The following is a 69,713-nucleotide window of genomic DNA, read 5'->3' on the forward strand; positions in this document are numbered from 1 at the left end:
ACGACTATTTCTTACTGCTAGATTAACAGGGTTCAGTTTCAATTTTCTCTTTTCATAGATACAGTGCCAAGAAATACTATTCACATAAATAGATGGGAAAGCTGGTAATTTTGTTATAGAAATGTCAATCAATACTTTGTTTTCCTTCTGAGTAGTATGCCAAAAGTCGAATAGTGCTCCTTCCTCAGCTGACAGTTCAATTAGGTCTACTACTAATACTGTTAAGGCAAAAACAAAACAAAACAAAACAAAAAAACAAAACGGAAACAATCTGTCTAGCAAAAGAATTTGTTATCCTGTCATTAGAGTCCTTCACTTTCTCAAGTGATTTTTAATTATACTGATTACTTTCTCTCAGAGGCATTTAGGAAGAGCTGGGAAGTTGGGAGACGTTAATTTCAACACATCTTTAGCATTACAATATCACTGTAATTAAATATGTTGCAGCTGCAGGCTTAGCTCAATTTATTGTAAATAATAATTATGCAAATAAGCAACGCCAGTCTCTCTGACAAACCAATTAACCAAATTAGACTTTTCTTTAGTGAGAAAAAAAATTCCCTCTCCAGGTCAAATCCGTGTGTTAACAGGTGTTCCCGTGACCACACGTGACGTCTCAATTCCAAGATAAACATGGCGCTGGGCTTTGACGCGAGTTTGTCCTCAGAGAAAGGCAGGTCCTTTCAGTTCAGGTGTTTTCACCCATGCTGTGCTCCAGAACACACTCTTCAGGCGACATGCCACCTCCACCTCCACTTGGGGTGGCCGAGGCAGCGTCTCCTCACTGCCGCTCGCTCTCCGACAGGCCTGTACTCAGAACCCCGACGCGGGCCTAAATGCTGCCGCTCTGAGGACCCTTTAGCCCTAAGGTATCCCGGCGTGGACACGCCACAGTCGGAACTGCGCCAGTTCCGAGGAGCCAAGTCGGCCCCTCCACCTCGGGGAGGGAGCGGCGGCCCGGTCTGCGTCAGCCCCCGCTTAGTCCGGACTACCAGGGGGCTCGCCGCGGCCGGGAACGCCAGGGCGAGCCCCGGAGCGAAGGGTGTCCCTGCCGCTCGGGAGAAAGCGAGAGCTCCGCCGCGCCGCCTGACCCAGGAGGGAGGCCGGAACCCTCGGCGGCAACTGGGCGTGCAGGGGAGGGAGGGGGGAGAAAGCTGGTGTAACGCAGCTCAGTGTGATCGCACCGCGCTGCCGGGCGGGGGCTGGCTGAGGCCGGAACTCGGCGGAAACACTTCGGCCAGTCTCGGGCCGGATGTGGGGAAGGCGTGACCGTCCTTTTCCGGTAGAAAGGAGGAGGCCCTGGGGGCGTCGCCATGGGGAAGAGTGTTGGTGTAACACTGCGGGCTGCGCGGAGGGCGTGGGATGGAGGCGGGTGTCGGTGTAGGGGTGCTCGGAAGGGACGGATATCGGTGTGGCACTGCGAGGACGCTCTGAGGGGACCGGTGTCGGTGTGGCACTGGTGCACGCTTGAAGGAGCCGGCGGAACCGGGTGGCCATGGGGATGTGGGCGTCGCTGGACGCGATGTGGGAGATGCCGGCTGAGAAGCGTATCTTCGGGGCCGTGCTGCTATTCTCCTGGACGGTTTATCTTTGGGAGACCTTCCTAGCACAGCGGCAGGTGAGCCTAGGCAGGGCCCACCCGACTCCGACACCTGGTCAACCCAGGCCAGCGTCGCTCTCGACCCCGAGTCCCTGGATGGTTGCTGCGGCCCCAGCACCCGCTTCGACCCTGTGGGTCCCTGGGAGGCCTCCTGACTTGGCCCGATGGCGGGCTTGGCCTTGAGGGTATCTCGTGCCTCTGGGAGGTTTTCCGCAACGTGATCCTGGGACCCAGCCGGTCAGGGCCCGGTGAAAGGGAAGCAGGGCTGCCGCCTGGTCAGGCTTGAGCTCTGTCTGGCCCAGAGCTTTCTCAGGATCCTCGGGCCCGGACTTACCGCCTTGTGTTTGGCAGCGACCCAGGTGCCGTCTAAACGAAGAGGCAACATTTTTAGAGTCACAACTTCCCTATGACATTCGTGTAATCGTGCTCAATCACGGGGTTAGGAAACCATTTTCTGAAAATAAAGACTTCACAGTCCTTCCTGAACTTTTCTCCTTAAAAAAAAAAAAAAAAGATACAGTATGTCGTTTTGCCCAGAGAGTAATATTTTCTTGTTTTTCTTAAAAACGTCTTTATTATTGTTTAAGCAATTAGAACTGTAAAGGAGGAAGTGAAAGTTACCAACAGTTTTCTGGAGATAATGATAATGAACAGCCTGTTGGATTAGAGATCTGAACTTTTAAATGAGATTTTAAATTTGTCTGCTTTATTTCAGTCTCTCACTGCTGATTTGCTTTTCCTACACTCTTACATGTAGCCATTGAATTGTGTCAACCACGATGGTTATTTATGAGAGCCTTTCTCTTTTTAACTGCTGGAACTCTTTTTCTTGAGCATTACAGCCATTTTCCTCTGCGAATTTCTTCTCAGATTACATTCTGCATGAATTTTTATTTTTTTAATTTTTTTTAAAAAAGATTTTATTTACTTATTCGACAGAGAGACAGCCAGCGAGAGAGGGAACACAAGCAGGGGGAGTGGGAGAGGAAGAAGCAGGCTCCCAGCAGAGGAGCCCGATGTGGGGCTCGATCCCATAATGCGGGGATCACGCCCTGAGCCGAAGGCAGACGCTTAACCGCTGTGCCACCCAGGCGCCCCTCTGCATGAATCTTTAAATTGAAATTTTTAGTTTTTCGTCAATGTCTGAGTTGTATCTTGATCTCTTCTTTTAGTCCGGAATCTTTATTTACTTATTTTTAAATAATCTTTTGAGTCATTTTGTCTTTTTTTTAAGTAATCTCTATGCCCAAAATCGGGCTGGAACTCATGACCCCAAGATCAGGAGTTACATGCTCTACCAACTGAGCCATCCGGGTGCTCCTAGCCCAAGTGGATAGCACTAGGTTCTCTGACACAGATATATTTGGCTAACTTCATTAGTGCAGAATCTTGAGGGCCTAGAGGAGATCCTTTGCATAAAGTGCGCACACAGTATATACTGTCTAAGTCAGGGATGGGGTATTGAACATCTGTCTCTTTAATGGTAAGCCCAATTACCGTAACTACTTTTCAGTAATGTCTCCTTTACTCTGTTATGCTTTCATGTAATGCCTTTTATTGAGGGTGTGGTAAAGTGCCCAACAATATATAGAGTAGCCATGTGTCATAGAACCATTGTAGGAGATGCTGTCCGTTATGTTGTTTAGTTTCTGTGCCCTGTATTATGTACCATGGGCTGCAGTTACCGTTTAGAATTTCGTGTAATGATCACATTTGTCTTTCTTGAAGACCTAATCTGTTTCTATATGTCATTCCTCTAATTTCCCTTAATTTGGTTTCTAGGACCATGATTAATAGCTAATCACAATATCTGTTAATACTTAGAGCTAACATATTTGCTTCCTTCTCCTTACCATGAATTTGTATTCTCAGTTATATAGGATGTATGTTTTACTTGGAGTGAGTGGTACCCTTTGTGCTGTACAGTTTGGTTTTACATATGCACACTGAAGTGTGATGACAGCCCAGATTTTAATTTCACCTAGTCAGCTAGCCTCAGCTTCTCTTGCTCTGCTTTACTTTCCTGAATCAGTTGTTTTAATGGTCAATGAACTTGATTAAATGCAATATTTATGTATATATAAAGCAAATTCTGTAGGCTTAAGTGACAATAAATGCTATAAACCACTCAATGTTTGATGACAAATGACCACTGTAATAAAAAATGAGTTGGTTTGACTATCTCAAAGTGTTTTCTTCAAAATATTTCAGAGGCGGATATATAAAACAACAACTCATGTGCCACCGGAGTTAGGACAGATCATGGATTCAGAAACCTTTGAAAAATCCCGACTGTATCAGCTGGATAAAAGTACTTTCAGTTTCTGGTCAGGACTCTATTCAGAGATTGAAGGCACTGTGAGTAATTTACTTCTTGGAGAAACAATCTATCAAATTGTTTAATACTTTGTAATGTTTGTTTTCATTTTATATTTTTGTGACACAAAAGAGGGTACCGTATTTACAAATCCCAGAATGCTTGCTTGCTTTTTTTTTTTTTTTTTTAAGATTTTATTTATTTATTTGACAGAGAGAGAGACAGCCAGAGAGAGAGGGAACGCAAGCAGGGGGGTGGGAGAGGAAGAAGCAGGCTCCCAGTGGAGGAGCCCAATGCGAGGCTCGATCCCATAATGCTGGGATCACGCCCTGAGCCGAAGGCAGACACTTAACGACTGAGCCCCCCAGGCGCCCCCCAGAATGCTTTCTTAACCTTCATTGTCAGTAGTAATGGGTGTAGAGCAAAAGAGGATGAAATGTAATTGTTAGGGAGTTGAAGACTGTGGTGTATGTGACTGTCACAGGTCAGGTGTGATAAACAACCTTATATTGTTAAGTTATTCTTGTAACAGTCCCTCCTTGTCTTCTGCCTCTTTTTTTTTTTTAAGATTTAATTTATTTGAGAGAGAGGGGCTGAAGGAGAGGAAGAAATAGACTCCCTGCTGAGCAGGGGGCCCAGTGTGGGGTTCAGTCCCAGGACCCTGGGATCCTGAGCTGAGCTAAAGGCAGAGGCTTAACCAACTGAGCCACCCAGGCAGCCCCCCCCCTTTTTAATTAGCAGTCCCTCCTCCTCTTCCTCTCTCTCTTTAAAAAATATTTTATTTAACTAATCTCTACACCCAGCATGGAGCTCAAACTCAAGACCCCAAGATCAAGTGGCACTCGCTCCACCAATTGAGCCCGTCAGGTGCCCCTCAGAATATCTTTCTCTCTTTCTTTTCTTTTTTCTTTTTTCTTTTCTTTTCTTTTCTTTTCTTTTCTTTTCTTTTCTTTTCTTTTCTTTTCTTTTCTTTTCTTTTCTTCTTTCTTTCTCTCTCTCTCTTTCTCTCTTTCCCTCCCTTCCTTCTTTCCTTCCCTTTCTTCCCTCTTTCTTTTTCTTTCTTCCCCTTCCTTCCTTTCTTCCCTTTCCCTTTCCTTTCCTTATTTTATTTATTTATTTGAGGAAGAGAGAGCACAAGCAGAGGGAGAGGTAGAAGCAGACTCCCAGCTGAGAAGGGAGCCCCTTCCTGCCTCTATCTTAACTCTGACTGTCCTCCACATTGCAGCCAAGGGAATTCTGAAGCACAGTTCTGATCATGTTATTTTCCTGTATGAAACCTATCACTGGCTCACTGTTTCCTTCAGGTGAAGCCCATATTTCTTTGTATGGTTTTTGAGGTCCTTTTTGACCTGGCCATTTCTTACTTCAGCTTCATCTCTTTATTCCTTCCCCCAAATTCTTTTCCCTTCTTTTTTGTCCATCTCATACCTAGCTTGGTTTTCTGTGACTTCAAGTCTTCTCACATGCTGGTGCTTTCCAGGGGTGCCCACCTCTTCGAGTCCACTCTCACTGGAAGCTGGTTAATCCCCACTCCTCCCATTAGGTTCCAGCTGAAACATCATCTCTTCTGAGAAACAGTTTGAAACTTCCCCTGTCTCTCAGGACTGAATAAGGTAACATCCTATCATTGTTCCTATAGGAGTACTTATCACGTTCTATTGAATTTTCCAATTTAGTTGACAGGCTGGGAGTTCCTTAAAGAAAAGATACTTTAAGGTTTTGTAATCTTTTGGTACTTAGTGCCTGGTATAAAATAAGCACAGAATCCATATTTATTGAGTGAAACAAGTGACAGATCATTTTTGCTTAGTGAAACAGACCCAGTCTTACCCTCATACTAAAAGAAGAAAGGCTCTGTAGTGTAGAGCAGTGTTCTCCATCTTTTGTTCATGATTGACTCTGTCCCCTGGCCCTGTATATTTTTCGACTTTTTTCTTTTTCTTCTTTTTTTTAAGTAGGCTCCATGCCTAACACGGGGCTTGAACTCACGACCCTGAGATTGAGAGTTGCATGCTCTACCGACTGAGCTAGCCAGGTGCCCCTAGACATTTTTTTCTTAATCACCCCTCTGTGAAATTTTAATACCACCAGATATATTGTATATCTGTTTCTGAACTATATGTGTGTATATCTGTGTTTTATAAATAAAATGAGTAAGATTTTTGTCCATTCCCAAAGACCAGTTCTTGGTTTTCCACCTCCAAGAAAAATTGAAAGTGTGTGGTGCTGAAGCTAAGAGCAGACTCTGAATTCAGGTGCTTGAGTTTGAATCTCAGCTCTATCATACCAGCTGTGGGACCTCAAGCAAGTCACCACTTCTGTGCCTTAGTTTTCATGTCTGTTAAAATTGTGTGGTAATGAGGCACCTCGGTGGCTCAGTCGTTGAAGCGTCTGCCTTCAGCTCAGGTCATGATCCTGGGGTCCTGGGATTGAGCCCTGTGTTGGGCTTCTTGCTCCGTGGAAAGCCTGCTTCTCCCTCTGCCTGCCGCTCCCCCTGGTTGTGCTCTTTTCTCTCTCTGACAAATAAATAAAATCTTAAAAAAAAAAATAAATCGTGTGGTAATAATATTTCCTCATTCATAGTGTTGTTGAGAGGATTAAATGAGTTAATGTATGTAAGATGATTAGAAAAGTGCTTGGTCATTGTAAGTGCTCTGCAGGTGTTGGCTGTTATTTTTACCATCATGATCATGATTATCATTTTTCTTCCAGAACTCCCTTAGATCTCCCAGTACCATAAGAGAAAGATTCCTATTGAAAATAAATGAGATCAGCCACCACAGCTGTTTCATCAGTTAAAGAGAAGAAACCAGCTGTTTGTGGCTTTGTTAAGTGATGAAAACATTGTCTAGCTAGTCAGAAAATTTTCCTTGATGGTTATGAACTAGTATATTTAGAACCAAATATTAGAAGACTTTCCCATTCCCTCAGGATGATGAAAAAGTAGCAAAGAGTTAAGAAGAGTTAAATCTTGGTATTTTGGAAGAATGAGTAAATGATCGAAAAACTTGCTTTGGTTTTTGTCATACATAGAGATGGCTAGTAATTTGTCTTTTCAATATTGATTTTTTCCCCCCAATATTGATTTTTTAATTATATTTTTACTAGTCCAAGCCTGGTTTAGTTACTAAGACATTGAAAATTAGTATTGAAACCTGATGCTTTCCAGCCAAGCCAGGAAAGGTAGCTTTATTGTGGATTATATTTGGCTTTGGTTAATTTATCCGAAGCATTTCTTCTGTTAGGGTCCAAGTAGGAAATCAGCCTTTAGAGAGAGATGGAAGTAGAAGTGGTGAATTTAGACACCACCCTCTTTCCTCACTGCTGTTTGATTCTGTGAAATTCTTTGGCTTACCCCCCACAGGGCCATTATAAGAAAAAAAGGCAAAATATCTTCAGTCTCCTTGGTTGTCAACAGTAAACAGTTCCAGGAAAGATGGGCAATACCTTGGTTGTTATAGTTGGTGAGCATGGGGACGGCCTAGTTTGTTCTAGGAGAGGACAGAGGCAGGGAGAACACATATAGCATGAGAGCTTCGTAGAATGCTGTGGCTCAAGCCAGAAACAGTACTGGTTTAGTCCTGTCCTGTGCTAAAGGTGGGGACTTTAATCACCACCATCATCATCATCGTATGAGTAGTAGTGATTTTCATTTCATATATTGTTTTTAAATTTATCGTTTTGTTTTGATGTTTACAAAAGTGCTTAGAGGTAGAAAGTATAGGTGTTGTTATTCCCTTTTTATGGACAAGAAAGCAAAGGCTCAGAGAAATTAAATGGCTGGTCCATTTAATGGCCAAGTGACATTAATAAGTGGGAGAACTGGGTTTCAAACTCTGCTCTTCTGAGTCTTTAAAATTACACTGAAGAAACCATTCTTTTTTAAAAATTTATTTATTTGAGAGAGAGAGAGCTGGGGGAGGGGCAAAGGGAGAGGGAGAGAATCCTCAAGTAGACTCCCCACTGAGCCTGGAGCCGGATGTGGGGCTTGATCCCATGACCCTGACCCTGACCCTGATCATGACCTGAGCCAAAAGAGTCAGATGCTTAACTGACTGAGCCACCCAGGTGCCCTGAAGAAGCTATTCTTCAAACTCCAGGGACCACATCATAAATGTGCTACATTTATCCTTGGGGAATTAGTAGCTATATTTATTATTCAGTGGGAAACATTTTGTGTTACTTTGAAATCTTTTTTTTTTTTTTTAAGATTTTATTTATTTATTTGATAGAGACAGCCAGCGAGAGAGGGAACACAGCAGGGGGAGTGGGAGAGGAAGAAGCAGACTCCCAGTGGAGGAGGGAGCCTGATGCGGGGCTTGATCCCAGGATTCTGGGATCACGCCCTGAGCCGATGGCAGACGCTTAACGACTGAGCCACTCAGGCGCCCCATACTTTGAAATCCTGTTTGTTTGAAAACAAGTTCATTAATTTCTATTTTGTATTGATTAAAATTAATAGTTTTTTTTTTTAAGATTTTATTTATTTATTTGACAGAGACAGAGACAGCCAGTGAGAGAGGGAACACAAGCAGGGGGAGTGGGAGAGGAAGAAACAGGCTCATAGCAGAAGAGCCTGATGTGGGGCTCGATCCCATAACGCCGGGATCACGCCCTGAGCCAAAGGCAGATGCCTAACCGCTGTGCCACCGAGGCGCCCCTAAAATTAATAGGCTTTTATCTTTTGATCACAAAGAACAAGTGCAAAGATTAATTTAGGCTTTTTTTGGCCTCATTTCTACCTGAGGGAACATAAGCGGAGGTCTTGTGTGACCAATTAAAGGTGCCCCTGTTTACACAAATGTGACAGAGCACCCAGAGAGAAGATGTCCAGCCTTTCTGAGACAGACTTTCCTGATATCTCACAGGTGTTAGTGAAGAGCCCTGTCAGGAAGTGGAATGGCTGGGCAGTCAAGGAGGACAGTGTAGAGAAATTCAAATTGTCGTTTCTCCAGTTTCTACACATTTCTCTGTGAGCACCTTAGCCTTTTGAGCCTCTTTTTTTTTCCTCTTTAAGATGAGAAGTTGAGGAACACCTGGGTGGCTCAGTCAGTTAAGTGTCTGCTCTTGTCTCAGGTCATGATCCCAGACTGCATCTGGCACCCTGCTCAGTGGGAAGCCTTTTTCTCCCTCTCCCTCTGCTGCTCCCCCTGTTTGTACACGCTCTCTAGCTCTCAAATAAAATCTTAAAAAAAAAAAATGAGAGGTCAATACATATTAAACCATGTCTTACATGATTTGTGGCAAGGACTAGGTGAGTGAGACAGTGTAACTGAAGCAGTTAGTACAGTGTTCAACACATAGCAGTGACTTGAACCTCCCTGAGTTTCAGTTGCCTCTTCTGTAAAGTAGAGATGACTATATGCCATGCCTGCTTTTCAAGACTCTAGTGAAATCATATATGTAAAAGTCCTGGACTTGTTTTTGTTGGGTTCGTTAGTTCTGTTCTAAGACATCCCCAGCAGCATGCTCAGTGAGATTATCAATAGAAGCTTTACTGTTCACTGGGCTTTATATTTCATTCCCCAGAGTGTACTAAACAAGGCTTGCAACAGCAGTTTCCAAAAGCATTCATAGATGCATTCAAAGTTCATTTTAAAGCTACCCTTGATACATACTTAAAAGCTGGACTTTTAATAATAGGTGTTTCAACCCTTCACCAGAAGACTTATAAATCCTTAATTTCGCATTGTTTATAGTTGGGAGAATAGGATGAATGAAGTGCCATCTCAAGTCAATTAGTTCAGCAAGCAGAGCATATACCATACAGCAGTGCCAGAGCATGTCTTCTAGGAAAACGGGGTTTATATCCAAGATTGAGTTAGGTGCAATAGAGTGGAAATAGCTGGACGTAGAGTTAAGGAAGCCTTTAAGACAGCAATTTATTAAACCAGTGGTTTTCAGACTTTGGTGTACATCATTTTACCTAGAGACTGCTGGGTTCCACTTTCAGTTTCTGATGTGGTGGTTCTGGGGTGGGGCCTGAGCGTTTGCATTTCTAACACATTCCTGGGTGATGCTGCTGCTGCTGGACCGAGGCCATATTTGAGACCCATGATATTAAACCAAGCCAACACACAGGAAAACATCTAAAAGTTGGGTAGCACCAAGTGTGGTTGAGATTATGGGGAACAGGAACCGTCAGGTACTGCTGATGAGAGTGTAATTTGGTATAAACACTGTAGAGAAAGAGTGAGCTGATAATAATACCGAATAAAGTTACAAATCACCATGGATGGATCTAAAAATATGTAGAGTGTAAAAAGCAAGTTGTAGAATGATAAGTACAATATGAAGTCATTTATAGATAGTCTTAAAAAGCATATGTAAATCACTGTAGTATTTGTGGATACATATATAAAAATGGAAAGTAGATTGGAAGGCTACCCATGAAATATATAATAGCGCCAAAACTCCTCAAAACCACAAGGAACCATGTGTGAACCAGTGAGAATACTGTGTTTCTAACCAAGGAGTGTGATTGAATGTTGTGTTCCTGAGGCTCCACAGAAAGGAAAAAAAAGTTGATTCCTTTTGAGTTCCATAAATTTAATATCTGTTGAGGGAAGTTGTGTTTTATAAGCATGTATTCTTTTTAAATTTTAAGAGCAGCTCACTCATTCGACTGTCATGGTGATTTGGTGAGTATCTTTATTCACTTTATCTGCCCAAGACAAAGGGTGGTGCCGAGAAGGGGGTCTCCTCCTATGAAACCCTGATTCCTACCTCAGGATTCACCTTTTCCTTACCCGGGGAAAGTATTAAATAGCCCATTCTGTCTCTCAGTTTGGTAAGTGGACCTGACTCTCCATTTACACTGATACTAATACTTTGTCCTAACTGAAGGGGGCTGTTTCCTTTTAAGGAAAAGCCAGTTAGGAAGCCACGTAACCTGGTTCAAATCCCATTTATGTCACTCATCAGGTGTGGGATTCTTTTTTTTTTTTTTTTAATTTTATTTTATTATATTATGTTAATCACCATACAGTACATCCCCAGATTCCGATGTAAAGTTTGATGCTTCATTAGTTGCGTATAACACCCAGTGCACCATGCAATACGTGCCCTCCTTACTACCCATCACCAGTCTATCCCCTTCCCCCACCCCCTCCCCTCTGAAGTCTTCAGTTTGTTTCTCATAGTCCATAGTCTCTCGTGTTTTATTCCCCCTTCTGTTTACCCCCCTTTTCTTTATCCCTTTCTTCCCCTACCGATCCTCCTAGTTCTTATGAGGTGTGGGATTCTGAACAAATTGCTTACCTTTTCTCTAAGCTTAGTTCCTGATTCATGGTCTTTGGCAAGTTTTTTTTTTCCTTACAGCTTTATAGAGATATAATTCACATACCATACTAATTTATTCATATAAAGTGTACAGGTAAGGGGCGCCTGGGTGGAGCAGTTGGTTGAGCGTACGACCCTTGGTTTTGGCTCAGGTTATGATCTCTGGGTTGTGAGATCAAGTCCTGTGTCTGGTTGCGTGCTCAGCGGGGAGTCTGCTTGAGATTCTTTGTCTCCCTCGACCCTCACCCCCTGCCCCGACTTGCGTTTTCTCTCTCTCAAATAAATAAATCTTTTAAAAAAATAAAAATAAGAAATGAAGTGTATAGGCAAAAATCTTTACTGGTCTAAACTTAGTATCTCAGTTGGTTTGTATTCCTCTAAATGCATAGTTTCTCCTAAATAAGATAGGTCTCTTTTTTTCTTTACAGATAATTTTTTTGTCCTTATTTTCTTTATACAATGCTTTCATCTGATACTTTCTAGTCTGTTCAAATGTAATCAAAGTATGTCTTGTTTTATAGCTTATTCTTCTTTTTGGAGGAATTCCTTATCTCTGGAGACTTTCTGGACGGTTCTGTGGCTATGCTGGCTTTGGACCAGAATATGAGGTATGTGATTCATTAGCATGTATTTTTTAGAGTCTTTTTGCTTGGCCAGCTTTATATGAAAGTTAATTTTTTGGCTCTGTCTTTAGGCTTGCTTCTGTTTGTACAGTCCTTGTCCACACATGCTCTGTTAGGATAATGCTAGTTGTTGTAGCAAACTCCAGAATTCCAATGTCTTATCATTATAGTTTATTTCTCATTCACATAATAGCCTAGTGTGAGTATTTTTGGTCAGCAGGTGACATTCTTCTCCATGGGAAGCCAGGGACCTGGTCTCTTTTCATCTTATGGCTCTGCCATTCCCTGAGTACCCCAGAGTTCTCTGCACCCAACAGGCAGATGGAATGAGGGGGTAGAGAAAGTATATCCTCTTCTTAACTACCTTGTCTCTGAAGTGTCCTTTGCATTCACATTTTGTTGGCGAGCCGGCCATTTAGTCTCAGATGTAAGGGAACTGGGAAATAATGGTCTCTGGTTAGGCAGCTGTTTCTCAGGGACAACCCCTTGCAGTGAAGGGGGAAGCCTGAATTTTGTTGAACCCACTAAGCAGATACTCTGTGCCATATGCACCTAGCAGATACTTCAGACAGGGACAGAGTGTAACTTCTAGAATCTCCATGGAGCTGCTTGAGTTGACTACCCAGTCTTACAGAAACTCCATTTACTGGGCAAAGCCTTAAGCCTGAGACTCTCCACCGGTGGTGGATGTTAGGACACTGCCTCCTGACTTTTTCTTGGAAGTTGCCAAGTCTCTTCCCCCTTTCCTGATTATTTATTTGAAATGATGGCTCTCTTCTACATGTATAGGTTCTTTGGGTTTTAATTCAGCTCATCCTGTGTCCCGTTTCTATATACCTTTTTCTAAAGCAGCCAAACTCTTTGAAGACCTCTTATTCCTGGGTTATCTCTGTATCTTCATTGACTCTTGCCCTGGTCTGTTCTATGTAGGATTGTGGTTTACTTACATATTCTCTGCCTTGTTTCAGAAATTTGTAAAGATTTTATTTTTTTTAAAGTAATCTCTACTCCCAACACGGGCTCAAACTCACAGCCCCAAGATCAAGAGTTGGACGCTCTGTGGAGTGAGCCAGCCAGGCGTCCCATTGTTTCAGAAGTTATTTAAGGTGGTTTCATGTAAACATCATGACAGAGAGTCCTTATGCACTTCTCACCTTAAATGTGTCTTTCTCAGAGAGGCCCTCCCTAATCACTCCCATCAAAAGTAACAATTCCGTTGTCACTCTTCAGTAACACACATCACGTTATTTTCTGTATAAAGGCACTTACCACTCTCTGCAGGTACCTTATTTGTTTATTTTTTTCTGTCTCCCTGACAAGAATTTTAAGCTCTAAGGGGACAGAGACCTTCTATATTTTCTTCACTGCTTTGTCACCAGTGCCTTCAAAAAGTTTGACACCAGACATTTAGCTTTTTTGAATTTATGGAGAATGAATGTACAGATGCATGTATCAAGAGTTCATTATAGCATTGGAATGAGTGCTATCATGGAAGTAGCCTAGGTATCCACTTATACAATGAAATACTCTAGAGCCTTTAATAATGAAGAAATAGATACATATTGATAAGGAAAATTTTTATGAGATGTTATGTGAGAAAAGTGAGTATTCACACAATCAGTACAATATGATTGCATTTTTGGAAGATGGGATTCTGATTCAGTAGTTTTGAAGAAGGTCCTAGAATCGGTTTTTAAATTTTTTTTCCCATTTCCTGTTTGGGAACAGTGCTGAAATAAACCACCCTGCATGTTAATAGCTGGACAAATATTCCTTTCTCATCTCCTCTCCCTTCTTCCTATGCTTAGAAACTTACACTGGCTGCATCTTTGTTACCAAATCAAATGTGTTTTGGTGGTGCATGCTATACTCACATTTACCTTAAAAGAATTCCATTTTACACCGTGTGGTGAGAGAGAGAGCAAGGATTCTATTTGCCTCATTACCCTTTCTCCCTCCCCCAACTCCCTTCATACTAAGTAGCCCTTTTCCTCCACTATCTTAGGGAAAGTTGGGAAAGAGAAATGAGGCAGTTCCTGGCTTTCGATTTCCTGAGGATCTGTTGTGAAGGCACTTCAAGTAGTTCTTGAGGGTAATTTTCTCTATTGGTCTTTGGCTTCTTGCGAAGACTTCAGGGTGCCCCACTCCACCTAGTCCAGCTTTTTTGATGCTCTAGGATAAATTTCTCTGCCTTATCCCAACATTGTCTTAAGGCCTGTCATCTTGTCCTCTTCCTCTTACAGGGTGCTCCATGCTTGTGAGAATTGCAAGGCATTCCTCCTCCTTTCCTTGAATCTCCTGTCCCATTAATTTACCTCTTTCTTCAGAGTAGCATCCCAGATCTCCTTAGCCTTGTAAGCCTTGCTTGAATTCACCAGTGTGTGTGGTTGTCTCTCAGTTTTTAGTTCTTCTTTGTCTCTGTGGCTTCAGGTAACTTTGACATAGTGCCTGTGTAATAAAAGAGACATTGTTTTATTGCCTCCTTTTCTGCCAAGTAAACTCGGAGGGTAGAGATGTTGTTTCAGACCTTGTATTGCCCATAGAATCAAGCACATTGCTTGAGATGCAGTAAGTGTTCAACAACTACTTGTTCATTTGTTCACTGATCATTCATTTGAAGAACGAATTAATATTATACTATAAAAACTGCCATTTTTTTTCTTCTTGTGTTTAGATCACTCAGTCCTTGGTGTTCCTCCTGTTGGCTACACTTTTTAGTGCATTGACGGGTTTGCCATGGAGTCTTTATAATACTTTCGTGATAGAAGAAAAACATGGTTTCAATCAACAGGTAAACTAGAGAATGTACTTTTTCTCTTTTAAATATAAAGACTTTTTGTGTTTTTTTCCCTCTACTGGTAATAATTAAAACATAATTTGCTCTTTTTTTTTTTTTAAAGATTTATTTATTTGAGAGAGCAGGGGGGAGGGGCAGAGGAAGAGGGAGAGGCAGAGAGAATCCCAAGCAGACCGCCCCCTGAGTGCAGAGCCTGACTTGGGGCTCCATCCCAGGACCCTGAGATCATGACTTGAGCCAAAATCAAGAGTCTGACACTTAACCGACTGAGCCACCCAGGTGGCCCCATAATTTGCTATTTTAGAGCATGAATTAATTGAGGTAAAAGGAACTGCAGATATGATAAAGATCATAGCTTAAAATCTTGCCATAGCTCTTTTAGTACTAAAGGTTAGTATTTTTCTACTAGCATTTAAATGTGTTTTTTTTTTCCCCTAAGATTTTATTTATTTATTTGACAGAGAGAGAGACAGCTAGCAAGAGAGGGAACACAAGCAGGGGGAGTGGGAGAGGAAGAAGCAGGCTCCCACTGGAGCAGGGAGCCCATTGCGGGGCTCGATCCCAGGACTCTGGGATCACGCCCCAAGCATAAGGCAGACGCTTAACGACTGAGCCACCCAGGCGCCCCTAAATGGTGTATTTTGAACTGTAAAATGCCAGACATTTATTTATGGTCTTAGGCTACCTAGTGTCATATAATGTAGACTCACCACCTTTTAACTTTTAAAGTTCCTTTAATAATGTATCCTTTGTATTCATTTATTAGTTATTTTAAAAGCATTTTCTCAGTTTCTTGTGATGATCTTTTCTTTTTTCAGACTTTGGGATTCTTCATGAAAGACGCAGTCAAGAAATTTATTGTGACTCAGTGCATTTTATTGCCCGTGTCTTCACTTCTACTTTACATTATTAAAATTGGGGGTGACTATTTTTTTATATATGCCTGGTTGTTCACATTAGTTGTTTCTCTGGTGAGTAAAATCTTTGTTTTGTTTTCTTTTACAAAATTTCCTTGGCAAGATAACTATGATTTAATCTTCATTAGCATTGAACAGTTCTTAAGAAAGCAAATGAAATATACATAAGTGGTCATACAAATTTCCCTCTTGGTTTCTGCTTTTGGGTATAGAAATAGAGCTGACTCTGACCGTAGATTTTCTCCTTATGCTGAGTCAGATCCTAGAAGCTGGTTGTTAGTTATTGTTAATGATCCAGTTGTCAGACAGTTTTGGGCTGTGCATTTGTGGTTGTCACTAGAATGGATGACTAAGTTTGATCGTTTAATGACTCTTTACTGAGCTCCAGTGCCTAAACCTTGTGGATGTTTTGAAGAGAGACTAGATTGAAGAGGGATAAGAAAAAGAAAGCATAAACTTACCTGATATGTTTCTGCCCTCCTTCCCCTGCATTTCCTCTCCTCCTTTCTCCCTTCTTTACCCCTTCTCTGTTCCCTTCTCCCTTCCTCCTCCCTTCCCTTCTCTCTTTTCTCTCCTTCCGTCTTTCCCTCTCCCTCCTTGTCCCCTCACCCCCCATCTTCCCTTCCTCACATCTTTCCTGCTTCTCTCTACCATATTCTGAATTCATTGCACAATGAAAACTGTCTGTTCACATCCTCCAGAAAATAGCATCTGTTAGTTCTTTAGCTCCTCTGATGGTGAGGTTTACTTTAGTCTGAATTACCATGATGCTCACTGCTTCACTTTCCACTGGTGGGATCAAACTCTGAAAACAGGTGCTAGTTGCATTTACACACTCATGTGTGTGGCAGATGAAGTGAGAGGAAAGAGAACAGAGGAAATGCTTCAGAAATGCTTAAGGAAGTGCCGTGTCAAGCACAGTTGTAGTTGTGTGCTGCGGTAATTCATTTCAGCAGACCAGCCGAATAATAGCACACAGCCAAGCTCTGGTAGTTATTTTCTAGCAAAGACTGCAGGTCTCTCATGATTACTCTCAGAGGCAGAATTCTAAGTTATGATGGGCTTATGAAGTGTCAGAAATTCTCAAGATAGCTTTGAATGGACCATTTGACTTTTCAATTATTACCGCATAGAGACTACTCACTTTGATTTAATTTAACGAACAGATATTGAGTACTTATCTGGTACTGTTTGGGGCTGGGAATACCAGAGCAAATAAGAAAAGATCCATGTTCTCAAGGCTGGAGCACATAGTTGTTTTAGTATGATCTATATCAATAGCAGTGTTTCTTTAAGAGCATACTCATAGGTTGTTCTGACATTTATTTTCCAGGTGCTTGTCACAATCTATGCTGATTATATTGCCCCTTTATTTGACAAATTCACACCTCTGCCTGAGGGAAAGCTTAAACAAGAGATTGAAGTAATGGCAAAGAGTATTGACTTTCCTTTGACTAAGGTGTATGTTGTTGAAGGTAAGGCTACCTGGGGGTAAGGAAGTTTAAGTCAAGTAATTTGTTTTGATTTGTTAGGATTTTATATTTTGGCTTTTTAAGATTTCTAGGAATTGATGGCATAGTCCAGGGATAGAAACTGGTAGCCTGAACCAATCCTGCTCTTACCTGCAGCTGTGTTTAGTTGCCTTTGTAGTGTTGTTTGGCCAAGGCCTTCTTCACTCCTTGTTATATCATGTGTGTTATACTGATTTATGTACTTCTGTTACCTGCCTGGCTCCCTCAGGTAATTGAGTTGGACTTTTGCATAGTCAGGTTCCATTTAGCACTAGTTTGGGGGCTTATAAATAAAGCCAGTATTACTGGCTTTGTCTCATCCAACAAAACTTCCAGTGTTCTGCAGGTGTCTGATTTCACTTGCACTTTACCAAAAACTGTGGTACCATTGGATACTTCAGATCAGTTATTCTCTGCTTTTTTGATAATTGCTTTTGAGAGTTAAGCTATGTATTAGCTTGCATAATTCTACTAAAGTCCCAAGCCCAAAAAGATGTAGCGTAGAACTGTTGTATGATACCATGACTTACAGAATCTGTAAATTAAAATCCACATAAATGCGTGAGACTGGATCTGCCTCTGCCACTTAGCAGCTCTGGGATCTTGAATGAATCCCTACCGCTCTCTAGGTTTCAGTTTTGCTTCCCCTAAACCATAGTTTGGCAAACATTTTCTGTAAAGGGCTAGTCAGTAAATATTTTGGCTTTGTGGGCGACATGGTCTGTCTCTGTCCCAACCGTTCAACCTTGCTATTATAGTACAGAAGCAGTCACAGATAATACATAAACAAATGAGCATGGCTATGTTCTAATGAAACTTTATTTATAAAAATAAGTGGCAGATTAGATTTGGCCTGCAAACCGTACTTTGCCCATCCCTCCTCTAAACTTAAAAAAAAAATCACCAGTGAGAAACAGCTGTATTGGTTGAAGGAGTAGAAACAGAAATAATTATGGGGTCGTGGAGAGCAGAAATGGCTACAATAGGAAAGAATGAATTAACAGCAACTGAAGAGTCTCAGACTCTTAGAAGTCTCAGACATCTAGTGGCTTCTGAGGTTATACAGCCTAGCTGACAGCACAGTTGGGACATTTCTATGGGAGAAGTGGTAGAATGACAATTTCTACTACTTTTTAGGCTCTGATTAATAGTAAACTAGAAGTATACTAATCAGTACAGTAGGACTGTCTTTTAGGGACTTTTACTGATGGGGCAACCTAAGTTGCTTATCACTTAAGTTATAATCAGATAATATGAAATGACAGCTAATGATATCACTATAGAGGTAATTGATAAGATGTGTGATATATACTGTCAGTGCTGTGTGGTTTTAGATGAAATAGGGAAGGCTTTATAGAGAATCATAACATGAGCTGGTACCGTATGGAATATCAGGATTTAGCCTTTTTTTCCTCACTCCCCGACCATCTTGCGGGGCCAGCCCACACCTAAGGCAGGAAGACAGTGACTGCAAAGAAGTCGAAAAAGCCACTGGAGTTGATCTCCTTGGGGGTCCTAATCAGTATGGAAAGTGGAAAGTATGTGCTGGGTACAAGCAGACTCTGATAATGATCGGACATGGCAAAGTGAAACTGGTCATCCTCATAACTGTCCAGCCTTGAGGAAACTGCAGTAGAACATTGTGCCGTGTTGGCCAAAACTGGTGTCCATCACCACAGTGGCGGTACTGTTGAACTGGGCATAGAAAGTGCAAAGTACTGCGGAATATGCACGCTGGCTCTCATTGATCCAGGTGATTCTGATAGCATTAGAAGCATGCCAGGACAGACCGGTAAAGAGTGAGTCATACAGGATTTTTTCTTTAATAAAACTGGCCAGAACTTATTTAGGAAAAAAAAAAAAAAGATTTGAGTAGGTGGAGGGTAACATTTCAGAGGTCAGGCTGTGAGGTCAGTAGGCTTGGGTTTGAATCCCAGTTTTATCACAAATTACCTGTGTGACTTCGGCAACTTACCTTTGCTAAACAGAAGTTTACTGATCTGTAATGTAAGTTTTTGTTAATGGTATCAATCCTCAGAAATATTTTGAATTATTAAGTGTTGTTACTAATAGTAACAACATATATTATGGATTTGTAAGTTGATAGGGATATTGTAATGAAAAGCCAACATTATGCTTTCAAAAAATACCAGATAGCAAGTGTGCAGAGAATGAAAGTAGTGTGATGTGATCAAGGATGCCTCGAGTAGGTACTTTAGATTGGGTCATCAGGCAAGAGCTCTCTGAGCAAATGAATTTGAGCTGACGCCTGAAGGACGAAGCCACCCATGCTGAGATCAGTGGGAAGACCTTCTAGAGCTTTCTTTGTGTCTGCAAGAAGCAGAAGAAAGTCCAGTGTTATGACATGAAGTGTGAGACACAGGCAGGAGCCAGACCACACAGGCCTTGATAAATCAGGATGAGAGCTTGGGTTTTATTGTAAGTTTGGGGGGAAAAGCCATTGAAGGTTTTAGTGACATGGTCTGGTTCGTAGTTTTTAAATATTGCGGGTTGCTCTATGAAGAGATTGTAGTGGGAAGGCAAGAGTAGCAGCAGGGTGAGCAGTTCGGAGACTGTGGCAGTGGTCAGGGCAGAGATAGGGCAGCTTAGACTAGGACAGTAGTAATTCATGCAGAGAAGTGGATGCACTGGGGATATGTTTCAGAGATAGCGTTGATGAAATTTACTCACAGATTACCTGTGAAGGAATTGGGGAAAGGGAGGCATTAAGGGTAATGACCTAGATTTTTGGTCTGAGCAGCTGGATGAATGGTGGTTTACGGAGATGGGAAAACTGAACGAAGAGCAGGTGTGTGGGGAATTGAGTTCTGTTGGATGTTACATTTTGAGGTATCTATTGAACACTGTATTAGAGTTCCTCAAGCAATAGTTACCTCCGAGTAAGCAGTCTAACCAACTGTGGCTGATTGAAGCAGGAAAATTCTTATTGAGACGGTCTTTAATAGCTCATAAAATCTCCAAGGAAGTTAAGTTTACAAGCTTGGAAAATGGGCTGTTTGTTCCCAGGGACATGAGCTCAGAGTCTCGCTGTAGAACCAGTCTGAGGAGGACCGTGCTGTTGCCTCCTGGCTGTGGAATTCAGCAGTTTGCTCTCTCTCTCTTTTTTTTTTTTCTTAAGATTTTATTTATTTATTCGATAGAGATAGAGACAGCCAGCGAGAGAGGGAACAGAAGCAGGGGGAGTGGGAGAGGAAGAAGCAGGCTCATAGTGGAGGAGCCTGATGTGGGGCTCGATCCCATAACGCCGGGATCACGCCTGGAGCCGAAGGCAGACGCTTAACCGCTGTGCCACCCAGGCGCCCCTGCAGTTTGCTCTCTTAACATCCCACCACTGGCACCCATTCCTCACCGCCCTTCTTCTTTGCATAATTAGCTAAATCTTCAGAGTCCCCAGTGGGTATTTCTGACTGAGCCAGGGCATGGGCTATGTGCCAGGAGTGCTGGGGACACAAATATCTGGCCTTTTAGATTTCTCAGTAGCAGTCTCCCACAACACTTACATGGTGAGAAAGTCCCTGAACTCTGAAAGGAGAATTCAACACTGGGCAGGGAGAGAAAACACACACACACACACGAATATAAACAACAAGCCTGCATTATAGACATCCTTGTGGAGATGTACAGATGGCAGGCAGTTGGATTTACGAGGCTGGAGTTCTAGGGAGAGGTCAGGGCCAGAATATTGATAATAAAGCATCTGGCACAGAGATGGTGTTTAATGCGATGGATGGGAGCATTTAGAGAAGAGATGGGGCTCAGGTTGGAGTCAGCAGGGGAGGAAGAGCCAGTAACAGAGGCTGAGGAGGAGAGACCGTTGAGGTAGGAAGAAAGCCAGGAGAAAGTGGTATTTCTTTTGAGACAGGAGAAGAAAGTCTTTTGAGGAGGGAGTGGTCAGCTGTGTCAAATGCTGTTGAGAGGTGAAGGTAAGACGTCCTAAAACATAAAGATACAGACGGCAATGCCTTACATTGGTTTTCAGAGTTCTTGTACCTCACGTGGTCTCATCAGCCCTTTCGGTAAACACGCATTATACAAATTACATGCCAGCATAGTGATACAGAAAGCTTATGGTCTGGGGCAGGGACCCCTAAGCTTTAGTAACTGTAAGAATTTTCAGAAGCGTTTGTTGAAAGACAGATTCTTGGACTCCATTCCCAGGTGTTTTAGTATGTATTTTTAACAAGCAGCCCTAGGTGATTCTGGTGTAGGTATTCCTTGGGCTACACTCTGAGAAATTTGGACCCCTGGGAGATATTAAGACATTAATTTTATTTTGTTTATAAGCGTACAGTCTGCCTATTTCCATGAATAACTGAAGGCAGCTTTTAAGAAATATTTTTATTTAAAAATTAGAATCAGAGAAGACAGAAATGAGAGAGAAGTGTAAGACATCTGAATGATACATAGCTTTCCAGATGCTGAGGTCCTATACCACTGACAAAATTGGACCACGTTTGGCTCTTCTAGGCAGCGAAACCAAAAAATGAAAAAATAAAATAAATAAGCTACTATTTATCAGAGCCTTCCTAAATTCTAAACGTACTGCCAAGCATACTGCCATAGATGGGGAGTGTATGGTACCCTAAACCTATTGCTAACCATACTTTATATTAGAAATACGAGTACATCTCAAATTCTCAAGGGAAACAAATGTTTTATCATGTCTTTTAAAAAATGTATATAAGTAATAGTAGTAGTTTATGGATCAGGCTGTATATGAATTGATTTGCTTAGAATTTCTCATGTAATCTGTAATCCAGCTCAATGAGGTAGAGGTTAGCCTCATGTCACGAACAGGTAAATAAAGCTTAAAGAAATTAAGGAAGTTTCTTATATTTACACAGCTACCACATGGCAGAGCCAAGATTTGAACCCAAAGTCTGCTCTTAACCACACAGGTTCCTGCCACGGTGTAGAACGTTTAGAAAATAAAGAAAAATATAAAGATGCAAATAAAAAATCAACCATAGTTCAGCTCCTGTTAGCCACATACTGTTAGGTATATTTTTTTCCAGTCTTTTTAAAAACAGCTTTAATCTTTTCTGATTATAGAAGTAAGTATACTTATTTTAAAAACCCTTGAAGAGTATAAAGGAAGGAACAAAAATCCATAGTTCTAGAAGCCAGTGGTAAACACTTCAGTATTTTGAAATATGTCTTCATAGGCTTGTTTCATGCTTTCCTATTTACATGTACTTTTTTTTCATGACAATAATGGAACCTTATATATATGAAGTTTTATATCCTTCACAGTATATTGGTGAGCTTTTTCCTATCTTGTTAAGGTTCTTCAAAAGAATTGCTTTTTTTCTGGCTCTTTAAAATTCCATTTCACAGCTCTACCATAATTTAATCATTCCACTACTGTTGGATATTTAGACTTTACTTATTTACTTATTGCTAGAAAGCTGCAATGAGCACAAGTGTTTGTTGGCAAGACTGTAGGAAAGCAGACACTCTCCACTGCAGGTGGTGATTTATGTTGATTTAATAGTTTTCTTTAGGTATTAAAATGAAAATGTTAATGTCCTTTCCAGTAATGCAATTTCTAGGAGTCTCTCCAGAGGACCCCAGACTTTTTAATTATTTTCCATGCTTTGAACTGTCTTTTCCTTAGGATCTAAACGCTCTTCCCACAGCAATGCTTATTTTTATGGCTTCTTCAAGAACAAGCGAATAGTTTTGTTTGACACTCTACTAGAAGAGTATTCTGTACTAAACAAAGACATCCTGGAGGAGTCTGGCATGGAGCCCCGCAAAGATGGAGAAGGGGACAGTGAAGAAATAAAAGCTAAAGTTAAAGTGAGTTCTTCTTTTCCTAAGAGACCCTGGCTTAGTTTTTATAAACAGTTCCTATGACAACTCAAAATAACATCAGTTTCTATGTAGTAAGTGGTAAATTCAAGGAGACTATCAAATAAGAACCCCATGGCCCCTTTATAATTCTGGTATTTGGGAGAGATTATCACTATTATTACATGCTAATTACCTTGCAAGCTTTTATAGAATGTACACATGAAAACTGGAAGCACAAGATAGGAAAATTCTTATGATTATAAGCTATCTTTAAAACAGGGATGTTGTATATATTCCCTATATGTTTATGTTCAAAGAATTCCACCAGACAGGATAAAGAGAAGATAAACACCTGATCTTTAGACCATTGAGACACAGTAATAATAGCTTTGGCAATGGAGAGACTTGGATTTGAATCGTGGTTCTGTCATTTAATAGCTGTGTGTCCTTGGGTACGCTGTGTAATGTGGTCAGTTTTGTTTTGTTTGTTTGACAAATATTTATGAAACACACATTCTGTGCTGAGATACTTTGGCACTAGAAGTGCAAGAATGAAGAGGGAAGCTTTGCTCTCGAGATGCTTATGGTCTGAAGGGGAGAAGGTCATCGAAGCCCAGTATAATAGGATAATTGTAACAGTAAAGCTGTGTCTCCTGGAAGCAGTGAGAGCACAAGAGAAGACATTTCTTAAATCTGACCTGAGTCTCAGAAGCTTTTTCTGAATTCTTTCCTGGATGAGGTGAGCTGAGGCTGATAAGCAAGATCTCAAGTACCAAGACTAAATGGAGGAGAAGGGACAATGATAAGAACCAACACAGATTGAATCAGAAACAGCTGCCAGTATTTGTATATGTATGGGAATGTGCTATTGGCTTTGGTGTCATTCAGAGATGATTTTGGATCTGTGTAACTCTGGGCAAGTAAGTTAAGTTCTCTAAATCATAGACTACTTAACTAAAAGGTGATGCTAGCAGGGTTTCTCACCTTGACACTGGTCACATTTTGGGGCAGGTAATTTTTGTTGTGGGAGGGTATCTTGTGCATCGTAGGATGTTTTAGCAGCACCCCTGGCCTTTCTCACTATATGCCAGGATTGGCCTCCCCTACCCCCAGCAATTGTTACAACCAAAAGTATCTCCAGACATTGCCAGATAGCCCTGTGGGGAAGTGCTTCGGGGACAAGATCATTCCTGGTTGAGAAACACTGGGCCAAAGATGCCTGCCTTTTAGGATTGGGAGGATTAAATGAAACAATATAGGGGAAATACCTTGTACTCCATTTTATACATTCTAACTACCAGAAAATAACTATTATCTTTTGAACATCCATTTTGATCTTAACTATTATCTTTTGAACATCCATTTTGATAGAACTTGACTATCTAAAAAGATAGTCAAGTAAAGTGCCTAGCCTATCATAAATATGTGCATGAGACAAGATTCTGGGAAGGGATTAAGTAGCATTGGGAAAGGGCTAACTGCTTTGATTTTGCTTATTTTTGAAATGGGGTTATCCTGCCAGTTAGGATATTGGAATAAAAGTCACTTTGGTCCGACCAAGCATCAGGATTTGAAGCTCGGAAGAGATCTTAAGGTCATTTTATCAGTAGGAAAACTGAAGTCCAGAAAGGGTAATCCAGTGGCGGCACTGGGGAAACACGCAGGTTCAGCAGGTCAGCCTGCGTAAGAGGTATCCACATACAGGGGTGCAGGGATAGGGGTGGAAAACAGCCAAACCATGACGTTAGTTAGTGGTCCATTGATTTAAAACAATATAACGAAGTTACTGACCTTTAGTATCTAGGGGAACGTTATTCTTTGGCTTAAATCTTACAAAAGATTAGATAGTCTTTAGAAGTGTGTTGAGTGGAGTTTGAGTTATTTTGCTGACTTCTTGAAAAGCCTGCTTAATTTCGTTGATAACTACAAATTTTTAGCGTCTGGGTATAGGTTACATGACGAAGATACACTGGACATAGTCCTGCCCTGAAGAAACTGTAGTAGAGGAGTCTAGCCTTGTGCACAGATAGCCCATAAACTAAAGCAACGTGTGGTAAATAGTGGCTGCAGTAGTGTGGCTTTTAGAGATTAAGAAATTAATGAGAATTCTAATACACAGTTTTCTTAAGAGGGAAGATATTTGACCTAAGTAGAATTTTGACTTGGGAACGGGGCTTTTCAGGTTGAAGGTATGGATGAATAAAGCTATAGAGATTTTTAAAAACTACATGCTGGCTATTCTAAGACTAATGATTATGTGGATTTTTATAGATGGGGATAGAAAGGTAGACTGGGACCAGTTTGTAAAATTCTTCCTGAAGACATCAAGCGGTTGTTTCCTGTGGCCTGGAAGGTTTAGATTCATTTGGGTAGAAGGCAAAGCTTGCTTTAGGAAGACTACATTTTGGTGGCAGCATACAAGATAGAGCGGACTGGAGGTAGGCAGACTTCTGAGGGCCTACTGCACCAAGATAACCAAGATAATGAGGGTCTGCACTAGAGTGAGAATCAGAGTAAGTGCAAGAGTCACAGTAAAAGATGGATTTAAAGGACCTGGTGATTGCTGTTGTGGGGAGTGAAGGAAGTCAAAGATTGACTCAACATAGAGAAAGACAAATACCATATGACTTCGCTCATGCGTGGCAAAACAGATGAGCAAGGGGGAAAAAAGAGGCAAACCAAGAAACAGACTCTTAACTATAGAGAACAAACGGTTGGCTGCCAGAGGGGAGGTAGGCAGGGGGATGGGTGAAATAGGTGATAGGGATTAAGGAATGCATTTACGATGAGCACTGGGTGGTGTATGGAAGTGTTGAATCACTATATTGTACGCCTGAAACTAACATAACGCCATATGCTAACTATACTGGAATTAAAATAAAAAAGTTTATTAAAACAACAACAACAAAGATCGACTCAACACTCATTAACTGTAGTGCTTTCCAGTGCATGTGCCATACTGTTATTTTAGGTAGCATAGCAGTATTTTAAATTTGAATAGTTATATATTTATTAAGGTATATATTAGGACAAGGACAGAACTAGCATACAGCGATTTCATGACTATGACCATTTAGGGCAAGGCTAAGTTTTAAAGAGTGAATTGGTTTAAAGAAGGCTGTTGAGTCAGTTATCATGCGGAGAGCACACAGATGTAACAGAAGTTTAGGAAACAGTGGTTTATCTTCACCTGCTACTGAATGCCTACTGTGTACAGCGCAGTGGGGGGTGCAGAGACGGTTTTCAACCTGGGTGAGGCAGAGAAAATGAAGCATTACATTTTTAACAGAAGTTTAAAGAAGAAAACTAAGTGATCTGAAATCCCTCCTCTCAGAGCTAGTAACATTTTGATGAATGGCTCTATACTGGTTATTAACATTTTAAAAGATGTTGAGGAAGCTTAACTGTGGGCTTTTGCCCTTCTGGAGACAGAGTATTTGGAACAACCTGTCTTGAAAGTAGTTTGAGTAAAAGGAAAAGTAAGACTATAGAAAAGCTGCCCCGTTGTAGAAGAAAAGAAGTAAGTCCCAGCAAGTGTTAGGTTTATGTGTAAGTCTTTTCAGTTAATAAGAGTACTAGAAAGGGCACAGGCCCCAGAGATGCGGGTTTGGGCTTTACCCTCTACTCACTAGCAAGATGATCTGAAGCAAGATATTTTTTAAATTGTCAGCTTCCTTTTCTTCATCTCTTAACTGAAGATAATGCCCCCCGTCCTGCCCAGTTTGGTGGTGTTGGGATCAAACAAGTCAGTGGGTGAATCTTGTGAAGAAGAAAGTGCTATAGAAAAGTAAAAGATGTGTGGTAGTTCTCTGTTCCTTTACATGAAGTTAGTTTGGGAAGTAGGGGAAATCCAGTGTTGTCCAAGAACCTGTCACAAGGAAGTAAGTCCCCTTTGTGAGGAAAGTGACCCTAGTTTAAGCTCTTGTCATTCCGAATCTTTGTGACTCTGTGGGCTTCCACACAGCATCCTGAACCCAGCCACATGCCAGGACACGGAGGCCTGTGCTGTCCAGTAGAGAGCTGGTGGTTCTGTGAAAGAATTCATTAGTGCATATCGGGAAGCTGGCAACTAGTGCAAACAGAAGCCTGAGGACCGTGTTACTTTATCTACAAGGAGGCTGCTGATAGCCGCCTTACAGCCGTGGAGCGTCGTGAACAGCATGGAGAACGTCTGCTGGCATCCCGTGTCTGCCACATAGGCCATTACTGAGTGGGAGCTATTACCATTATCAGTATTATTAAGTAAAATAGCCATATTTTTGCTTATTATGAAAACAATAGAAAAGTTAGAAAACACGAATAATCCAATTGACCATAAATATCTTACTGTATGTATTTCTCATCTTTATAAAGTATCATTTTTTTCATTATTCTCCTCCTATTGGGTATATGGATTGTTTCTAATTTTTTGCTGTTTAAATATTCTTGTGAATATCTTCATATGTGAATCTTCGCTCTTAATTTCTCCCTTAGATTATTAATTGGTTCTTTAAATTGGTACTCTTAATGGCCCTGAAGGTACAGATACACACGTGTCTCTCTGCCTTTTAAAGAACTAGGTCAGTTTTCTCATTCTTTTCTTCTCCTACCAGATGTGCTCTGACCTAAATTCTAATATTTGAAAGGAAAAGAGATAATAAATGTCAATACTATCTTGCAAATCTCCTTATTCTCTTTCTCATGTGCCTATCTACCCAGTGGAATTGGGGAAGGAGGGGAAAAGTGGTAGAATAAATCTGGCTGCTTGTGTTCCCATTAGGTTGCATTTTTCTAAATTGTATAAAACAAAATCAGTTCCACATTCATCTATTTTTTTGTACTTCACCCTTTTAAGTAGCTTCAGTTTATTTCAAAACGCTTAGCCTTCACGTTCTAGGATGTATATTCTCTGATTGTTTGGTGCAGGATACCGTGTGTGTCAGTAGATGAAGCTTGTTTATTGTTTGGTTCAGATCTTTATATGTCTTCGATACTTTATTTGCTTGATGTTTCAGTTATTAAAAGAGGTATGCTAACTTCCTTAGTATGATAGATTTGTTAGAATTGATATATTCCAAAGAAATAGTATTAGGTACATATAAATTCACAGTTAATGCATCTTCCCGGTAAATTGAACCTTTCACCATTCCTTGGTGACCTTCTTTAATAATGCTGTTAAGTCATCTTTTTTGTTTGTTTGTTTCTAAAGATTTTATTTTTAAGTAATCTCTTCCCCCAATGTGGGGCTCAGACTTACCACCCCGAGATCAAAGGTTGCAGGTAGGGACAGGGAGAGGGGCAAGCAGACTCCCCACTGAGTGGGGAGCGCAACTTGAGCTAGATCCTGGGACCCTGAGATCATGACCTGAGCCAAAGGCAGATGCTTAACGACTGCGCTACCCAGGCGCCCCTTGGGGGTTTTTTTTTTTTTTTAAGATTTTATTTTATTTATTTGACAGAGACAGCCAGCGAGAGAAGGAACACAAGCAGGGGGAGTGGGAGAGGAAGAAGCAGGGCTCCTAGCGGAGGAGCCTGATGTGGGGCTCGATCCCATAACGCCGGGATCACGCCCTGAGCCGAAGGCAGACGCTTAACCACTACGCCACCCAGGCGCCCCCCAACGCTGGGTTGAAAGGTTCTCTTTTGCACTATCCAGAGAGAATAAGCTTTTAGGCTCCTGCCACGGTGAGGGAGGAGCATTTGCCGTTTGGTGTGGAGCTGGAGAAGAAATCTGGAACTTTAACCACTTCTGAAACTACTCTTACTCAATTCTTACTTTAGGGCCTTCCCGCTTTCTCCCAGTTCCAGAAGTACTTAGTCTTGTTAGTGCCCAAGCCCATTGCAGACTGTGTGGTGTAAATCAGGCTGGTTCTGTTTGCTCCGCTGCTGGGTTGTGAGTCAGCTTTCTTTAGTCTGCTAAGTTTGTCATTTGCCCATCTGCTTTCCTGCTTCCAAAATGTTGCTGTTGTCACTTCTCATGTTTTCCCCATCCATGTGGGTTTATATTTTTTAAAAAAGTCCCTTGACTATAGTTTTATTGGGGATTTTGGAGGGAGTAACAGTAGTTGTGACTTGTGAATGTTCTTTCTGCCATCTTAACTTAGAAGTCTTGATTTTTTAAATGGCAATTCATGGTGTATTGGGGGGGATCATAAGTGCTGTGTGAATTTGTAGATAATTTGGAATACAGGAAAGATATAAAACAGTTAAACATCACTATAATTGTATCATATAGAAAAAAACTGCTGTTAACATTTGATATATGTCCAGTTTTCTGTATTTGTGTGTGTTTATATACACATTCACATTTTTTCATAATTGGAATCATTATTTTTAGTTTTGTATCATGTTTTCTTCACCTAATAAACCATTTTCCCATGTCAGAACATAATTCTGGAAACATTTCTAAAGGGTTTACAAATATGGCTATTATATACCTTTGTCATGATTTATTTGAATATTGTCCTATTGATATTTATATTTTTAACATTCTTTTTCCTAATCCAAATTAGACTATAAGCTTCATGAAGTCAGGGGATGTCTGTCTTGTTCATGATTCTTTCTCCAGTACTTAGCCCGGTGTCTACTGTTGAGTGATTCAGAGACTTTTAAGTGGATGAGAAGTTTTGAACAAAAATCTGATTGTTTTCTTTAGTTAGACTCTAAGAAGGGCTCTTACTGGGTTAAAAGGCATAAACTTTTTGAAGGTGGTAATAATTTATTTTCAATGTGTTCTTTGATTTAGAATAAGAAACAAGGATGTAAAAATGAGGAGGTGCTTGCTGTACTTGGCCATGAACTGGGGCACTGGAAGTTGGGACACACAGTCAAAAATATCATTATCAGCCAGGTAAGTTGGGAGTGACAGTTCTCTTTTTATGGCACCGTAGTCAAAGGAGAAGTATGGCAGGCTGGAGAGGTGGCTTCATCTCACGGCTCTCCGACTTAGTACGTGTGACCTCAGGCAGGTTCCTTAAGCTCTCTCTGTCTCCTTCCTTTATTTTTTTAAAAGATTTTATTTATTTATTTGACAGAGAGAGACAGCCAGTGAGGGAGGGAACACAAGCAGGAGGAGTGGGAGAGGAAGAAGCAGTGGAGGAGCCTGATGTGGGGCTCGATCCCAAGACTCTGGGATCACGCCCTGAGCCAAAGACCGATGCTTAACGACTGAGCCACCCAGGCGCCCCTCCGGCTCCTTCCCTTATTGAATGATAATACCCCCAAGGACTGAGGTCAGAGTAAATGAGTTAATGCAGAGAGTTTGGAGTGGCATGTGGAAGCGGTGAGTACTGTGTCAGTGTTCAATGCTGTTACCTCCATTGTGGCCACCTCCAGAGTCACTTAGCTCTAGGAACTGCAAAGATCAAAAGCCGTGAGCCTCGATAAGCTGGACATTAAAATGCTTTCTTCTTGGGGTGCCTGGGTGGCGCAGTCGTTAAATGTCTGCCTTCAGCTCAGGGCGTGATCCTAGCATTATGGGATCGAGCCCCACATCAGGCTCCTCCGCTAGGAGCCTGCTTCTTCCTCCCCCTCCCCCTGCTTGTGTTCCCTCTCTCGCTGGCTGTGTCTATCTCTGTCAAATAAATTAAAAAAAAAAAAGTTTAAAAAAAAATAAAATGCTTTCTTCTTAAACTTCTTTTCTCATTTACAAGCCACTATACATCTATTGAAGAGAACTGCAGTAGCTATAAAGAAGAAAATAACAATTCCTGTCACATTCGTCCTCTGGGCTGTAAATCAACTCTCTTAATTGTCAGTCTCCAGGTGAAATAGCACTGTATCCTGTTGACTGGTTCTGAGCAGGAGTGGCCTTACCCGAATCTGAAGTGGGTGTTTTTGTTTTGTTTTCATGTCAGACGGGTAATGTGCTAAGGCCGTAAGAAGGTTTGAGGGAGGCAGATGTCACACAACAGCGTAAACATCCAGTCATTAGACTTATGAACTATAAACGGATCAGAAGTAGGTCTTTGTGCTTTTTTAAAGGCCTGCCGGTTCTGGATGATGGTCTACATGGAAAGACTTGTGAGCCCCTGTGGGCCCTTCCTCTTGCCTTGCATATTTCAGTAAAAAATGAGGTCCTTGGCTTGAAGCTAGTTATATGGATAGATGGCAGTGAGTAAGGCAGTAAATAAGTCCAAATCCAAGTTTGAAGTATTTAATCTAGGGCACCTGGGGGGCTCAGATGGTTGAGTGTCTGCCTTTGGCTCAGCTCATGATCCTGGGGTCCTGGGATCGAGTCCCATGTCGGGCTCCCTGCTCCTTGGGGAGCCTGCTTCTCCCTCTGCCTCTGCCTCTCTCTCTCTGTCTCTCATGTATAAATAAATAAAATCTTAAAAAAAAAAAAAGAATTAAAAAAAAAGCATTTGGTCTAAAGAGGAAAATCACTGCAAGGAAGGGGCCCAGTGGAATCAGGCTACCACGAGGTAGTGGGCTGGCCCCTGAGGTATGGTACCTTACCCAGGGTGGGGTTGACTACTGCCCCTTCTAATAGATTGTGCACTTAGCAGATCCAGTGGGGGGATGTCTGGGTTGTTGACTAATGCACTGACTCTGTCCCTGGCACCTTGGCCACTTTGTTCAAGAGCCCCTTGAGCAAGTCCTAGAGTGGCTGGAGAAAGAAGCTGACTATCATCCACAGAGTAGGTATCTTCTCCATCTTACTGACAGCCTCCTTTACTGTGGACTCTCTTAGTGAACATTCACATTGGACCAAAGTATTATTATACTCTGGGCTATTTTTTAAAGTTTTTCCACATGCCTCTTTTCCAGATCTTGTTACCCATCCTTCAGTTCATTCCAAGGCCCTGATCATTCAGCCAAACCATTATTTGCCCACTGCCAGTGATTATATATTCTTAGCTCAGGCCTTCTGTCCTTCCAGACTGAGTGGGCAATAAGATAGACTACCTAAAGTTTCCCTCACTGAGAGCATTTCCTTCACCGCCGTCTTCTGGAACAGCCCCAAGTGATTCTGTAATGCCACAGCAGTCCACTTTCAGCCGGTGCCAGCGTATTGTGTTAAGTTATTTGTAAAATGGGCTCAAATTTTTCATCCTCAATTAAATGATTATAGGGAGCTCCCCACGAGTAAGGGTTGATTGAGGGGTGGCATACTGGGAGCTGGGAGTATGAGCTATTTGCTCACTTAACTTCTGTCTTCAGGACATCCTTCATTCCCACTTGCCTATATGCCACTTAGACCTGATGTTGGAGTGTGTCAGGGCATACCCGTTTCCTGGCCAGGTGGATCCATTCAGGAGGGCAGCTCAGACTGCAGGATCCTAGTGTCCCACGGTCAGGAATCGGTCTCTAGTACGGCCCAGTAACAAACCAAAAGTTGTTTTTCAAAAGGCAAGTAGTCACTTGACATAAATGGCATGCATAGCTTATAATCCTAGGGGCCTTCCCTGTGCGTGAAGTTTTCTGTTGGAGCTTGTCATGTTGGACTCGCTGAGTTACAAGGACTGAACGGTAGAGCTGTTTGCGCTTCATCCTGGGCCAGCTGGTGAGCCTTATGCTGAGCCCTACTCTGGGCTGGTAGCTTTTGAGTCATCTGGCAAGTGGTTTGGAGCAGCACATTCAAGTATGGTACTTCTGGCCTCCAAGATCCTGACCTGCCAAGGAAAAGAATGGTATTTGTTCTCCAGCTTCACTCCAGTACCCCTTTACTCATATTTTGGTGCAGACTTTTGATTTTTTTTTCCTCTCATTTATTGTTAAAGATACATCTGCTTTTTTCTTGGACCTAACTTCTCAGTACAGCTCCAGTGGTCCCAAAGAGTATTCAAGGGGATCTTGGTTTTTTTGGAGCTTCTGTATCAAGGTGAGGTGGAAGACCTCGTGTCTGATTATGATTTAGTGCAAACATAGCCAGAATCCATTCTAGCCCTTTAACTTTTTACAGAAAGAAAATATTCCATTGCTATTGGCCACTTCAAACCCTCAGTCATAGGAGGCTCCACTTAAGCCTGTCCTTACAGAAAACTATACATCTTAGACATTTGGGGAAATTTTATTTTTCTTTCTAGAATAAAACTATAAAATTACCTCAATAACCTTTTCTGTGATTACACTAACACCATTCTTAGAATCACGCCATGATGTCTGATTCTAGTTTTTTGGTGCTTCTGATCCCACAGTGAAATCACCTTAGTAATAAGTTAGAAATTTTGTGTCTTTCTTTCTAGATGAATTCTTTCCTGTGTTTCTTCTTGTTTGCTGTATTAATTGGTCGAAAGGAGCTTTTTGCTGCGTTTGGTTTTTATACCAGCCAACCCACTCTAATTGGATTATTGATCATCTTCCAGTTTATTTTTTCACCTTACAATGAGGTAATGTATAATGTATACTTGCATTTCAAATCTAAAGCCTTTAGGATAGTGAAAAAAGAAATAAACAAAACTATAGTTTTAACAAGTAGATGAAACAAAGTCTTTTAGTCCCTAGATTAACTAGCCGGTCTAAGAAAGTAGCAGAAAAACCCAAGCCCAGATGAACAAATGCTTGCATACTGTTGACGGGGGGAAGAAAGTAGAGGACTAGACTTGAGTGGTAGAAACCTTGATCTAACGTGTACCTCAGGGACTTGGTAGATGGAGATTAACTATTGAAATGCTGTGTCCTAGATCACATATTCACCAGTGCTTGGCTGAAAATCTTCTGTGTGTGAGGGAATGAAACAATGATAGTTGAGTATATGTACAGCGAGATACGGGAAGCTGTGTGACACTGTTGCTCTGATCTGTTCTCTGACTACCCATTTCAGAATAGCCTTAAGGGTCCCACCACAGGCCCTTTAAATCAAAACTGGGTGTGTTATGGTAAGTGAATTTTAAGAACCACTGCTCAGATTGCTCAGTCAGGGGACTCCATGCAGATGGTAAGGCACAGATTAATGAGACTATATTAACAAATCTGATGATGGCAGCATGTCATGATATTTGATAAATTAAGTCAAATTAAGCCAAGAAATAATATTGGGGATTTTGAGATGTCTCCATTCAGAAAGATTCTTTCTTTGAGACAGGTTGTAAAGATTTTAAGATAAACCAAATTAATCCTGTTTCTCCATTACAAAGGAGGAAGAGGTTAGGAAAGAAAAGTAGAGAAGACTACATCATATTTGCATAGCATTGTCCACATTAACTAACAGTTTTCCAGAGCACTGAGATTTACTACCTTTAAAATCTTTTTTTTTTTTTTTACTGAAAATATAAAAATGCCTTATGCAGTTTGTTACCACTTAAAGAGGTTATAGAGACACTTTTTTTTTTTTTTCAAAGATTTTATCTTTAAGTGATCTCTACACCCAGTGTGGGGCTTGAACTCACAACCCCGAGGTCAAGAGTTACATGCTCCACTGACTGAGCCAGCCAGGCACCCCAGAGAACACTTATTAACTATATTGCCATTTCTGTCTTCTGTCACAGTTCAGGCATGCCTTAAGGACAGTGAACTATGTATATCAAATGACCCCCACTGTTCTGCTTTTTCAGCGGTCATGCTCTTTATTTAACTAATTTTTTGTCTCTTCCTCACTGTCAGGCTGATAATCCTACTACTCTCAATGTGACTTTGCCTTACATCATTATCCCTGTCTAGTTTTCATCCTTAACCTACCTTAGATGGGGAAATTGGATCATCAGACTCGTTAAGGGGCAGTTACTAGATTCTGACTGATTTGTAGGGTCCTGTTCGAAGGCTAGGCGTGCGTAGCATTAGTGCTCATGCTTTGTGGCAGCTAATTTAGCTGTGCAGGGGGTTTTTGTTTTGCTTGTTTGCTTCCTTATACTGAGTGGTTGAGTTCACTTCAAAAACCACCTAAATAAATGTAGGGCATCAGAGTAATTTGAAGTGTGATTAATCTGCAGAGATACTAGCAACTGTTTAAAGAATCTTAGCCCTGAAGATTTATTTCAAAAGGACTAGATATTTAAACAAAAAACTTCTGCTTAAGGGCGCCTGGGTGGCACAGCGGTTAAGCATCTGCCTTCGGCTCAGGGCGTGATCCCGGCGTTATGGGATCGAGCCCCACGTCAGGCTCCTCTGCTATGAGCCTGCCTCTTCCTCTCCCACTCCCCCTGCTTGTGTTCCCTTTCTCGCTGGCTGTCTCTATCTCTGTCGAATAAATAAATAAAATCTTAAAAAAAAACAAAACAAAACAAAAAAAAACCTTCTGCTTAATGGCAGTGTCTAAGAAGGCTTGATAGGAGGGACGCCTGGGTAGCCCAGTCGGTTAAGCCACTGCCTTCAGCTCAGGTCATGATCCCAGGGTCCTGGGATCAAGTTCTGCGTTGGGCTCCCCACTGAGCAAGGAACCCGCTTCTCCCTTTGCCTGCCACTCCCCCTGCTTGTGCTGCCCCCACCCCGACAAATAAATAAAATTTTAAAAAAGAACCCAATATGACATTCTTTCTTTAAAAGAAAAAAAAAGGCACGATAGGAAAGAGCTGCTTTCTTGGAAAGGTTGGGAAAATTGCCCTATTGAGAAGAGTGTAGAAACCTACAGCAGAGCAGGAAGGTGCAGGTATAGTCTCTGCTTACGTTTTTACTTATGTGTTAATAAGAGAGTCAAAGAGGGGCGCCTGGGTGGCTCAGTCGTTAGGCGTCTGCCTTCGGCTCAGGGCGTGATCCCGGCGTTCTGGGATCGAGCCCCGCATCAGGCTCCTCCGTTGGGAGCCTGCTTCTTCCTCTCCCGCTCTCCCTGCTTGTGTTCCCTCTCTCGCTGGCTGTCTCTCTCTGTCAAATAAATAAATAAAATCTTTAAAAAAAAAAATAAGAGAGTCAAAGAACGTGTGAAATCAGATAGGTCGATAGGGACCAACCACATAATGATTCTATCCTAAAAAACTATTTAAGATATAGAAATTGCAGGCAGAATTCAGATAATAGCTTTTTGAATATGTGTAAGAAGGTATTAGGAACTCCCAGACTATTTTGAAGCTCTCTATTTGCCAGTGGCAGTGAGAGGCACAAATGAGACTTTTTTTTAAACTTTTTTGTTTTAATGCTGAAGTATTTTAAGGTAAGAACTAGAATTCATGTCGTTCATCCTGAAGCACTCCAGTGTGCAAAGAAATTGTTTTTCCCTCAGAAATTCATATTTCCAAATGAAATCTGACTCCTTTGTAATGATCATCTTCAGTGACTAGATATGTGTTCTGTTAATGCTGCCGTAGCTCAGAACACTAGAGAAAATTCAATTTTGAGGTGGTCGTTAGAGGCTGTAGCCTCTTATGTGGAATTAGTGAGCAAGAATATGTTTTCATAGAGAAAGAAAGAGTCTGAATGGAAATCACCACGACCTAACTGTGACGCTGAGGAAGGTGGTGTGCGTGGTCTGTGGAGGCCCCGAGACTCTCCGTGCCACCACCACCTAGCTGTGTGACTCCCACCAAGTTGATTCACCCTCTGAACGTCACCTTCCTCATCTGTGAAACAGCAGTGAGAGTAATTACTATGTGGGATTGTTGGGGAATATGTGCAGTGCCTACCTCAGCGGCTGGCACATGGCAGATTCTTAAAAATTAGTCTGTTTTTGGTCAGAATCACCTTCATTGGTATGTACATCTGTTTCTGGTCTGTTTGCTTGGGGCGGGGGAAGCTCGAATTATAATTCCGCACCTTAGGTTCCCTAAATGTGAGTGATCTTTCTTTGGGCCTGCTGTTTTCTCTTATCCTGAGCTTAACTCCCCTCAGGCCTTGCTTATGCAGCCGACAGGGGCAGCAAAGAGGGGGCAGTGGTTAAAACCCTTCTGTTTACTTTTTCAGGTTCTCTCTTTCTGCCTAACCGTCCTAAGCCGCAGATTTGAGTTTCAAGCTGATGCATTTGCCAAGAAACTTGGGAAAGCTAAAGACTTATATTCTGCTTTGATCAAACTGAACAAAGATAACTTGGGATTCCCTGTTTCGGACTGGCTGTTTTCAATGTGGCATTATTCTCACCCTCCGCTACTGGAGAGGCTGCAAGCTTTGGAAAACTCAAAACAAGACTGAGGTGCCCAGGGTCTGCGACTGAAGACATTTCTGATTATTTCTGTCCTGGCAGCATGTTCCAGCTCTTGATGTTTTTAAAGTTTTTTTTTTTTAAAGGGAAATTATTAAGTACAGAAAAACCCAGGTTTAAATACATTTAATATCTCATGTCAAAAATGATTTTAATAATCCATTTCTTAAAACATTGGACGAAATTTTGAGGCTTAATGTTTTTAAAGGCATGGTTTTATCTTTAGCATCTAATTTGCCATTGACTTTTAAAATTATCTGAGAAAATACAAAACTTGTTTTATTCGTACACTTATATGGACTCTGCATATAATGTTTTCGGGGGCTTATGTTTAAAAGAGGAACACCACCTCAGAGTCCGCTGTGTGAGGCAGAGACAGTGGTCCCAAATCATTATGCTCATACCTAAGTCGAGATTTGTTTTTGCTTTCATGCCTTTGTGATCTAACGTGGCCAATCAGGGTTTGAAATAAGGACACAAATAATCGGTAAGGCTGATGTTAATTAAATGAAAGCGGTGAGAAATACGTTCTGCTGTCCTACCGAATTTCTTGGTTCCCTCTCTTGCTTCACACTGATCAGGAGTTTCTGATAGTACTTTGAAGTTAGAAATTATGTTGAGAATGTTTTAAATCACTGGGTTTTGTTTTTGTTTTTAGGAAAATATCAGTCTTTATCTTTCTTTCTACCTGGAAGATAGGGTCCCATTAGGGGTAGACTAGTATTTTTCAGAACATTCAGCGTTTTCCTCATTTATACTCTTTTATCCAAAAATAGTACATCCTTTCACTAAGCAGAAATTACCCTGTTGAACAGGTTTTGCTATTTTTAAAGTGGCAGAATGTGGAAAGAAGAAAGGAAATGTTAAGAGACATAAGGGTGAAATACTGATGTTTCTCTTAAGGTATTTCAGGAAAAAAATATAGTTTTATATCTCATTCAAGGACAGAAGAGTTTTAGTTTTTATTTTTGTAATTGTTGTCAGGAAGTCATAAGTACTCTTTAATCAGGCCCAGTTCCATTTTTGAAAATTACAGTTCTTGATGTGCAGCTAATTTTTATTTTCAAAACAAATGTCATGAAAGATTTCCAGTTTTCAAAGCTGTGTGTTTGGCTGCTTCAAATCTGTCCATTTCCGGAATGAGAACTGACTTTGGGCCTAGAGCGCCCCCGCTCTGGTCATGTTTCCCTTTTGGGCGTTTATTCCAAAGCAGAAGCAAGTGTGCGCCTTTGGTCTGTCTGGCCGGAAAGCCTTACTCAGCTCATCTTTGGGTGATGTCTTTACATGGAAATACAATAAAAACAAAGGTCTAGCGTAGCACTGCATTATTTATTTCCCTACAGCTAAAGAGCAGCAGTCTTTTGCTTTTATCCAGCATCCTTTATCTGTGAATTCACGTTGTGATGCCTGCCTTTCCTTCCTTCTGTGCCTTTCAATACCAATTTCAGTTCTGCACAAGTGAAACATTAAACATTGCCAATGGAGATTGATGGACTTTGTCTTTGATTTGACAAAATTGTGTGTCATTTGTTACCCGGATGTGTTTATTACCCCAGAAGAACTGAGGGCTAGTCATGAAGTGTAGGAAGAAGCAGCCCCACCGCTGAGTGACGTCAGCGCCACCCTGTGCTGCACCCACACAGTCCTCTTGGGGGCTGCCTCCTGCTCCACTCCAGAGTGCCACTGGTTCTTGATGTTTCCTCAGAAACTTCGTTTGGAACCACTCCTCCATTTCCATCAGCTCAGATGGTCCTGGGCCTGTCTGGTCTGCTCCTGGCTGCCTCTTTGGACTCCCTTACCTGTGGCAACAGTAACTAGCTTGTTAATATGTGATTGTTTTGACCTAGTCCCCTCCAGTTTAGGGATGGCAGAGGCCTAGGGATGGCCGGACAGTACAGTAGGTTTCTGAGATACTGACCAATCAGGGGGCAGGAGGAGAGAGGCCGGCCAAGGAAGGAGATGGCACTCTGTACCCTAATACGCAGTGGATATGCAGGGGGCAGGACGAAGCAGGGGGCAGGCCTTGGGTGAAAGGGCATGACCTCAGCAGTGTTGATCTGTGAATCGAAGGCAGAGTCTCCACTAAGGTGGGGTATACACGGCCTTTGTCTAACTCGGCCTTTTGTGGAAGTCTGAGAGCTCCTAGTAAATTTTTCCTCTGTTTAGGATAGGAGCAGAGTTCCGAGGATTAATTCAATAATTTTAGTTCCAGTTATGGTGCCAGCTTGCCCTTGGCGTTTATAGTCTCACTGTCATCCTTAATCCTTTGTGTGGTATTCCCCTCCCTGAGGAAGCCTCCTTCTGCTCAGTCTTCTTCATCAGTCCTTCGGGTTTTTCTGCACATACATGCTTTATGTTGTTTTGAGTGTTTTATCATCACTAGCAGGAAGCTTACTTAGTACTACCTGAGAGCCTTAAGTTCTGTCCTAGATGCTATAAAAAGAAAATTACAGGGAACTTATATACAAAAACTTATGTTTCAAGACCATGATGATGTGAGCAAGTAACTTGTGTATGAGGCTATACATACATAGAGTTTGATGGGAAGGCAGAAATAACCGGTAGTGGAATGGTATAGTCCTGTGCAGATGACATGGATAGGAAAACTTCTGGGTCTTCTCATCCAGGATGGGTTCCAGGGAGCAGGATTTCCCAAACACTTTGACCAGAGACAGATAGGATGATACCCCACATTTTCTAAAAATCTGTGAAACCAGAATTGCCACACCCGGTGAGCAGGACGAAGCCAGCATCTCAGTACCAACCTGTGCCTTCAGGTTAGAGCTCGTCTCTGGCCCTCTGGGGGATGGTTGATGAACAGGGAGGTGTAACTTAGGAGTTAAGATCCAGGGTTCTAGAATCCAACATGTCACATACCACTTACTAGTAAAATCTTGGGTAAGAAATGAGACCGAGCCTTCATTTCTCCGTGTGTTACTTAGCAAATAACGAGTCCCTACTCTGTACCAAGCCGTGCTCTAGGCTCTAGGGGATACATTAGTAAATGGATGATAGAAAAATCGCTACCTCGTGGAGTTTACATCCTAGTGTGAGGGAGATAGACAATAAAATATATATATAATAGATAGTAAACAGTGATACATGTTTTGGAGAAAAAAGCCTGAGGTGCGCGTATGTGTGGGGAGTGGGAGTGGCAATTTATTATTATTTTTTTAAGATTTTATTTTTTAAAAGTTTCTTTAAAAAATAATATATATTTATTTATTTATTTTAGCATGCACACCTGCATGCAAGCAGGGGGAGGAACAGAGGGAGAGAAAATTTCAAGCAGACTCAGCGTGGAGCCCAACGTGGAGCTCGATCTGACAACCCTGAGATCACAACCTGAGCTGAAACCAAGAGTCGGACGCTTAACTGCTGAGCTACCCTGGCGCCCCGGGAGTTACAGTTTAAAATCGGGTGATCATAAGGTGTTGCTAGAGGTAATGTCCAAACAGAGACCTGACGGAAGTGCGTAGGTGGTTTACAGGACATGGGTGTTTTGGGGAAGAACATTCTAGGAGGAGGGAATAGCAACTATAAAGGCCTTGATGTGGAGGTGAGTCTGGTGTGTTTGAGAAACCCCAGAAGGCCAGAGTGGCTGGGATGGAATGTACCAGAAGGAAATAGTGGGAGATACAGTCAGAGAGGTAGGGATAAGGCAGATTTTACAGGGTCTTGTAGGCCATTGTAAGAACTCTGGCTTTTGCTAGAGTACAGGGGAAGCCGTCAGAGGGTTTGGGGCCAAGAAGTGACATGATCTGATCTCTGTTTTAACAGGATCACTATGCTTGCTCTGTTGAGGAACAAGGGTGCCAACAGTGGACTAGTTGAGAGGCTTTTGAAATACTTCTGGCAAGAACTAAAAATGGTGCCTGGGTGGTAGTCGGGGGTGGTTAGAAGTTGGATTCTGGATGTATCTTCAAGGGTGAACCAACAGGATTCGCTGATGGAGCAGATACGGGGTGGGAGAAAGAAAGTAGAGTAGAGGATGATTGCAGTGTTCAGCCTCAGTAACTGAAAGCATGGGATTGCCATAACATGGGGAAGGAGGAAGGAGAAGGACGTTCTGGAGGGGCAGGTCGGTCTTGCACTGTGGACAGCGTAAATTTGAGATGCCTACCAGACTTCTCAGGGGAGATGCCGAGGAGGCAGTTGGAGAATTGGATTGATTTAAGGGGATAAGTTTGAGTTAGGGATGTAGGGATGGAATTTAAAGCCATGAAACTGAAGGAGGTCATGAGAGGAGTGAGAGAACAAGTGGTCCAAGGACAAGCCACATGGCCCCTGACCTTCATGTACAGGAGATGAGAAGTCAACAGAGGAGTCTGATAAGGACAGTGTGGAAAGCTAGAAGCCAATTCAGACAACACTCTGTTCCCATTAAAGGGAGCAAAACTCTGGGATGGTAGCAGTAGTTAGAAGTGGGGTCGAGAGAGTTATTGTATTTTTTAACATGATGAATGGGGATACTACCTGTGTCACAGGGTTGCTGCAAGGGTAGAATGAGATCATGTTTGCAGGGGGCTTAGGACGATAGCTGATGATAAAAGCTCAATAAGTGGTAAATAGTAGTAATAGTTACTCTTAATAATTTACCATAATGGCTATGATGTAAATAAGCACAAGAAACAGACGTGCCTAACCCAGCTGCAGTTGAGGAGGCGGAGAGGGTCGCCAGAGGACAGGGTCAAGTTGTGAAAGAGGAGTAGGAATCCGCTAAAGAAGGGCAGGAGTGGCATCCCAGGGAACAGCAGGTACAAAAACATGAGAACATGGGGCATTTTAGGAATCGCAAGAAATTAGGAGTGAGAAATGACCCTGAAGAGGAAGATGGGCTAGGCCCAAAGGGGTTTGTGTGCCATAATAAAGCATATGGATATTATCCCAAATAATATTCATTTAGCTAATAGGTATTAAGTTCTTGCTAAATACTGTATATTGTTGAAAGCTCAGAGGATCCAGCAGTGAACAAAACACAAAATCCCCTGCCTTCATAGAGCTTACTTTCTAGCTGGGGAGACAACAGTATTTGTGGAATGAATGGCTATTTGCTGAACAAACGAGTGAAAAGGAGAGACTGACCAGGTTGGAGATGAGTTAGTGATGGGGGTGAAAGCTGAAGGAGTTAAAGATGACCCAGGTTTCAGGCCTGGGCACCTGGTAGGTTGTAGAAGTAGTTACTGAGATGGGTACGCTGAAGAAGCAGGTTGGGGGCAGGGGAAGTTATTCATTTTGGGACAGATTGAGTTTGAGGTCTTTATCAGATAGGGTAGGCAGAGGGGCTTGGGGTACATTTCTCCTCATCCACCTAGAGCTAGGCCCTCTAGACTTTGGCTGACTGTGACCTCATGGGCAGCGTGACAGAGGTCCAGTAACCAGAGCAACTGGCTGTGGGTCCTGTCACCCATCAAAGCCTTGTTCTGTAGATAAGAAACGAGCTCACCATTTATCCTGGGAAGATTTCTGCGCTTGTCCGGATCCTTTAGAGCAGCCTCTGGGCAGCTGCTCCACTGTTCTTGTGCAGGGCTCACCTGGCAGAGGACCTTGTCAGCTTCTAAGCCCACCTAGTGCCACCAGATCGACGCCCACTTCAGAAATTGCCAGAATCCCCAGCAGCCAACTCGAGACCCTGTTTGTCAGTAAAACAACAGAGCTCTGGCTGAAAGCCCTTGTCACTGTTGATTTTAGCAGCGTGGGTTGGACGCTGGCCATTTGGGTTGGAAGATTAGTGACTTACTAAATGACTTGAAACCAAATCCCATCACCCGGACTTCCTGGAGCCCTGCCAGGGGCAGGATGGGGACCCTGAGTTCTCACAGGCTGCATTATGGAGGAGAAGCTGCTGAGCCTCTGGGAAGGAGCTGGGCTGACTCGATGCAACGCTCGGTTAGGCTTCTTGATTGCAAAGAGGGTAGTTGAGTTCCTACTTCATTTTTGTTACACTAGACTTCTGTCTCTTGGTTCAGTTGGGAAGGTTCATTCTTGGTGAAAGGAGTAACCTGGATGCTGCGGGCCATTTGGGGACATGCCTCCCCACACCAGCTGAGACCAGATCCCTTCCTTCCTGGCATGATGACTGGCGGGGTCCTCCTTTCAGCATCCTGAACATACTGCTCATTTACTTAATAACTCTTGAGTACTTGCTATGTGCCAGGCATGTTTTTGGTTTGTTTTGAAACTTTTTCAAATGCTTTTTTCGTGTGTGTGTGTGTGTGTCTGTGTACCCTTAAGTGCTTAGCCAGTTTTAATGATACAATACCCTGTTCCCAGCTGTAGTCACCATGTGATTAGATCTTCACAGCAGGCACTGTTCTAGGTGCTGGGGAATGGAGCGGCAAACGACAGACCAAAGTTGCTGCCCTACGGAGCTCACATGATGTTGCTGAATAGTGACAAGTACAAAGGAGAGAGAATAAAGCACGGGAGGGGAATCTGGGATAGAAGGGTAGGGATGAGAAAGTCACTTTGGAATAAAGACCCGCAGCGAGGGCACTGGCAGGGGTGGGATTGTGGAAATAGCAGGCCCAGCAGGGGCACAACACGTATGAGGCACAGCGTGTACGGGGCTGCCAGGGCTGGAGTGCGGTGTAGACGTGAGGCCGGAGAGGCTTAGGAGAGTCTTGTGCAGCAGACTGAGAACATGGGATTTTCCTTGGTGAAATTCAGCCTCCAGGCATCTTAGGAAGGCTGCCAGGCACTCGTGCCTAGGAATCAGCAGCCCCCTTTCAGATGTCTGAGTCATAGGAATGAGGGGTGACTCTGCCTAAGATTCAAAATCGTCCTCCAATGGTGATGGAAGTCCTACAGTAGACCTGGTCTCTGAGAAGTTGCGGAGAGGCACGTGGAAAGCCCAGGGCCAGCACGTGCGGAAACCTCAAGGCGTACACTGGCTCTCTAAGCCCAAGGCTTCCCGCAGAGCAGTGACTGGGCCTAGGAAGGAGGTCCCCCCTTCCCTTCAGGTACGAACCGCCTCCCTGCTGCTCCCAGCCTCTTCCCCTCATCCCTGAGCCTGCTCCAGTAGTCACAGCAGAAGTGGGGCCTCCTGGGGGAGGCCTGGGCAGGGGGGGCTGGGATGCTGTGATACAGGATTTGTCAAAGCATCGAGGGTGAAGCCACCTCTGTGGCCCTCGGGACTACCCTCCCCTTATCTTTCCTGTTTGTCCCTCAGTGGGGATAAGGGGACTGAGACATCACTAGTGTGTATGTGCATGTGTGCGTGTGTGGTGGGGCAGGGGAGGGACGACTGGGGGTGGGCTAGTGAGAGTTCTCTTCCCTGCTGGTCGGAGGAAGAGGGTATCCAGCTTGGGTTGGGACCTAGTGCCAAGTTTAGGGTGAGGTGTAGGAGGGCCCAGACTTTAGCAAATGCTTAGATCTCAGACTGGAGTCCTGTGCCTTCAGGAGGGGCTGGGGCCAGCAGAACGCTTCGTTTGGGAACAAATGCCCAAATCAATAACAGCACAGGGATTGGTCACTCCCTGAAGATCAAAAGCTCCGAAGCTTGCGTGGGTCCGATGTACCTGGCATGCCTTCCTGCAGCTCCTGCTGCTTGGAGCAGCTTTGCTGGCCTACACAGCTGTGCGGCTGGGAGAGCGCCCGGGGTACAGATCAGATCTGTCTCCCCTGGACGTCCCAAGCGAAAGCGGCGTGAATGCACGTCACTTCTGCTCTCATCATCCAGGTCCCATAGACCTGCGAACCCCTGAAGGCAAGAAGCAAGTCTTTCAGTCTTGCTCGACCAGCTCCCGCTCCAGGGCATAGAGTGGGTACTGGGTCTCTAGAGGACCTTCTGTGTGCTGGGCCCTGGCAAGACACTGGGTGTGTCCTGTGGGCACGGCCGAGTCCCTGCTGTAGCCACACAAAGGCTGTGAAGGGATTTGCCTTAAGTTACACAGCAGGTCACCATCCTGACTCCACCCCAGGTTCTTCCACAGACGTAACTCAAATGTACCATGCTGTCCTCACGCTCACAATTTAGGGTATGCCCAGAGGAAGGCACATGCCTCCCCTTGAGGAGCCCCTGACCATCCTGCCCAGACAGTGGTGGCCCAGCAACAACCTCCCGCCCCCAGTCCACCAGGAAGGAAGCCCAGCAACTCCCACCCTCGTTTGTACCCAAGTCAGGGGCTTTTATTTACAGAAAGGTGGATCTCGGGGTGGCTGGGAGGGGGTCATGCCAGGAAGAGAAGGGGGAAGGGTGTTTAAATACTCAGATGGGAGGGAGGCAGGGGGAAAGTAGTGGGGCTAGCTCTAGGACGGCTACCTCGGGGTAGTCCCCCGCCAGTAGTCACCGAGCAAGTCCAGGGGAGAAAGGTGGGATCAGGGACCGGCAGAGACCTTAGTCCACCTGCCCTAAAGAGGATGGCCACTGGAGGATGGCATAGATTAGGGAGACATTTGTTTTGGTAACTTCTGAGTCATGCTGTCGGAAGGAAAGCCACCCATCTCTTCGGAGCTGGGACTCTCCAGTCACACTTGCCCTGTTGGCCTCAACCTTTTCATTCCAATGCCCTCCCTTCCCTTCCCCCATATTTTAGAATTTCCTTTTCCTCAGGACTCCAGGGTCCCAGATGGAAGGTCCTGGGAAAGCTGGCTTCCTGGTCTGAGGGATGGGATGCATGTCCACCCAGAGGGAACCTAGTCCTTTCCCCCCAGGATGCCCGCCAGGCTCTGTCCTGGCCTCATGCTCATGGCCCTTTGATGGATCCAGGCTCCGTGAGGCGTGCAGAGGCGTAGGCTGAGGCTCCAAGGCAGGCCGCAGGCTCACAAAAGCCTGGCAGCCCCACGGGGCCTGGCAGGCCTGGTCGGCCTGCTTCTCCCGGGGCCCCTGGGGACCCTCGAGCTCCATCCTTGCCGTTGATTGCCTGGCCGGGCCGGCCAGGGAGTCCTGTGAAAGGGAGAAGACCAAGACATCAGGGCCTTCTGTGTCAGCTGTAGGATTCTAAGTTCTGTTTTCCAGGGAGGTGGGGGGCTGGATGAGATCGAGTGAGGCCCTGAAGAGACTGCCCCAGACACAGGTTCTAGAGTGAGTCGCATGGCACTATCACTTCCAACTCCCAATCAGTGAGTTGGGGAGCAAATGCCTCCTCACTTTCCTGCTTGAAGCAGATTTTGGTGCAAGCCAGGAAGTCCTCAGCGTCTCAGCTGTCCAGTTCCCAGCCAGACCCCACCCGGTGCTCCAAAGGGGAGGCCAAGGCTGGATCCGTGGGCCTGAGAGGGCTGCGCAGGAGGCCTCCACATCAGAGACCCAGGTGTCTGCAGTCATGAGCCCCAGATCTGAGGGGCAGGGCTGCTGGGCAGGGCCCAGGTCTCACCTGGGATCCCCGGGGGCCCAGGCATCCCGGGGTGCCCGCGTCCCATCTCTCCCTGGTCACCCTTTTCTCCACGTTTTCCTGCAGAGAAAGAAAGAAGCTATCGTGTTTCAGAACTGGAGAATGTTTTTTCTTCTTTGGTTGCTATTTCATTTCTGTTTTCACACACAGCAATTATTCCTGTTTTCTGCTAGTTTATACTAGGACAAAGTTGGAAATGTCTGCAGAACTGGTTAAATAAAGGAAGGTCCAGACAGGATGGAAAGCGTCTAACAATAATCATAGCTAGCATTTACTATGTGCCAACTCTACATAAGTTACCTCCACATGTAATCCTCAGGACAATGCTCTGAGGTGGTTGTTATTAACATCCCCCAGTTTACAGGCGATAAATCTAAGGCCCAGGGAGATTATCGGGTAAGTTGTCCAAGTCTACAAGGAGAAAGCGGAGTCTGGACAGACAGCTAGCTGTCTTGTGACTCTCCAGTTTGCACGCTTTTCTACTTTGCTAACCTGCCTCGGGAAAGATGTTTATGGAGCACCACTAAGCAAATTTATAACAAAAACAACCCACCCGCCAAAAAAAACCCAAGTTATAAAATAATACATTCATTTCCATCAATTTGCTACTGAGAAGGCAAGCACAGGAGTCACATACGACTTCTGGAAAACTTTGCTGAGGGAATGGGGGAAAGTGTACTTCATCCTGAGAGGGGGGATGATGAAAGAGAAAACGGGGCGGAGCCATCCGCCCACATACCCCATAACCCAACCCGGGCCTGGCCTTGGCGCGTCCCGGTAGCCTAGCCCCCACCCCCACCACAGAACAGCACTCACCCTGGGGCCCTGTGTTGCCAATCTGACCCACGGCTCCCACGATGCCAGGAACTCCCCGAGGGCCAGGGTGCCCATGGGGTCCCTGCTTGCCTGGGTACCCGGGAGGCCCAGGGGGTCCTGGAGGACCCACCATCCCGACTGCACCCAGGGCCTCCCGCTTGGCACTCACAGCGACCTCTGCCAGTTGCTCTGGAGGAAGGGAGGGAGATGAGAGGTCTCTGAGATGGGGGTCAGCTCGGTAAAACGGGAAGGCAGAGCGTCCCCACGGCCCAGCCCTGGGTGTGCAGCCGCTAAAGTTGCATGTTTAATCGCCCCTTCCTCCGCGGTCTGCGCAAACCGAAGATCCAGCGAGGGCGGAGCTGTACGTAGGCCCCCCCGCCTCTCGGAAGCAGAGCTGGCAGGAGCGCCCAGGCCTGCAGCCCCTCGGGCAAGGCCACCTGGAGAAGCTCCTGAAGGGTGGCACGGCGCCGACTTGGACTGGGAGGGGGAGGGGTTGCTGCCCCGCCCTCACCTTGCATCATCTTCATCATCACGGTCACGATGTGCTGGTCACTGGCGTCTCGGCCCTGCAGGCAGACGAGGCCTTCCAGGAAGAAGCCCCTGGCTGGCCCCCCTTCCCTCCCCTCCCGGAAGTATATGCAGATCTGACTGAAATCGGTCCTGCCGCGCCCACCCCCAGCCCGTCCGCTGTGGGGCCTGAACCAGCCCCCGGGAAGCCAGCTGGCTCCGGGAACTCCCAGCCTTTGGGGCATCAGCAGCACCGCGGAGGGATTTCCTCGCGGGAGACTCCCGACTGGTGGGGGGGACTCACCGCCACGCCCTGTCTCCCGGGCAGTCCCGGCACGCCTCGGTCTCCAGCCAGTCCTCGAGGACCGGGGGGCCCGGGGTAGCCCTGCACCCCCGGGGCGCCCGCATCTCCGCTGGGGCCCGGGTAGCCGGGTTCTCCGCGGACTCCTTGCTGCGGGGGCGAGGGGCGGTGCAGAGCAGGGGTGAGAGCAAGACCGCGCGGGGCGGGAGGAGGGGCGGAGGTGGAGAGTGGAGGTGGTGGGAGAAGGTGGGGGTGCAGGGGGACGGTGGGTGGGGGTGGTTAGAGGAGGAGGCCCGGATGGCGGCCGTCCCGGTCAGTGCCCAGGGCAGGGGGTGGCGGGACAGGAAGAAGGCGGCGTCGCAGCGGCTGGACTCACCTGCCCCTTGGGCCCCGGCTCGCCAGACTCGCCCTGCAGGTACACGGCAGCTCGGTCACGACCCTCCGAAGCCCCCGGGTCCGCCCGCCGCCCCGCCGGTCGCCCCCGCGCAGCCCACTCACCTTCTCGCCTTTCTCTCCCCGGAGGCCGGCCACCCCCGGGTCGCCCTGCAAATGAAGCACAGCGAGTCAGCGCACCTGCGGACCCCCACCGGCCGCTGCCGCCGCCGCCTGGGACCCGGGGAAGGGGAGGCGCTGGTACTCACCACGCTGCCGCGGGGTCCGGTCTTCCCCGGGGAGCCCTGCAGCAAGCCGGGATCAGGAACTTGGTGAGTTCCCCTCTCCGGGGACGGTTGGGTCCACGGGGTCCCGCACGACCACCCCTGGGTCCTGGCCACACCCATCTGCAGCTCCGCCTCGCCCCCCAGGGCCGCGGGGGACCCGCCCCATTACTTTTTCCAGGAAGACCTGGAGCGCTCAGGAAGGACCTAACTGAGGTCCATCCATCCCTCCACCCCGCAGGTCTTGGGGCCTCTTTTACAGTATTTTCCAACCCCATTTGGTACCTTGTCTCCCTTGATGCCTGGCAAGCCTTGGGGCCCTGGAATTCCGGGGGGCCCCTGCTCCCCCTTGGGGCCCTGAGGAGAAAAGAACCCAGAGCAGTAAATCAAATGAGGTGCCCAGACTTGCTCTCTACTGCCCCTCACAGCTGGCCTCCACTAACCTGCCGTCCTTGAGGGCCTGGCTGCCCCACTGGTCCCCTCTCACCCTGGTCACCCTGAAACAGAAAGAGAGGATGACCCACCGACAATCAGCTGGGGCACCCCCTCCTCAGCCCCCTCTCCAGCCCCCCGCCCCTGCTGGTCAGGATGCCCTCCATTCCTCCTGTCCCAGCGTGGAGGTCCCTTGCTCCACTTCACAGACCAGCAGCAGACTGGGGCCCTTGCTGGGAAGGCCTCAAACGGGCTGGGCTGGACTAGGCGGGCGCTGGAGCCATTGATGGGACCCAGATGATGGGACCCAGATCCTGGGTGCAGTAGTGCCAGCTGCTGCCAGGGCCCCTGGGGGAGGGGGAACCACTGTTACCTTCTGCCCTAGGATGCCTCGGGGTCCGATTTCTCCTTGAGGTCCTGGCTCTCCCTGGGGGACGGAAATTGGGAGTAAGCAGTAGGCTTTGTTGGACCCCTCCCTTCCACACCTGGCTAACCCCTACCCACCCTGGGTCTCAGCTAACTCCCTTCCTCAGGGAAGCCTTCCCTTATCCCCTGTTCTTTGGGTCCCTGTACTTTTCCTTCAGTAGGACCCCACACAGTTGTAGTTAGCCATCATGTGATCATATGTTCAAGATCTGTCTTCTCCACTAAACTCTAAGTTCTGTCTGAGTAGGAGACTATCTCAGCATTTAACACATTGCAGGTATTTGGTGAATGTTTATGGAATGAATGAATGAATGAATGACTCTGCTGGATTCTTAGCCCCAGTGAGCTTGGCTATCTGAGGAGGTCATGCCCATACAGGACAGAGCCAATGCCCACCATCACTGCATTGCACGTAGAGAAACAAGGACCCAGAGAGGAAAAGGGAGTGTCCCTGAGTCAGTGGGTCAGTGACACAGCCCAGACTGGCATCCAGGGCACCCCCCCAAACTAGGGCTTCAGGCCTGGGAGGGGAACCAATGCAAGAGCTTGTGTCAGGGGAAGAGCACTTACTTCCTTCCCAGGAGGACCAGAGAATCCAGGGAGGCCCTGCTGGCCTGGTTCACCCTGCAGGAAAACACAGATTTAAGATGAGTCGGGGGGGTGGGGGGGGTGGGGACCGTCAAGCCCTTGACCTTGGAGAAGCCTCATGAACCCTAAACAGAATCTAGAATCACATGACCTGGGGAAAAGATGTTCTTGGTCAGGCCCTCTGGATTGGGAGCCCTGCCATCCTGTCTGCACAGAGGGTGGGGGGAAGTGGCAGAAGGGAGGTGGTTAGGCCTGAGGGACTTGTGTCCAGGCCACGTCCTTGAGTCTGGGGTGAGGCCCGGGCCTTGCAGTCTTTTAGCCATGCCCCTGAACCCTGCCCGCAGGCTCCCTTGCTCCCATGAAGCCAATTCTTTCCCCAGCTTGGAGTCACCTTACCTTGTCTCCTGGGCCTCCTTTTGTCCCAGGCTGGCCCGGCACACCCTGGGGAAAGAAGTTGGTATCAGTTTCTACCCTGGCATTGGGGAGCCCACTGGCTGCTTTACCTCCCACCCCCAATCCAGATCCCCTCCCTTCTTCAGCCCTGGCTGTGGGAGCTGAACCACAGGAGGCCACAGGAGGCCCAGCCATGGCAACTGGAATGGTCAAAGAGAAGGCTGGAGCAACTGTCCAAATGATGAGGCCTAAGCCAGGCCAGAGGCCACAGAGGTGGTGATGAGGCCTGGGCTGGGTGGGGACATAGACTAGAGCAAGGACCCTGGGTGTGTGGATTTCTGCCTCATCAGCCACTCATGGCACCATGGGGAAGTGGGCAACACTGAGGAGGAGAAGCAATTTGCCCATGAGGCAGCCCCCAGGACTCCACCCCATACTCACCGCTAGGCCCTGGTGGCCTTGGTTTCCTGGCCTCCCCGCCTGTCCTGCACTGCCCTGCGAGAGACAGAGAACCAGAGGCACAAGTGAAAGCTCCAGCTAGAGCGTCCACAGCTTCCACCCAAGTGCAAGTAGGGAAACAGGCCCAGAGGTGAGCAGGGATGTGTCAGGGACACACTTGAGGATCCCAGGCTCCTAGGCCTCGGGGATCAGCGTGATAAGACTCAGGGCCTGAGGTGGGAGGGGCCCTGACCCTCCCCAACCCGCCAGAGGTCCCCACTCCTACCTTCATGCCAGGTATGCCTGGGGTCCCGTCCTTGCCGTCGATGCCTGGGGGGCCCTGCTCAGAGGGAAAGTTGAAGGGAGACTCAGTAGGGAGATACCTGGGGTCAGGCCACCCACCCATGTCCCTCTGTGACAGCTGCAGTGTGCAGGTTGGAAGTGGTTCTGGTTATCTCGAGAACCCCCACCAGCCAACTGGGAGAGGGGAGCAGAAATAGGAAAAGGATTTGGGGGGATGGACCACAGTCTTTCTTCTGTGTGGATGACAGGTGTCCCAGATGGCCGCAAGCTTCCCCAAATCTCTTCTGCATTGCCATGTGCCATATTTACGGGTGAAAGAACTAAGGCATAGCAAGAGGGCATTTCCCAAGGTCACAGAGCAGCCCGCCTTCAACAGAGTTCAGTCTAGAATCCCAGGCTCCTTGTCCTCTAGGAGCTTGGACAGGGTTGACCCCTCTCTCTGTCTGGGTAGACCCGGGCCACTTACGGTTGCTCCCTTCGGGCCTGTTATTCCCTGGGGTCCTCGAACACCTTGGCTGCCCTGCAAGTAGATAGAAATGAGGTCACCTTCAGGATGCTGAACCCATGCCTGCCTGTTCAGAGAGGGGAACAGCTGAGAACAGTGACCTCCGGGTCCCAGGATCCCTCTTGGCACAGGCCACACTGTGCAGGGGCTGGAGGAGGGGGGCCTGGGAGGGAGTAGAGGTCAGCGCCGAGCTGAGGGGCCTGGCTGGGCTGAGCAGTACAGGGGAAGGAGCCAGGACTCACTGAGACCCCCCTCATCTGCTCTCTGAGCGCCACAACTAAATACAATGTGTGGGCTTTGTTTGGGTCTTGATTTGAACAAGAACCCCGAAGAGACATTTTTGAGATAACTGGGAAACACGGAACACAGACTGGCTATTTGCTGATATTAAGGAATCATTGATAATTTTGTTGGCATGATAATGAATGATACTGTGATCATGTGAGGAAAAGGCCCTATTTTTAAGAGAGGCATACAGACATATTTTGGGGTGAAAAGACATGATATTAAGGAATTTGCTTGAAAATATGAGCAACCGAGTGGTGGATTGAGTGTGGCAAAATATCGATCTGGGGAGACGTATATAGAGGTTCATTATATAATTCTCTCTACTTTTATGTATGTTTAAAAATGTACATAATTTTAAAAAGTTTACTTTCTGCTCAATTTTTCTATAAACTCAAAACCGCTCAAAAATAAAGTCTATTAATTAAAAAAAAAGTTAAGAGAATTGGGGTGTGGACCAAATCCCATTAGCCCCATGGCTGACTTGCTGGAATTTCATTGTCTGGCCACAGCAAGCCTGGGACTGGATCCCGTGGCTTCTCCCAAATTGAATTTGATCAGCACCGGCTGGGCTTGCAGGAGTGGGGGCTGGTGGGGTGACTGGGCACCAGTCACTCACCCACAGACACAGAGTAACACACGCATACACACCCATGCATCCACACAGACACAGAATAGCACATACTCACACACATGCAGTCACAGAGACACACAGAGTAATGCACACATCCGCTCATGAGCCCTGGGGGAGGGGGAGCTGAGTCCCGCCCAGTACTCTCCAGGGGCCCTCACTGGACTTACCACATCACCCTTCTCCCCAGCTCGGCCTGGTGGCCCCCGTGGACCTTCCTCACCCTGGCAAGAAGGACAAACAGGAATCCAGATCACATGGGCTCAGGGGGCGCCACACTCCCTTTGCAGCCCCAGGAGCTCCAGCCTGGAGGAGGTAGGTATGCAGGAGCAAGAGGACACTTACTGGTGACCCGGCAGCACCAATGGAGCCCACCATGCCTTTGTACCCAGGAGGACCCTGGGGAGAGGAAAGGGTTACAGTCAGTCCTTGGCTGAGCCGCAGAGGCCAGAGCGCTGGTCATGACAACTCTTGCACTCCACTCCCGTCTTACTTACCGTCTCTCCTTTGGGCCCTTCCATGCCGGGGTAGCCCCTGATGCCCTGGGGACCCTGTCAAGACAGAAGAATGACAGCAATGGCAATTTCAAGGCCCACTTCATCATATCTTCTCTGACCCGCACCCCTGATTGTCACAGCGCCCCTCTGAGGCAGGCAGCATAGTCCCTATCTCAGAGAGGGACTCTGAGGCTCAGAATGGGGGACGGACTCCCCAGGGTCAATCAGGGGACAGTGGCAAAGCCTGGGCCTCAGGTGTGTCTTCTGGCTGACAGTCTTGGTTCCTGTCCCCCAGTTTCTGACAGACTCACCTGCCCTCTCCCCACCCAGAGACACGCTAACTGGACACAGGGGTTTCTTTCACAGGCTGGAGGCCAGACCAAGGGAATGGCTCCACTAAGCTTTCCCAGGATGAGGAGGGGAGGGCCTGAGGGGGAGTGTTCCTTACCGGTGGTCCGGGGATGCCTTGCTCTCCAGAGGCACCCACATCTCCCTTGGGACCCTATGGGGCAGGAATGAATGATCAGACAGGCATGCAGATCAAGAGACAAACATACAGACAACCGAAGATACCATTCCCTTCCCAGAAAAAGCAGACGGGAAGGACCCTAAAACCCATATAGTCCCATGTGACAGATGGATGGGGAAATGGAGGTCCAGCAAGGAGAAGGCACTTGCCTGGGGACACAGTGACCTAGAACACGGGCCTCCTGCCTCTCAGCTCAAGGCTCGGTCCCCAGAGACCCACAGGGGAAGGAGAAGGGATGAAGAAGGGGAGGCTCTTGTAAGGCCTTCTTCCCACATACTTACCGGCTTCCCCTGGCGGCCAGAATCTCCCAGAGCCCCACGTTTGCCAGGATGCCCCTGAAGGGAAGGAGGGAACTAAATGTGAGGTCCCCTCCCAACCACCTGCTCTGCCCCCCAAAGACGTAGGCCGGTAGCTTACCTTCACTCCCTGCAGCCCTGGGGGGCCTTTCACCCCCGCTGGACAGTTGGTTGGACACTGGAAAGAAAATCCCACCGGGTTCTGTTGTCACCGGCCTGCCTCAGGCTAGCTGGGCAGTGATTCTCCATCTTGCCAACTCCCATACCCTCCTCTCACCCCACTTGGTTGAACTTCTGTGCCACAGCCCCTCCCCATCCCCAACTCTACCTCCAGAGAGAACCCACCCCTTCCCCACATTAGCCCCGCCCCAGGGCCACCTCTTACCAAGAAATCGGCGCTGCCTTCCAGGCCCTGGATAGTTCCGGGTCGGCCCTGAGAGGAGGTATATGAAGATGGAGCCTCACCCGAACCTTTCCCACCCCAGGCTTGTGCCAAAGACTCCCGTCCTTACCCCTGTGGGAAGTTTGAGGACACTTACCGGTTTGCCGGGTGGCCCCGGGGGCCCCGATGGTCCCTCTGGTCCAGGATCCCCCTGGAAGCAAGAGGGGCCAAAATCATATTCCCATCCGGCTCTGCCAGGGTCACTCTGCCCCCTCCTCCAGTCTCTGCTACTGCCCCGCCCACCCTGTCCTCCAGGTTGCCTTCTGAGATCTGGGATGGCCCCAGTCCTTGGTTTCCCTGAAAGACCTATAGCCTAGTGGGCTTAGCAGAAGGGGTTTCTGCCCCAGACCTAAAAGAGCTCCCTGCTGGCCAGAAGGAGGCTCAGGAACTGCTGGTGAGGTTCCCCAGCTTGCCAGCTTGGAGGTAAAGGGCAGGAGGCAGAGTGAGGAAAGGGGTGGCTGGGGCTCACCTTGGGGCCTGTGATTCCAATCTCACCCGGGAGGCCGACAGGTCCAGGTGGCCCCTAGGAGCAGAGGTGTCACTGGCCAGGGTGACTCAGAGGGTTAGCCCACCCTGACACACAGGTAGGGACTGGTACCCAGAGGCCCCTTTCCCACTTCTCCTTTGCAACCAAGCCCAGAGAGACCGACAACTTAGGGCTTTAAGGGCCAGAGAATCCCCGAGCCAGCAGATAGGCCCAGCATGACCTGGCCCAGAGTTCTGCACGTCTTCCCATTCCTGACACCATCACAGCATGCTGGCCCCTCCCCTAGATGGCTAGTCCCCCGGAAGCCCTTCTGTTTCCTCCTTCCCCAAGAGTCCCAGGGGCCCTGTCCCACCCAGGAGGACTTACAGGAGGTCCAGCAAAGCCAGGGCCCTGGAACAGAAGGAAAGGAGATTGGGTTCATGACTCCTTTTGCAAGTCCCCCCCCACCGGTCCCCCCACCAAAGGGTCCCTTGAAGCCCTTGCAGATTACACTCACCGGCAGGCCAGGGGGACCTGGGAGCCCGGGCTGGCCCTGGAAGAGCAATGGGAGAGGCTCAGAGGCTGGGGTCTCCGGTTACCTGCTCCTCTCTACTACAGCCCCTCCCCCAGACCGCCCACGCCCAGTCCCCAGGCCACTTACCTTGACTCCAGGGATCCCCACGGGGCCGGGTTCCCCCTTGGCTCCAGTTAGACCCTGGGGAAGAAAGAGATGGTAGATCAATGAAGGGCAAACCTGCTCCCTGAACCATGGGACAAGCCAGGGCCTGAGGTCTCTCCTGGGTGGGCCCAAGCTGCCTTTCACCCCGCTCCATGAAGGCCAAGGGGCCTCAACACCTTGCTTTCTCCTCCCCTGTTCCCACAGCAACCCTGGGAGGCACACAGGCAGAACGATTACCCTCTTTTGAAAGATGAGAAACCATGGCCCAAGGATTTGTCTGCACAGGACTCACACCTCCCAGTTTAGGAGCCTGGTAGACCTAGAGGTAGGTCTGGATGGGCCATTTTCTTGCTGTCTGCCCTTGGCAACTTTTTCTGAACCTTAGTGTTCACATCTGCAAAATGGGTTAATCGTGTTCACCTCTCTGCATAGATGTAAGAACCACTGTGCTAGTGGAAAGCCATGCACTTTTTAATCTTTGCAGGGTGTTGAAAATTTGGAGAGGCCCTGGTAGCTGCTCATAGCCCCGATGATACTTCTTGAGCCAGCAGGACAAAGGCAACTCATGGGACCTCTTTTTCCTCCCCTTTTAGTGATTGACCCAAGTGTATTCCTCAATCAGACAACTGTCCCAATGGTCCTGGCTGTGTCCAGAATCCCATGACCTTGGGCCCCTTGGAATTCTGTGGTATCAGCCAATAATCTTCCTCTCCTGAGTTATTCCTGGGACTGTGAGGGGGTGGGTAAGGCAGGGAAGGGGGAAGGAAAGGACCGCTCCATCCACAGCATGCAGGCTGCTACTTGGAGGCCAGAAATGTGAGACTAAATCCTGGCTGCGGCCGATGAACAGACCCCTCTTTGGACCCCCATGTGTCCGTGATTCACGCTTCTGGGGTGGCCGGGAGGTCACAAGTCATAGGAAGGTGAAGGGAACTCATAGCTATACAGTCTCCATCCTGCTTCCCTGCTCTGAACAGAAGAGAGGGGAAGATGGCAGAACTGGGCTCTGGAAGTCAGTGAGTTGAGCCCTAACTGCTTTAGCAGACACTCGGGTACTCACGTCAATCCCAGGCTTCCCGTCTGGCCCATCCGGCCCTGCTTTGCCAGGCTCTCCCTTAGGTCCCTTAAACACAGAGGTGGGGCAGATATTAGCCAGAGGAGGGCAAGAACTGGAAAGGTCAAAGGTCAAAGAGGAAAAGTACTCACCGGTGGGCCAGCTTTCCCAGGGGGCCCCTTGTCACCCTGCAAGATACAAGTTGGTCAGACAGCACCCCGTGGCTCAAGCTAACCCAGATGGGCACATGCAGGCCCTGGCTGGCTGGCCCCACAGGCCACTCTCCTCGCTCTCTTCTCTTCCACCCTGGGTCCCCTCAGCCTTGCGTTTGTTTGTTTGTTTTGAAAGTAGCTCCTTTTCCCTCAAAACAAAACAAAACAAAAACAAAAACCCAAACATAGGTGGATTGAGACGAGCCCCAGCCAGACTAAAGAGGGTGCTGTCAGCATGCAAGAGGGTTAGAGACACACCGATGTAGCTGAGGTGCCTGTTACGAGACCCACAGAGAGGGTTGCGGGTCCACGTTACCCCAGAGAGTGGGTGCCTCTTGGACTTGGGCAAGTGTGGGAGAAACTTAGGACTTTCAGAAAAACATGAAGGGGAGGTGACCCGGGCGGGCAGTAGCTCTTTTTCGGATTGGGGTCAGGAAAAGAAGAGACTGGGGCAAGGACAAGGACCAAGAGGGCCTAGAAAGGGGGCAGATTCCATCTGTTCCCAAGGCAGGAAGGACCTTCCTCCCCAACGACAAAGGACTCGTGGTGGAGGACAGACAGGGCCTATGGAGTCACATTCAGCCCCAGAGAGGCCTTCTGGCAGTCCAGGGCCTGCAGCAGCCGGAGAGCCTGGCAGGGACCCAGCGCCCTGTGTTTGGAGGGTGGGGGCACCAGGTTGAATAGAAGTCTGTCCAGATGGGTAAACATGGGGCTGCCCTCCTGGGGGAGCCTCCTGAATGAGGCATTTAACTGTCCCCATGCTAGGGAGGCCAGGGAACAAGGCCTGCTGGTTCTAAATAAGGGAGAAAAAATGCAAAGGAAGAGACAGGAGTCTGGCTTCAGCGGGTCAGCGGTCTGACCAAGGCTTCCAAGCCACCCTGGAGAAGCATCCAGACGTGCCAGGGGGCAGGGTGAGAGGTTAAGGCGTCTCCAATCCCAAAAAAGACGGGAGAGTAGAGGTGGGGGATAAGGAATCGCTGTGAGCTGGGCGGGCAGACGAACAGCAGCTCCTTGTCCGCGGGCGGTTATAACGGGCTCTGCATCTCAGGGCTACTTTGAGGTTTTCGAAGAACAAAGGGGCTCCTTGTGGCGCAGGCCGGCGCCGCCTGCTGACCACAGGGGGGCGCTGCATCTCCAGGCACAGACCCCACCACCAGCGCTCCCGTCCCCGGCCGGGCTCACAAAGTTCCCCTTTGTCCGCAGCTTCCCTCCCCCTCGTCCCAGCTTAGAGACTCACGTCGATGCCGTCAGATCCAGGCACTCCCGGCGGCCCTGGGGGGCCCGGGGGCCCCGGTTCTCCGGGCGGACCTCTCTGAAAGCACACACAGGGGTGCAGCCCTCAGACTGTGCGGGGAGCCGGGCGTCCCAGCGGCGAGCCTCCCCGAGAAACCTGTGTACCGCGCTGTGCCCCACTACGTAATTCATCTTGCGGAATGCTCAGAACTGGGAGGCGGACACTATTACGAGCCCCAGTTTGCAGTTGAGGAAATAGGCTCAGAAAGATGAGGAATGATTACAGAGAGTCCGTAGTGGAGCCAGGATTCCGGGCTGAGTCCGCCCGCCTCCTTGCACGGGACCGCGGTGCCGCGGTGGGGAGGCACGACTGAATGACAGATGGTAGGCGAGGGGCTGCCCAGCAGACAGCTGCGCCAATGGATGGCTGCTCGTACCATTATAGTTAGATGACCAACACGTATAGATGTGAGTAGGTACCCCTCCCTCTCCCCCTAGGTGCGGATAAACCCGCAAGAAAGGTGAGGGCGGCGCAGGGAGAGGGGGCGAAGGGAAGGGAAGCCTGTTCTCCCTTCCCCTCGGAGCACCGCTCTCCCAGCACCGATCCTCCGTCCTCCCTTGGGTTGTCCTCTTATGGCGGCCGGCCCCGACCCAGGCAGGGGGCCCGCGCCCGCCAGGTGCCCGCGCCCTTCGGCTGCAGTGAGGTGCCAGCCTGGCACCCGGCCACCGCCCCGTCGCGCCCCCGTCCCGATAGGCCCCCAGCCCTCCGGCGGCCCTCGGCAGCGCGTCGGGGGCGCGGGAGCCGGAGCGGGGCGGAGGGGCAGCCGCCGGGGGGGAGCGGCGTCTGGCTGGAGCCGGCGCCCCCTGAGAGGAGGCGAGGCGGAGGCTGCGGAGCCCCGTGAATGGGCACCATTGTCTCCCCCGCCACCTGGGCTCTCGGGGCTGCCAGGACCGGGCGCCAGCCCCTGGCCACGCTGCCTGTCCCAGGCTGGGCCGAGCGTCTCCGGACAGGGTCCCTCTGGCTTCCCGGCTCGTCCGCCTCCTTTGGCGGCGCCGGGACGCGCCCCCGGGGCGCACCCACCGAGGGGACTTGCGCCCCGGGGCTGCGCCCAGCTGGAGGGAGGGTGCCAGGCGAGCGGGGAGACAGGCCGCGCCCTGCGCCAGCCTCCCGGGTCCCGCACCCCAGACCCCACTCGCCGCACGCCGGCTCCCTCGCGGGGGCGGCCCGGGACTTACGATCTGCGCCAGGACGAGCCCGAGCACCTGGAGGAGCAGCAGGAGGCTGCGGGGGGCGGCCGCGGCGGCCATGGCGGGCGGCGGGGCGCGGAGGACGGGTGCCCGGGTCCACGCTCGTCCGGNCTCCGCCCCGCTCCGTCCCGCAGCCCGTGCCCACCCTCTGCCCGCCGAGGAGCGGCCGGGGCGCAGGACTCGGACCGTGGTCCCGTTTCTCTGGGGGGAGGCACAGGGCCGTCCGAGGTCCCCCTCCAGCCTGACCTCCAGGGGCCCGGCACCTTCGCCCTGACCCGCAGCCCGCGCCCGATCGCTTGACCCGTCCTCAGCCTCTTCTGCCTCCGAGCCCTGGCCTGGGTCCATCCTCTCTCCTCCAGGGCCCAGGCCGAGGGCGAGCCTTAGGTCCCGCAGACCTTGTGGCAGAGGCCCCCACCCACCTCGCTGAACTCCGCAGACGCTCAGGCCTCTTCCGTCTGAAAACGCACCAGAGCCTTTCCTGGATCAGCCATGCCGGGAATGCTGCCATCCACCTCTTCCTTCTTGCTTCACCGCTGACTCCGCTGACCTTGCCCCACTTGCGAACTCCTCATCTCCCTCTCACCTCCCTGCTGCCGCCCCCGCTGGGGGGTCAGTCTCTTGGAGGTCACCAGTGAGGCCTGGTCCCTCTTCAGTGCCCCCGAAGCACTGAAGCCCCTCTTGCTCCGGGAGCTGCCCTGGGGCTTCCCTCCTTGAAGCCTTCCCTGCCCTGGCTTCCACCGCCCGGCCCTCCTCCTCCTCCTCTTGCCTTTTCTTCACTGTAGCTCCTTGGAGCACCGCAGTCTCTATGGCCTGGCTTTCTCTCGCTGGGGGTAACCTCCTCCATGAAACGACCAGCCCCCTATATACCAGAGTTTCCAAAGCCCACCTGTCCAGCATCACCTCTCTTCCAGTCTCTAAGTTTCCTTTTCATTCATTTAAGCACTATTGGTAAAGTGGCTTGGAATCTGTCACTAACTACGACCACCGGCACTTTAAACTGGATACTGTCTCAGTTTCCGCATCTGTAAAAGGGGTTAATGATAGTCCCTCCCTTACAGGGTTTTGTGGAGATTGGATTAGATGATGCATGGGAAGAACTTAGCTTAGCGTCAGCACATAGTAGGTGCTTCATAAATCTTAGCTTTCGTTGTGATTTGTGGAGGACATTTTGTTTACCAGTCCTGTACACAGTGTGGGGGAGAAAAACCACAAGATCAGCTAAAATAGTCAAGGAGAAAACCGTCTGGAACCTAGGAAAGTCCAACCCCACGTGGCACATGAGCAAAGGGCGCTGGGCTTTGAGAGGGGTTTCTGGAGCTGAGTTTGGGAGAAAGGGGGCTTGAGAGAATTCGATTGCTCTGCCTCACGGAGTGAGGAGGAATTTGGAGTTTATAGGAAGTAAGAGAGGAGGAGGAGGTGAGGGAGGGATGGTGGGCATTGCCTCAGGTGGGAGGGTAATATGTGTAAGGGACCTCTCCGAAAGGGGATGGCCAAACGTGTTGGTTTTTATGTTCATTTCTTCATCTCTTTGTGGGCTAAACACACCAGTACCCCATGTGAGTAAGTTTCCTTTTGTGTGCGTGGAAATTATGGAAAGGGGATGCTCCTTGCGTCTGGATAGCACATATTAGTATATTAGTTGTCTGTTGCTGCGTCGGAGAAACACCGAAAAACACAGTGGCTCAAAGCAGCAATTTCTTGGATCAGGAATTCAGGGGTGGCTCTGGCGGTTGGTTCTGACTTCGGGTCTGTTACGAGGTTGCAGTCAGATGGTGGTTGGGCTTGGCTCATCTAGAAGGCTTCTTCACTCATGTGTCTGATGGCTGTACTAGGAAGCCTCCAATAGCTGGGGTGGAACAGCTGGAATTTCTTGGGAAGCTCTCTCCTTTATCTGTTTGTGGGCTTTCTATAGGGTCTCTCCAGCATGGCAACTTCAAGTTCAAAGTAGATGAACTTCCAACACAGCAGCTCAAAGAGAGAGGGAAAGCACCACCGAAGCAGAATTGCCTCTGAGGACTTAAGTCACACAGCATCAATGTCACCCCATCCTTTTGGTCTAGGCAATTTCTGATGTTTGCCCGGTTTCAAGGGGAGGGGACAGAGATTCCACCTCCTGATGAACGAGTATCAATGTAATAATGTCTCAAGGGGAGCATGGAGTGTATGTGTGTAGGGGAGTGGAATAAAGCATATACTGACTGGTGCAGCCGTCTGTGGAAGATGTAACCTATCACACTTGGGATTATAACCTGAACCAGGGGCTCCTGGGTGGCCCAGCGGTTGGGCGTCTGCCTTCGGCTCAGGGCGTGATCCTGGCGTTATGGGATCGAGCCCCACATCAGGCTCTTCTGCTATGAGCCTGCTTCTTCCTCTCCCACTCCCCCTGCTTGTGTTCCCTCTCTCACTGGCTGTCTCTATCTCTGTCAAAAAAATAAATAAAATCTTTAAAAAAAAAATAACCTGAACCAGTTCAATGGAAAGTGAAGCTCAAAGCAGGAGCTGATCAAGGGAAATTGTAGGGAGGGCTTTGGACCCACAAATCATGGACTAGATGTTGGGGCTAGTCATATGCAGCTCTTAAGGGGCGGGGAGACCCTGAATAAATGGAGAGTCATATATCCACATTCCTGGTTAGGAAGACTCTATGTTGCAAAGATGTCAAATTAATCTAGGGGCGCCTGGCTGGCTCAGTTGGTGGAGCGCATGACTCTTGATCTCGGGGTTGGGAGTTCAAGCCCCATGTTGGGTGTAGATATTCTGGGAGATAAATGACATGAAGTAGTCAAGAAAATTTGAAAAAGCAAATGAGAACGGTCTTTCCCCACTACAAGTCAAAGCATACTACAAGGGAGTGTATTCAATAGTGTTTTATCAGCCCAAGAGTAGATTTTTTTTAAAGAGAAAGACCACACACACACACACACACACACACACACACACACACATTTATCATATCTGTTTAATTTATGAGAAAAGTCTATGTATTTAGTTTATGATAAAGGTTAAATTTAAAGTCATTGAGGAGGGGCACCTGGGTGGCTCAGTCGGTTAAGCCTATGACTTTTGATCTCAGCTCAGGTCTTGATCTCAGGGTTGTGAGTTCAAGCCCCGTTTTGGGCTCCACACTGGGTATGAAGCCTACTTAAAAAAAAAATAAATAAATAAAAATAAATGTTATTGAGGAAAGAGTAGCGCAGTCAGTACAGGTTGAGGCAATTGGATACATAGTCAGAAAAAAATCCCGAGTTATGGGATGCCTGGGTGGCTTAGTCAGTTAAGCATCTGCCTTTGGCTCAGGTCATGATTCCAGAGTCCTGGGATCAAGCCCCAGGTCAGGCTCCCTGCTCAGCGAGGAGTTTACTTCTCCCTCTACCCCTCCCCCCACTCAGGCATGCGAGCTCTCTCTCTCTCTCTCTCTCTATATATATATATCTCAAATAAATAAATAAAGATTAAAAAAAGAAAAAATTCAAGTTAAATTTCTATATCAGTATACAAAAATATATTCCTGGATAAATTAATTGGGGACCTAAATATAATAACAAACTTTTAAGATCTGAAGGAAAGTGTTTCTTTTAAAAATAATTTTGTAGTAAAATAAATCAATAAATCAATAAAAATAAATTTGTGGTAGGGAAAACTTTCCTGACCAATACACAAAACCATGAAAGGTTGCTCAGGTTTGACTTCATAACCTTTAAGAATGTCTTTATAATAAAAATGTATGGAGAGGGGCGCCTGGGTGGCACAGCGATTAAGCCTTTGCCTTCGGCTCAGGGCGTGATCCTGGCGTTGTGGGATCGAGCCCCACATCAGGCTCTTCCGCTATGAGCCTGCTTCTTCCTCTCCCACTCCCCCTGCTTGTGTTCCCTCTCTCGATGGCTGTCTCTATCTCTGTCGAATAAATAAAATCTAAAAAAAAAATGTATGGAGAAAATTAAAAGACAGAATGGAAATATTTATAATCTATATTACCAAAGAATTAATATGGATAACACACAAAGAAGTCCTATAAGTTAATAAGGCAAGCTCTAGCAAATATTGATTGATTGATTGATTGATTTAAAGATTTTATTTCTTTGAGATAGAGCGAGAGAGCACAAGCAGGGTGGAGGGGCAGAGGGAGAGGGAGAAGCAGGCTCCCCGCTGAGCAGGGAGTCAGATCCCGATGTGGGGCTCCATCCCAGGACCCAGAGATCCTGACCTGAGCCAAAGGCAAATGTTTAACCGACTGAGCCACCCAGGTGCCCGTCTAGCAAACATTTAATGGAATATCTAACTTAAATCTCCTATAAGCTTTTAGAGAATGAAAGAAAACAAAGAACACTCAAACTGGTTTTATGGAGCTAATAAACTTTGATTTTCAAACCAGTAATGAGAAAGGGTTATTAGTGGCCTGTCTTATGAACACAGATGGAAACATCCTATTTAAAGTATTAGCAGACTGAACATAGGGATCTATTGAAAGATACATCATGACCAAGTTGGTTTCATAGCAGGAAAGGAAGGATGATCTAAAGCTGGAAAATCTAAGGGGCGCCTGGCTGGCTTAGTTGGTGGAAAGCAGGACTCTCCATCTCAGGGTTGTGGGTTCCAGCCCCACTTTGGGTGTAGAGATTACTTAATAAATAAATAAATAAATAAATAAATAAAATTCAAGTTAGAGAATCTATTAATGTAATTTACTACATTAATAGAGTAAAGAAGAAAAACTTAAGATTACCTCAAAGATGAAAAAAAGAAACTCAAATGTCTGCTTTTGTCTTTCCACCTACCATAGTAATTTACTCTGCAAGAACAAGCTTAAAAATGGGGGCCCAAGAATCCAAGGCCCTGGACCAGAAGGGAGCCTTGACACCTTCCCCCACCCCCAGTCAGCCTCCTTTCTCCCAAAGAGAGCATACAGCCTGGATGCTTCCCTCCTGTGGGCTCCAGCAAGGCTAGGAGGAAGAGAGATGTCCCTTCTATTTCCTTTTCATCTGAATGAACTCAGGATTTCTTTTCCTTTTCCTTTTCTCTTTTTCTTTTTTTTTTTTTTTTAAGATTTTATTTATTTATTTGTCAGAGAGGGAGAGAGAGAGCATAAGCAGGCAGGGCAGCAGAGGGAGAGGGAGAAGCAGTCTCCCCGCTGAGCTGGGAGCCAGACTGGGGGCTCGATCCTAGGACCCTGGGATCATGACTGAGCTGAAGGCAGACGCTTCACCAACTGAGCCACCCAGGCGCCCCAAGTTTTGTTTTGTTTTTTTTGTAATCATGAATCCCCCGCCAGTTTATGCTTGTTTTTGGTCACTTTACAGTTTTCTGTTACATGTTTTGACAATTTACTGCACTAGGACCAGAACTGGAACTCAGCCCAATTTAGCCATTAAACAACTATTCAGTGAACATCTGCTCTGTACAAGGATATATAATTTTGAGTAGTATAGACATAGTTCCTGCCTTCACAGAGCGCACACTGGGGGACGGGGCTCAAATAAGAAAGAAGTGTGCCAAGGTCTGTGTTTGGGGAAATTTGGAAGACTATGGGGACCTAGCATATATTGATATCAACTCTCTACTAAGCATTTTGCTAAGGATCCTGTTTGCAGCCCCTTCTCAGAGATCCTTAGCTCAACTCAAAATCTCCTTGAGCTTTTCTTTCATTCATCTCTCCTTTCTTGACTTCCTGTCTCTCTTCGTCCCTCATCTCCTTCTTTCCTTCCTTCCTCATTCCCTCTCTTTTTTCTAAAGTATTTACTGAGCATTTCCTCTGTCCCCAGGCACTGTTCTGTATACCAAAGAGGGTGTGGTTATCCTTAGCTGGTCCTTGAAGACTCCACTTCCAGAAAGTCTTTCCAGACTCTGCAAGCTGGAGCAGCCCAAAGAACATGACTGAAATTCATTTTTAAATGTTTTATTCCCCTAATATTTCCCAAGGACCTGCTATGTATTAGGTCTATAGTGTGAGGAAATAATTAAATAATTGACATAATCATAAAAAGGGTAGCTAGGAACTACTAATTATTGCAGATTTTATTTTATTTTTTTTTAAAGTAAGCTCTAACACCCAAAGTGGGGTTTGAGCTTGCACCCCTGGCATCAAGAGTCGCGTGCTCCACGGACTTCAGCCAGGCGCCCCTCAGAACTACTAATTACTACTAATAAAATGTATCATTTATTATAATTATTTATTATATATAATTATTATATTATATTTATTATATATAATTATTTATTATAATCATTTATTATAATTATTTTATATGTATAATCATACTTCTTGAGTGCCTGCTATAGGACAGACATTGTACTAGTCTGTTCTGTGCGTTTTGTTAAGGCCTCACCAACCACTCAGTGAAGTAGGTCCCGTGATTATCCCCATTTTATGTAAAGACTGAGGCTTAGAGAAATAGGCGGTTTTCCCAAGGGCACCCCGTTGTATTTCCACCATTTCTGGCTCATGATAAGTACCAATTATGTGCATTCCCCCCCCCCCCCCCCCCCCCCCCCCCCGCCNGGCTCCTCTGCTATGAGCCTGCTTCTTCCTCTCCCACTCCCCCTGCTTGTGTTCCCTCTCTCGCTGGCTGTCTCTATCTCTGTCGAATAAATAAAATCTTTAAAAAAAAAAAAAACGGATTACAGAGACGGAAGTGGGGCTGAAATCCAGCCCCAGCCACAAGCTTTTATTTTGCTGGTCCTCAATTCTTAGCATCTTCTGTTTGAGTTGAGGCCTGGGCCACTCCAGTCTGCAGTCCTCAGACCTCTAATACCTAACTTTCGAATCTCCTGCTCCTTTCGCCCCAGCTCTGATGGGGAGGAGGGGTGGGCGTGGGGAGCAAGAAGAAAAGGCCAGGCTCCCTTGTCCCCCCGAGGCACCAACCACCGCGGTTCCTCCGTTCTTCAGGGGGTTCAACTCCTGGTCAGCAGGAAATCAGGCTGTCTGGTACTTTGGCGCCACCTAGTGATTCTCTGCTGCAGCACACAATGCCGACAACTTGACAAGTTGAATAAAAGCCCTTTTCTCAGGGAGAAAAATTCGTGGGGAGATGAAATGGGGAGAGAAGAAAATAAAACACGGTGGGAATTCAACAGGGGAGCGAACATGGCTTTTGGGGAACTAGAGCTTAGAGTTTGTATTCAGCTAGACTTGGGTCCTGATTCGACTGCATATTAATTGTGTGACCTTGGGCAAGTCACTTCACCTCTTTGAGTCTTGGTTTCCTCATTTGTAAGATGGGGAGAACACCAATGCTTCTTGATGTCCTGGAAGTGCTTAGCACAGTGCCAAGCAAGCTCTGGATATTTATTTTAGGCAGAAGGAACTTTGTAAGCAAAGGCAGGGAAGAGGGCTAGTGTTTAGAACACAGGGTAGGTGACATGATCCCCCTTCCCCGCTAGAATCCCTCCCTGGAAGGGAACCAACTGCCCATTCTAGGCTGAGCTCCAGTCCTAAGAAGGTTTGCTCACTCTGGACTCTGGCCGCCCTCATATGCCTCAGCAGAACGTGCCAACCACCGTACTTCCTTCTCCCACTAGAGCAGAGGTCCTCCGAACTCCTCTGAGCTGCCCAGTCCTGCTCCTGGTTCCACCTGACCCCCTGTTTGTTCCATCTGATTCTTTCCCAGTGCTGGTGCAACACTGACAGACTGTGGTGCTGGCTTCCACGAGCTATTTTCTTGTGTTTTTCCTCCTACCTCTCTAGCTGTTCCTTCTAAGGCTCCTTTGTGGGTTTCCTTTCTCTGCACACCCTTACTTACCACCCCAAAGCATCCTGTCCTGTCCTGTCCTGTCCTGTCCTGTCCTTCTCTTCTTTCTCCCCATGTTCTTCCTGGGCCATCTTACCCCCTCCTTCGACTTTAACTACCACCTGTGTCTTCTGCAGAGCCTCTGACCCGCTTATCCAACTGCCTCTTGGATGCCCCACAGGCAGTCGATATGTTCAAAATGAAATTATCTGCTGGCCCCCAAACCCGCTCTTCTTCCTGTGTGGCCTGCACAGCCAATGGTTTCTCTGCCCTATTGCTTACTCCAAAAATATGGGTGTCAGCCTTGACTCTACCCTCTTTCCTCCCCTGGTTTTATCACCACGTGCCAGTCACTATACTCATACATGTTTATCTAATCCTTCCACCTCTCCCCCCCCCCCCGGTGCAACTGCCTTACCCTGGACACCGTCCTCCTTTGCTTGGAGTATTACAACCACCTCCAAATTTGACTCTTGGCTTCAGTTCTACCCTTCTTTGCTTCTTGTGTTCCCTTCTGGAGGCTCTAGGAGAGAGTCCATTTCTGAACACTTTTACCTTTTAGAGGCTTCCCACATTCCTTGATTTGTGACCCCCTTCCTCTATATTCAGAGGCAGACCAGTTACACCTCTCTGATCATTCTTCCATCGTCGGATGTCCCTCTACTTTTCTCTTCTGTTTTCCTCTTCCACTTCTAAGGACCCTTGCGTTTGCATTGGACCCACTCAGATAATCTAGGATAATCTTTCCATTGCAAGATCCTTAATTTAATTATATTTACAAAGACCCTCTTGCCATGTAACCTAACAGATAAATTCACAGGTTCTGGGGATTAAGGTGTGGACATCCTTGGGGGGCTCCTATTCTGCCTACCACAGTCCTTTCTCTGACCTCCAAATATTCGTCTGTCCTGCGTGCAAAATACACTTAACCTCATTCCAAACAGTTCCCAAAAGTACCTCAAAGTCTCAGCCCATTAAAGTATAAACTCAAGGTCCAAAATCTAAATCTCATCAGCTCACATTCCCAAGTCTTATCAGCAATGTCATCTCTGTTAGGTATGACACTCAGCCTCATCTATGCTGGGATGGGGCTCCTCTCCATCTGCGGTCCCATGAAACTAGGAAACAAGTTCTCTGCTCCCAGAATAGAATGTTAGAACTGGCATGTGGTCACAGTTACAGACATTCCTGTGCAAACAGAGAGAAAGTGGAAGAAATAAAGGAGTCATGGGTCCCACGTCATTTCAAAATTAGGTTGGACAAACTCCGTTAGGCTTCAAGGCCTAAAATCAGACTCTGTAGCTCAGGGCTCAGCCCTCTGAGTCGTTTTTTCTCTTTCTCGTGAAAGACAGTCTCTGCTTTCAGCCGGGCCGTTTTATCAGCCTGTCTCCTGCCTGCAGAATTTTGGGAGTCCTGCAACCTTCTTTCATTTCAGACTCTGTCCCTTTCAGTCCAGGTCCCACTCTTTCTCCCGGTAGCAAAGTCTCCAGAACCTTGGGGGTCTCTCGCATGTGTCTCAGAGATTCTCTCCCTTCCACCAGAAGCTCCTTCGCAGATGCTCCCTGGATAATCCCGTTTCTGTTTTTGGCTTCTGCCGAGACAGCTGATGTGATCTATGAGTCACACGCTGAATCTCTTCAAAAAGCCTTTTACGTGACCACCGACTTGGACCTTCGGATCTTTCAGAGATGCTAACCAAAGGTTGTCCGGTCACACCCTCAGCTTTTTCTCTAGAGCACCCTTTCCCTGACAGCGACTGTCTTCATTTTAATATCATTTGCCATCTAGGTAGGCTGCGAATTCCCCCACATCACCAAGCCCAGGTTCGTTTTTGTTTGATGGTTCTTTTCTCAGTGTATCTGTGTCCCCTCGCGGTGACCGCGAGCAGCAAGAAGCCAAGCCACACCCTTCAACGCTTTGCTTCAGCATGTTCTCAGCTAAATACCCAAGTTCATTGTTCATAAATTCTGCTTTCCACACACACGACTGCAGGACATTGGATTCGAGGCCTCTTGCTACTGTGGAAGAGGTTTCCAATAATGTGTTCCTCGTTTCCTTCTTAGGTGTTATAGGCAGCGCCTTTCACATTCATCGTCCTATCAAACGGGGATAAAATCAAAATGTGAGCAGGTCTGCCTTCCTTTCTGGAGATTCTAGGGGAGTCTTTCCTTTCTCTTCCCACCTTCTAAAGGCTTCCCACATTCGTTGGCTTGCGGCCCCCTTCTTCCGTCTCCAAAGCCAGCAGCCATACATCTTTGACCAGCCTTCCATCACGAAATCTCCTTGGCCTCTCTCTCCTTCCTCCCTTGTCCACTCTCACAGATGCTTGTGGTTACGATGAGCCCAGCTGGTTCCTTCAGGACAGTCTCCTCTTCTCAGGAACCTCAATTTAATCACCCCTGCAAAGTCTCTTCTGCCGTGTCATGTAACATATTCACCAGTTCCAGGGATTGGGACGTGGACATCTAGAAGGAGCATTGTTCTGCCTACCACACCCTCCAAATGTTGGGCAGTGTGGTCTCTCCGAACAGCCTCGGTCATATTTGTCTCCTGTTTAAAACTTGTAATGACTCCCCACGGGCTTTGGGGTATAGACCAAATCCCTACCACAGCTGATCTAGAACAGCTTTTGTGACCCGGTTGTTCTTGCTGTTAAACATGACCTTCCACCTTTCCCTCCCTCCCACCTCAAGCACCCTGCATTGCAGCCACGCTGTCTGCTGGTGGCCTCACAGTTGCCATGATGCCATCAAGGTCACGGTTCAGCTGGCTCACTCTTACTGTTCTTTGGGTCGAGTTCAGGCATCATCCTCTTCCAGAAGCCTTTCCTGGGTTGTGAGTCTCCCCCTCCCCGGCCTGCAACATATTCCAGC

At 46.8% G+C, this 69,713-nt stretch overlaps 2 protein-coding genes and 1 non-coding gene across 5 annotated transcripts; 1 reads left to right on the plus strand and 2 right to left on the minus strand.

The window, feature by feature from the left end:
• The first annotated feature begins 1,306 nt into the window (after positions 1-1,306).
• On the plus strand, positions 1,307-38,333 carry ZMPSTE24 (zinc metallopeptidase STE24). 2 transcript variants are annotated; one of them, XM_002927562.4, is made up of 10 exons: positions 1,309-1,618; positions 3,812-3,958; positions 11,720-11,806; positions 14,496-14,612; positions 15,437-15,589; positions 16,869-17,010; positions 22,685-22,869; positions 29,588-29,692; positions 33,030-33,173; positions 36,613-38,333. In XM_002927562.4, the coding sequence occupies exons 1-10, from the start codon at positions 1,496-1,498 to the stop codon at positions 36,835-36,837; spliced, it is 1,428 nt and encodes a 475-aa protein (XP_002927608.1). In that variant the 5' UTR covers positions 1,309-1,495; the 3' UTR covers positions 36,838-38,333. The 2 variants fall into 2 exon arrangements, with proteins under 2 accessions (XP_034505919.1, XP_002927608.1); XM_034650028.1 differs by lacking the exon at positions 33,030-33,173 and having other exon boundaries at positions 1,307-1,618.
• Positions 30,693-30,796, minus strand: LOC117801332. Its single transcript, XR_004623850.1, has one exon. It is a non-coding gene; the product is annotated as a small nucleolar RNA U13 (small nucleolar RNA).
• A 6,622-nt stretch (positions 38,334-44,955) lies between the features above and the next one.
• COL9A2 (collagen type IX alpha 2 chain) lies at positions 44,956-59,236 on the minus strand. 2 transcript variants are annotated; one of them, XM_034650026.1, is made up of 32 exons: positions 59,105-59,236; positions 57,873-57,947; positions 56,576-56,611; positions 56,430-56,492; positions 55,352-55,405; positions 55,208-55,243; positions 55,078-55,101; positions 54,694-54,747; positions 54,322-54,375; positions 54,168-54,215; positions 53,904-53,960; positions 53,768-53,821; positions 53,406-53,459; positions 52,958-53,011; positions 52,806-52,859; positions 52,631-52,684; positions 51,506-51,559; positions 51,023-51,076; positions 50,740-50,793; positions 50,302-50,346; positions 49,888-49,941; positions 49,265-49,318; positions 48,903-48,956; positions 48,745-48,816; positions 48,445-48,480; positions 48,302-48,346; positions 48,180-48,212; positions 47,807-47,953; positions 47,507-47,561; positions 46,996-47,184; positions 46,162-46,239; positions 44,956-45,734 (listed from the first exon to the last, which is right to left on the minus strand). In XM_034650026.1, exons 1-32 carry the CDS (start codon positions 59,174-59,176, stop codon positions 45,535-45,537), a joined length of 2,067 nt encoding a protein of 688 aa, XP_034505917.1. In that variant the 5' UTR covers positions 59,177-59,236; the 3' UTR covers positions 44,956-45,534. The 2 variants fall into 2 exon arrangements, with proteins under 2 accessions (XP_034505917.1, XP_034505918.1); XM_034650027.1 differs by lacking the exon at positions 46,996-47,184.
• Between the last annotated feature and the right edge of the window lie 10,477 nt (positions 59,237-69,713).

Source organism: Ailuropoda melanoleuca, chromosome 2 (genome assembly GCF_002007445.2).
Source record: "Ailuropoda melanoleuca isolate Jingjing chromosome 2, ASM200744v2, whole genome shotgun sequence".
Taxonomy (NCBI): domain Eukaryota; kingdom Metazoa; phylum Chordata; class Mammalia; order Carnivora; family Ursidae; genus Ailuropoda; species Ailuropoda melanoleuca.

What these genes read in the sequence shown, in the direction of transcription:
- COL9A2 (XM_034650026.1), bottom strand. Translation starts at nt 59,176, where the DNA reads ATGGCCGCCGCGGCCGCCCCCCGCAGCCTCCTGCTGCTCCTCCAGGTG. An exon ending in CTGGTCCTCCTGGGAAGGAA is followed by an intron (nt 49,319 to 49,887) that starts GTAAGTGCTCTT and finishes TCCGTCCCCCAG; the next exon opens with GGAGAGCCAGGACCTCAAGG. An exon ending in AGCCGGGGCCCAAGGGGCAG is followed by an intron (nt 47,954 to 48,179) that starts GTGAGTCCAGCC and finishes TCGCCCCCGCAG; the next exon opens with CAAGGAGTCCGCGGAGAACC.
- ZMPSTE24 (XM_002927562.4), top strand. Translation starts at nt 1,496, where the DNA reads ATGGGGATGTGGGCGTCGCTGGACGCGATGTGGGAGATGCCGGCTGAG. An exon ending in AAATAAAAGCTAAAGTTAAA is followed by an intron (nt 22,870 to 29,587) that starts GTGAGTTCTTCT and finishes TCTTTGATTTAG; the next exon opens with AATAAGAAACAAGGATGTAA. An exon ending in AAAATATCATTATCAGCCAG is followed by an intron (nt 29,693 to 33,029) that starts GTAAGTTGGGAG and finishes CTTTCTTTCTAG; the next exon opens with ATGAATTCTTTCCTGTGTTT.